This window comes from Amphiura filiformis, chromosome 8, assembly GCF_039555335.1.
Source record: "Amphiura filiformis chromosome 8, Afil_fr2py, whole genome shotgun sequence".
Taxonomy (NCBI): domain Eukaryota; kingdom Metazoa; phylum Echinodermata; class Ophiuroidea; order Amphilepidida; family Amphiuridae; genus Amphiura; species Amphiura filiformis.
In genome coordinates this window covers 41,406,880-41,467,827 of record NC_092635.1, presented here as the reverse complement: position 1 = coordinate 41,467,827, position 60,948 = coordinate 41,406,880, and the positions used below count along the sequence as shown (strand labels likewise).

The following is a 60,948-nucleotide window of genomic DNA, read 5'->3' as shown; positions in this document are numbered from 1 at the left end:
CTTACCGAAAGACCCCAAGTTTAAGGTGTGGGAGTATGTGTGGGGGATGGTGTGTAGGCCTGTAATCAGGATTTATTTGGGGGCAGGCTGATTTTGAAAAAGTGAACTTTTTTAATTTGGACCTCTTTGGACTGGGGGCAGATTTTGAAAAAGTGGTCTTTGAAAAAAGAGCCAAAAACATGCATTTTTGTTATTTTTTTGACAATTGAGTCACAAAAATCAAAGACTTGGAACAAGTAAGCACTCAAAATCTTGAGAATTTGAAAAAATTTTGCTCAAATTTCACTTTTTTTTGTTACTATAATTAAATGATTGGTTATAAAAATGAAACATGTCTTTTCCCAGAATTAGAATGCATAAACTGAAATTAGTCTTAGTACAGTACAAGTCTTTGGGCTTGATTGTCACAGTATACGAAAAACACCTTAACAAATGCAGCACGTGTTTTTGGCCCTTACTTCCAAAAATTGGCCAAATAGTACAATTTTACTTTCATTGCCAGTTAGGACAAACTAAAGGATTAGGATTTAGTTATGTTTCATTTGGCAAAACAGGATAACATATTTTTAATCCCCAAAAATTAGTGTTGTATTTTTCTGGCACAAGGAGTAAATGAAATAATAATAATAATAAAGAGGACTATCATAGTCAGAGAAATTGGTGATCTACTTTTATTTTGCAATAATAATGAATTCAATTAAATCTGTAACACACACACACACATTTACATAAATAACTTATGAATACAAATTGTGCTATTCACAAATAAATAATACAATAAATTATTTGAAATAGAAAATGTTATATTTGGATACTTTATCCCAGTACTATTATAGCTGAGCTTACAATATCATTAACTGTATTGAATAAAATTTGTGATTATATAGCCCAAAAAAAGGGCGACATAATATTGTTATGCAACTCAAAATAATTTTTTGGTAATTATGGTAAAGTACAAGAGGATGTTAAATTCGCCCCTTTGCTTGCTTCCTCCATAAGCAGGATCAGCCTCAACCTGGTTAATTAGCCTCAATCTGGTTACAGCAAAATTAAAAGGTGTTAAATAACATCGGCCATACACAAAATTAGCCCATAGTAAAGACTTCATTGAGGAATTAGACATCTTGATTCTGTATGTTGTATAATCCATGCCTTGATACTAGGCTAACTTTGAGTATGCTTACACAGGCCTTGCCATCTAGATTTTAAAGGCGAGTAGTTAATAACTCGCTAGCATTATGCTAGACGAGTGGTTGAATTTCCACAAAATCACTTTGGGTATAATCAAGTAAATCTTAAAACAGTATTTAGGTTGAAATGCGCGCGAAGCTAAATATTGTGATTTTCTCCGCTTGGAGAGGGCACAGAATCCATTATATGCTGATTTGGCTGATTCGATGGTTGATTTTTGAAGATTCGCAGCGAGTGATTTTTATTGGCTATGGCGAGTGGAAAATCGCTCACTAGAAATCGAGTTTGGGCGAGCGGTGGTGAGCGAGAGCGATCGCTCGCCTCAAACGACAAGGCCTGCTTACATGATGGTAGAACGGGCTCAGTTCGCCGACTACTGCAGCGGCGAGCACATAGATAAGACTGAGCTAGTTGGAGTATGTCATCAGTCATAGGCTATCAGCCCGCACTGGTCTAGTGCCAACTTGAACATGATACCACATACCAGCCAACATTAACATTATTGTATTTCCACTTCCTATTCACATTCCTCTCAATTTGAAGTGTTACCTACAAAAGCACTGACTACAAGGAGTGAATGCTGATACCAATATTATTACGCTAGCACAAACTTATTAACATATTACAAAATTACTGGTAATATCAAGTAAAAATGAATGCCCATTTCCCCCTTGCAGACAACAGATCCGTGGCAGACAATTGAGAAATACTGAACACATACATCACCAAATTCCCTGCACACAGGGTTGTACAGAACCTCATCCCATACATATTGACTTGCTCAATTCCTTTTTCTAGATTTTGTATTGGTGGCATTTTGCCCATTCAACTCTGCATTGTATCTCACTTTGTTGTTTTTGCATGTATTTAGTTTTTGGTATGTTTGTATAATGCAATTGGGCCTTTCGGCCATAATGTTATGCTAATAAAATCATATCATATCACATCATCAAGTCAAGTAAGAAAGCATTATAAATCCTTAAGCGTCATCTTTAAATGTAAAATATCAAATTCAGCGAAGGCCAGCTTCTGATTTGATTGCAATCCAAATATTCTACAAAAGTTTTAATACATGAAGTCCCAGATAAAGCAAACATTTGGACATTAATAGCTGTTGGTCAAAAGTACAGGTCATTAACCAAATCTGAAAATCTAAAATAAATTATTTCCTTTTGCATGCGATATCACACAATTATGAAAGCTCGTCCGGGGAATAGGATACAGGGTATCACCCCTGGGAGTATCACTCCCCTAAAATGTCGAAACATCATCATCAAATTCCAGAAATGTTTTTGGAAAAAGCAAAAAAGCAAAAAAGACAAATACAAGCTGCATCAAAATGATTGGTACCCATCAGTTTTGACAGTTATTAAAAAGTCTGATTCTGTCAAATACAACGTTAGATCATCTTGAAATGAACATAATATATTGTTATATGACTGTTTATGACATTAATCAACAAATTATGCGGATCCTATGTTGTACTTTGATGTGGCAGCTTGTACTTTGATGTGGCAGCATGTACTCTGAAAACGTGACATGACCATAATCACTGGAAACCGATGGCTACCAAACATTTTGATACAGCCTGTATATCATATTTTCTTTTACAAATCCTGATTTTTTTATTTATGGCCCAGATTGGAATTTCCTGCATATCCGGAAAAATTAGATCTCTGCAGACCCAAGATATATTGTCTACAAGATATAGATCTTCTATTGCTACTACATTGGAATATAATGCACCTGACTTTATACAGTACGGTATCTGCATTTTGTGCTCTTCTCAATCGTAACATTTATGGTTATTTGAATCAATTTGAAGCAAAATATGTTATAAAATGCATTCTAGTAATTGGTGAAAGCCTCTTCAATTTGAAACACAAGGAAGACAAAATACTTGAAATACACAATTCAAACAGCATTTCATTTTTACATAAAGCGTAAAACCCCACCTCCATGATCTCTACTTTGTACACTACAAGATTCCTATTGGGGGCTGCCTGCACAGGTACCGTCGCCAAGGTACTTGTCACCAAGGTACTTAGCTGGTACCATGCAGTACCAGTGTAGTAGATGTGCAGTACCATTGATGGTGTGTCCTGTGTAGATACTTGGTGTGTACCAGTTAGGTACCTTGGTGAATGTGTACCTGTGCAGGCAGCCATAATAGGAATCTTGTTCTGTATATGGTCACAGTAAAATCTACCACAGTATTTTATTCTAAAAAGAATCAATAATGTTTCAAACAAAAAGGACTTCCACTGCATTAGGCCACAAAATTGCCTCCATAGTTCTTCCAAAATGTTTTCTGACACTGTGTTATCCCTTGCATTGCCAGTAACATTGGGTTAATTCCATTTGAACTCCACACACCCATGGCGGCCATCTTGGATATGTGAGTGATGGGAAACATATACCACAGTATTACTTCATAAACATTTCAAATGATTATTCCTTACCACTCATTTTTAAACAGTTTTTAAATTCACTTTTATTGTATATTCAAGATGGCTGCTTGTGTCATGGCAGCCATCTTGGATGCGCAGTGAACGGAATATATCCATTTATGGGTTGTGCCCAGGAAATGTTAAAACATGCCTTACTTCTGTCTACAGATCGTCTTTCCAAAAACAGTTATAACTGCTCCAATATTGCATTAACTTCCAAGTTATAATACAAAATCATACATTATATACAGGACATTCTTTTGCAATACAATTATATTTGCTCCCCACATAACAGGCATATAGTGCTCTTATTAATGAACAATTCTCAAATATATTGCCTACCATGTGAAGAGCAACAAATTCATATTCATACATTTGGCAGAAAGTCAATTTCCTTACAGATGACAAAAAGCAGAATGGCATTGTATAATCTGAGCCAGAGATAAGAATACTAGTTCACGTCTGACGTCACCTGTGAATCAAACTCAGATATGATTTGTTTACGAGTTGTCGCTATGATTGAGTTTCCAAACGCAGCGGTAAAACAGCATACCTGTTGTACCTTCAAATTTACAAACTATCCCAAAAGTCTTTCCTAAAGGAACCATGTGAACAATACCTAAAAGTTGCTTTTTGCCTTGTAAAAGTACCATAATTTTTCGCCATTTTATGCGATTCCTTTTCTCTGATGAAGACCCCCGATGAATCAATCAAACTAACCAATCAAGGGTAGTGGGGAGTTTGATTGACAGTGACATCAGATGCAAACTGTATTTTTAATTCTGTCTCAGATTATACACAAGTCTTACTATTCAGCTAAGCCAGCCACAAAGATTACAAACATTTTCCATAACTCAATTTTGTGGACTGAAAAACTGGTGATATAAAGAAGAACAAATCAAGAAAAACACTTTTAAAAACCTGACCCATGATATTCCTTTCCTTTACCAATTCCTTTGCATATTTTCAAATTTCATATATAATTCTTATACATATTCAACAACATCCTATTACTACTACCGGGTATATTGTTTATAATGACACCATCAAAATTCAAATGCATTTGATTTTGATCTAAAGACGATGAAAAAAGAAAACCCTGTTCTACAGGCTCGACCGACCCAGTTTTTCCCAAATTAAGGAAACAAACTTTTTCTGTATAAATGAATGCTGACCAAAATTTTGAAAATATCAGGAAAATGTTTTTTTGTAATTCCCCAAATTGCAAAATATTACAGATTTTTGTGATTTTGGGGGTGTTTTTGCAAAAAAAAGCCAGATCGACAGACCCTACTTGATAGGTCCGTCCGTCCGCCCGCCCGTAGAACAAGGTGTTTTTTCCTTCGCCTAATGTACAAATTAAGTACATGTAAGAGCCTTTGAAAAACAGAAAACTGCAGAGTCAGATTTTCTGCATGAATCCTCCAATTCTTACAGATTCTTGTCAACAGATTTGTGTGAATCAAAGTTGATTCTCAGTTAACCCTAACTTACTGGAGGCTTTTTGGCAGAGGGGAATTCTACCCCTGCATTTGATTAGATAAGACAAATGCATCAGATTTTTCATTCCTCTTATGTATGCGAGTTACCCTTGACTATAGTTTAATCAGCACAAAATAGGCCAGTATTGTTTTTGTTTTCTCCATGCACATGAGTAAACTGGGCTTACATGTGCGACTTTTGATGAGTGCTGCACGTTGCGCATATATACGTACTCTGCCCATTGTATTTTTATTTCACATAGCCTAGACTTTCCAGTTATGAGGCCCACCTATTTGGTACCGATCAAACCATACAGTTGCCTTCTAACTTTGTAAACTCAAAATAATCCAACCATGTTACAAATTGCAAAATAAGATAATTATGTCTGTTGATGTTACTAATTCACTCAGTATTTGGCATGAACAAATAATTTGCATTCTTTGTAAGAAATAAATCAGCAAGTTATAAGTTAGTGTCATCTTCTCTATAACATAATATTTCCATGAACATTAAGATCAAGGTCAAACATGTAAATGCTTACCCATGAAATCAATCAATCAATTAAAATATACAATCTAATAAATATAAAAGCTCACAAATGCACATTTTAATATTAAAGCTCATGAAAACTTTGGTTGACTTTCAAAGCACACATATCAGGTTATTCCACCAGTTATCAATACTTCCAAAGGGTATGCTGATCTTGTCTATATAGAAGTCACATGCATATTTTCATATTGTGGAGTAGGCATTCTAAGATGAACGTTTCACTTCTTTAGAAAAAACAAAAACAAAACAATAACATCAGAATCATAATGAAGTAAAATTGTAACACAGATTTCTCTCAGTCGATTACCAACTTTCTAAAACATATGCATACCACAAAAGTGTAATATTATCTGCTCAGATGAATTCTATCAGGCAGTACAGTTATGTACAAAGTTGTTGTAATTTATAGTATTACACAATTGGCCCCACAAATCATCCAATTTCTGGTACCGGGAAACGATGAAAACAAATTAACGTCCCGTAAGAATAATGGTTGTTGTAAATTGGCTGCTTCTTAGTTGTGACGACTGCAACACAGCATGGCAGTAAGTAACTAGTAACTTTGTAATATGTTCATAAGTTAGATTTTACTATGGTTGGACTAGTCTTCAGATGACAACCTCTTGTGCTTTAGAACTGAACAGCAACTCCAATTTTCACCCACATCACTTATTGTTTCAATATTACTACAATAGTCTTAGTAACATAACCACTGTATGTTGAAACTGCTCAACTCTGTTCATCTTGCTTTTTGAAGGGTGAATTTGGTCTTGGAGCATAGCGAGCCTCTTTGGATGTTGCATAGGCACTGCCTGATATCGAGGAAGGAGAGAAAGCGGTGAAGTAGTCGGCGGCAAACGCCACCACATCTTCTGGTTTGCGTAAGAGAAGAAACTGAAGGAAGTCCGCCAGTAGGGCTTTGAGTTCTGGGTGATGTTTCATGTATGTGGCATGATCACCTTTAAGTTCCTCCTGTAAAATAAAAAAAAGTAAAATTACTCGTAACTTCACCACAATCTCCTGGCTGAATTTTTATTTTTGTATTCAACATTATTAGTGCCCTTCCTGCAGAATTTTTCAAGTGACCACAGTCAAAGCACCCGCAGGAATAAATTTCTTAAAATGCTTAAATAAAATTTAGTATTTTGTTTGTTATAAAAAAATCACAGAAATGCGTTGTCCTGTATGAAATAGGTTGATAAATGCAGATCCCTTGTTGCTGGAGAGATTGGACAAGATAATGTTTGATTGCACTAAATGTTGATGCGTACAAATGGACTTATCAACATCTCACCATGCACATTATTGAGTCCAAATTCTCTCTCAACAGGTGATACGCACTTATTAACCTATAGTTGCATTCTGCCCATACTTTGTGTTCAGCATTATTCAGACCTGTACAATTATTCCCCATAAGTACATGACTGTACCTTCCACTGGAATGTAGTAAAAAAGAAGATTCTAGTGAAAACCTACCTTCCTGTCCAAAAATTTAGAATACAGTTGCATATCTTCTTCCCAATTTAAGGGTTTCTTTGGGAATTTGGTGGGTTCAGCCTTGTCATCTCTGAAGATAGTTGGGGGCATTCTGAGGAGCCTCATGGTAACTGGAGATCCTATTTGCACACGGCTTGAAAGATGTCTGCAAATTAAATCAGAACATAATTACTGGATTGAGGACTAAGCCACAGGAGCGGTATCAATTGTTTTAATCCTCTATGGTGATACATTAAAATCAAAACACCTGTTACTTGAAAATCAATTGTAATCAATTACTCAATACCACCATTGTAATTGTGGACAATTGTATAGACCACTTGACATGTTACGTCATTGCCCAGCAATATGCGCGTGAATTATGGCAATTCCCATTGTTCTTTGCAGTGTGCGTACGCATCATAGTTTGCTCAGGGCATGTGTATTTTAAATCGCCCACCACATTTCATAGAGTACAAGAAAGACCAGTCCAACAGTTCGTTCAAGCATATCGATAGATCAGTCCCTAAAAACAATGTCAAGTGGTCTATACTTATGCATGCAAATTGTAACAATATGTGCCATTTTTTAACTACTGGATACTGTTTTTCCCGTTTTTTGCTTCCAACTCCCCCCCCCCCCTGTTTTTTTCTTTTTCCCTGTGTTTTACAGCCTATTTTTATGAATAATTATAGAAAAATAGAAATTAGCTTAATAAAAGCCAAGCAATAAGATTTAATGTAATCAAACATCATTATGCACTGGGCTACCAGTACAAGAATGTACTATTCATGAGCAATTCCTTTCAATTTCAACTGATGGTATCTGCCAATATAACATGTCCTGCGTGACAAATCTAAATGTAGTGAATTTCTACCTTTCTAAACAAACAAAAACCGAAGTATGTGCCATCACTGACAATCCTTGGACTTTTTCAACAGGTTGCACTTTGTTGTAAATGCAGAATAACATCATTTTATTTTGTTCTACGGTGATTGATGTTAATGCACTGCTATTCTAGAGCACTGTCCTGTTTTTACTATTTACATTGTCCTAAATATGTCAGCGTCTTGACTAAGAATAATTTCTACTTTCTGTCAAATGGCTTTAAATTGACAAAAATGGCACATATCTCTTAACACACCTATTAAAGTGACACTTCTACAATGACTACATTCATTTTTTAACATTGACAATCATTCAGGAAGAGAATATAAGTAGGAATAAATATTGCATCTATTCAACTGGACTTGCTTATTTTGAGTGGCTATGATGTACATCATATCCAAAAGGCTTCATTGTACTGACTTGCAACCTAGCAGCAAGTGGTTACCGATGAATTGACCAAACAATTTAAACTGTAAACTAGAGCGGTTCTCGGGTTGCGCGGTTTTCGGCATACGCGGTTGGTGTGTAAGGTTGTTGGGTGATGGTATGGTAGTGGTTGTGTTCAGAACCCTGTATGGGCGAAGCCTGGATGGTGGATGGGGAGTGTGGGGTGATTAAAGAAGGAAATAATATGGAAATGTAATAGGCCGCACAGCTGTGTAATGTTAAAGTTTTACAAGATGCCCAGAGCACGGGTTGGGATATGGAATATCCCCTCGTGGTGTCGAGTTCACAACAGGTGTTGGTATTGCTTTACCAAAACAACCCGAGCCGTGTGTTGGAAGTTTTTGTATGTATAGACAGTTTCCTAGCAATGTTGAATGTACCCACCAAGTTTCATGCCCATACGACAGATTTTAGTCATTTGACCTCAGATGACCCCTAAGTGACCTTGGATTACCCCCAAAATGACCTTCCAAACATTTGACTCTTAATGTTGACTGTACTCACCAAATTTCATGCTGTTATGTCAGTTTTTAGTAATTTGACATCAGATGACCCCTGGGTGACCTCGGATGACACCGAAATGACCTTCTAATAATTTGACTCTAAATGTTGACTATACCCACCAAGTTTCGTGCCCATATAACAGTTTTAGTAATTTGACCTCAGATGCCCCTGGGTGACCTCGGATGACCCCCAAATGACCTTCCAAAATTTTACTCTTAAGTGTTGACTATACCCACCAAGTTTCGTGGCCCATATGACAGTTTTAGTCATTTGACCTCAGATGAACCCTGGGTGACCTTGGATGACCCCAAATCTATTCAGCTCTGTAAGAACATCAACTACAAAATACAACTGACCAAGTTTAGGCGATACACCATGTTGTTAAAACCCCTTTAGACCCTATAAGGAACAAACCAAAAGATTGATGACGTCCTATAAACGTAACTAGTTTCATTTCTCAGCCGACCCCCTCCCTCCCTGCCAGAAACGTAATAATGAAATGTTGAAAATTTTGACATAATAATAATAATGACACATTCTTCAGACCGATGGTTTTGTACAAACGTAATCGAGTATTTTACCCCTCACCCCTAAACGAAACTCGTTTATAGGACGTCATTGATCTTTTGGTTTGTTCCCTAATACTCGGCATCATCGCACATGTTGACTTCCAAACTTCATCACAACATAAACTTCGACAATGATCCATTCATACTGTCCCATTTATTGATACCTTCTGTTTGTATCAATTGCCAGTGAGCAAAATACACGTGCTCTGTTCACTATACACAGCAAGGTATGTGTAGCTATGTGCACGATATTAATTATTACAACCTCTACCTTGCTGCATTTGATTTGCAGTTCTGACATCTGGCCTGCGCCGGTTTAACAACCAGGTCAAACCTTTGGAGCGGGGCCAGACAGGGATGACAAAATGCTGTGTCGTCATTAATTAAATAAAATTTATTACTTTTGGTAAACAAGGGTTGTCTGAGAAGAAAAAATGTGGAAAGGTGAAAAGCAAAATGAAAAAAAAGAGAAGAAAAACAGAAGGGGAAAATGGGGAGAAACAGGAGGGAAATTATGATTTCCTTTCTCCATGCTCAAAATTAAATGTTGAGATTAAAGTTTTAATTTTTCGTTGGAAAGGGTGTGCCCGAGTGATTGCGTATTAAAACAAACGTTAACAAACAAAAACAAAATTCCCTAAATTGTTATGCCAAAATAAAAAATTTAATCTTGTAAATTTTTGGCTCTATGTAAAGTTTGGAAGGATTTTTGTTTCTCAAAAAAGAAAAAAAATCTGGTGTCATAATGAGTCAAAAGATGTATGTTTTATTTTTAAATGAAGTAAAAATTATGATGCGCAGTGATTATGCCACGTTATTAAATTTCTAATCTTAATATTTCGTCTTTTTGTCAAAATTCAAAAAGTATGTGATAGCTGATTTATTGCTCAACCACACCAAGTATTTAGTTTTGTTTAGTTGTGGCGTTAAAATACCCAAACAATTAAGTTTCTGACGATACAGTTCTTTCAGGGACACCCTGTATATAGCATGTTTGTACTACAGTATCGATTTTATTGAAGGTCACTGGTAAACAAACACTTGATAGTCTGTGCCTTGGGCCAGACTGTATGTGGCTATCACGATGTTTGTTTGGATCGCCCGACACAAATTGACTGTGTAGGAGACTAGGTCTGTGCAAACAAATTAACGACTTTATAGCTTAACGCGAGTGTTTCCAAAAAGCAGCACAAAAGCAAACAAAAATACACCCATTGCCCGCTATTTACCGCACGAAATGAACGACTCTAATCATGTACCGCATTAAATGAACGACTCTAATCAGCTGCGGCAATTCCCCAATGGTGGATAGGCCTATACTATACACGTATTCTTATTCGTGCATTTGACGGACTTGGGTGTTTTTGTTTTTGTTAAATATCTCCTCTCCTGAACACATATTATTATAGAAAATCTATCTACTTCTTCATTCGATTACATACTATATACCCTGCAACTTTCAATCTACACAGTGGCGAGATAAACCCTTAAACGTGCGAACAAATATTGCAAAACAAAATTAAAGTATGGCTCTCCGCCTATGGCTCCGCCCATACAAATATGCATTAAATTGCTTTCATGTTTATCATTGATGCAATTTATTGAAACATTTATGATAGATCCGAAAATGCAAAAATCTTTGATGAATTTTTGGGTGCTCTGGTTCAGCAAATCAACTATAGGAAAATGATCAATTTTGTGTTCATCGTGGAGCTCTCGGTACGCCAGCGACTTTGCGGGTAGCAACAAGAGAACGCATGGTGCAGTTGCAACATTCTCAGAACTGACCAATCATGTTTGTGCAATAACACATGATTTTGTCTGCATCCTACGCTGTATACGACACATGTATGCAGTAGGAAAGTTCTAAGATGAACACAAATTAAATAATTTACCTATTGTGGCGTGGGATTTCACACTTCAAAAATCATAATAGCTGCCATATGAATCTAACCAACTAATTCACAATTTCAAATGCTACCAATGGCAATACCAGAAAATGTCAAGGTAGGGCATGAGGTAAGAGTAAATTCATGGGGAAATTTAATGATTTTTTACTAAGGGAAGCCTGATTTCTAGCGAAAATGCCCCAGTTTTCGCCCACTACTCACTACGTAGTACGTACCCATCACTTATGAAGTATGTCTGCCATATTGTAGGCATATCACTCTTTGAATGCACGGTTCTTTCTATTCCCATCACTACTACTTCGTTTTCGCCAACTTTCTGAGGGCGCTCTTCAAGTGGTTGCTGAAAAAAATCAGGTAAGGCTGGTGACAGGCGAGTACAGAATGCTACACATCAGTTAATATTTCATGAAATGACCTTTTTTGTTAGACCTAACCTACACTATAAATGTACAGGCCTCTATAGTCTGATCAGCTCGTAATAGGCGGACATGTTTGGCTTTTACCACTACCCTGAAAAGTAGACCCACATTGAGAGTGCTATTAGTTGACCTGTCTGCTCTATATTTTGTGTGTTAAAGAAAGTAGACAAATTATAGGACTTGGAATTAATAATTTGTGAAGCTTCTGGCGAGATGTCACAAAATCATTCTCAAAATAAAATATTTTGATATCGATTACAAGCTAAATGTTCCTCTCTTTTCAGGTGATGAGCACCTCATGCAGTATCCCTGTCCTTCATTTTCTTCCTAATAAACGTTCAGTAATCCCACCTCCAGCTTGACTTTGTTTAAATATTCCTAGCTTGAGTTCGCCAAAAGAATTTTAAAATCTTCCAAGTGTTTCCAATAGTAGGTGTTTAGAATCTTTTTATGCTTTGGAGCTAACAACACCACCAAATGCATTTTATGTTGCACTTGTTTTTGCCATAATGGTGCATGCGTAATGCTGGAATACGCCATTCGCTCAACACAGCAACACACAGTATACCATCGCGTGCACAAATGACACATTTGTAACACTGATCCGCAAATGATGCATTTGTAATGCAGATCAAACTTTAATCATGTTAATACAAAACACGCTCTTCAGCCCACACGTTCCTAAATTAATTTGAGCTTGTTTTCAAGTATTTGTGAAAAATACTCCCTGCTGTTACCTATCTGAAGCTGAGATTCTCCTGCCAAGATAAGTCTTGCACACTGACTATATAAATAAAATTACTGTCGTGAATAATACTTACATATGTAGCTTTACAAAGCACTGCATCAGGGTCAAACGACAAAAATGTCAAATTATCTGCAATTCCTTTTCTCACCATGACCCTTTGTAACATCAAATTTGAACCTGAAATTGAAGAGAAAACAAATTGTTTGGTGATAGATGACAAATTATCTTACGAAAATTTATGCCTGGCTTAAGGCCAGAGTAATGGAAGACACATTCGTCCATGCCCGAATTTGAGATTTCTTGATATTTATCAACACTAAGATGTATTCTTTCACTTGAAACTGATCAAATACAACTTGTTAATATTTACACATATTTTTGCTTGATTTATTTCACTCTTTTCAAATCTAAAAAGTCACATGGCTCAAGACAGCTTAGTAAATTGGCGGGAAATAATGAGTCAGAAATGCGCGAATGCAAAATATTGTGATTACGCGCGTGATTCGCGCCGCGTGCCGCGGCGCAACTCTTCGCGTATTGCCAACGCAGTCAAGGCGCATTCGGTATATTGTTAACGCCGGCAAATGCGGTGTAAACAAAACAAAATTTTCAATCAAAATGCCACTTAGATTTTTTAATTATTTTGAATTTTGGCGCACTAAAAGCAGACAATATAAATTCATTGGTGCAAAAAGATGCATATTTAGACCATGCACCAGATACAGCTTTTACAAGCGTGAAAGTCTTGCTGTTTTAAAATATAAGGACATTTTGTGCATAATTTTGACATTTTTTTACTAAAACATCGATTTCTCATAATTCACTTTAGACAATATTGCCCGATTTTTGTGACAAGATAACTCGAAAAATATGCAAGCAAAAGGTAAACTTTTTGCACTATCGTTTAGAGCACATCAAAGTCTAGGGAAGGTTTTCTCATTTTGTCAAAATATAAGTTTTAAACAAAAATATACACCATTATGTGCAATTTTTAGCTTAAGGGGTACTACACCCATTGATTTTTTTGCATTTTTTGCATTTTGTGAAGAAATTACAAAAAAATTGGACAAAGTGGTATGCAAAATGAAGGGGCAAATCTTCTCGTTTTATTGGTGGCATCGGTATCAACGTAGCTTACATGCTTTTAAAAGTAGAAGCCAAAAGGTGGTACATCACTGATGATTTAAATTCACTTCATTTTGGAAAGCTTACTATCAACGGATTTCGTTAAAATTTTGGATATGTGTTGCTAACACGTTAGGGAAATAAAGTTGATATGTAAAATGGGAATAAGTGGTTCCTGATTTCTTTTATGACTTCATGAACTTGGTGTTCCACAAGTATCAAAAAAGGAACTGGGTAAAATGCTTCTATTTTCAATGTTGAGCTATATTTTGTATTTTTAACTTGCGACATTATTTCACTGAAACTTAATTAAGCCACAGGTAACAGGTTACCACAACCATACTACAGCAATGTTGAAAAAATTGTATTTCTTGTCACCTATACCACCATATTGGGTAGTTTTCCGTAAGCTTAACGCTTTGTGATTTTGGTAACCATTTTATATTTATTTGTGAAATCCGTCTCAACTAGGCATTCTAAATTGTACTCACCATTTACATCCCAAGGTATATTAGTATATCCACCTTCCACTTCTCGATATATATCCAGTTAAAGACAGAATATCAAAATTATTCCTCATTATGATATCACAAACTCTCACATGTGTATTCAAAATTGATGCTTAAATTTGACCTGAACCAATTGACCTATAACCTGACATACGGTGACCTAATAGCCTTTTCTTCTCCACAACACATTATAATATTATTGACTAATGACTATACATCCATTGTGTAAGTGTTTATATATTTTGCATGCACCACTAGATTTTCTATAGAGAGTATAACAAAGGATTTAATATATTCTATTCATGTACCCTACTTGAACATGCTGAATAGAATAAATCATGGTTTGTTATGAAACACGCATCTGAGTAACTAGGATACAGTAAACAAAATATATATAGGGCTAAAATGACTTACTACAATTGTTTAAAAGCACTTTTTTTCTTCTTTTTTTCATATTTTTTTTTATTTCACATGATCCGTGCATATATCGCCTAGCTATAAATGAAAAAAATATTTATTTAGACCAATCAAACCAGTATATGGGTGTAGTACGCCCTTAATAGAGTGACAAAATTGCTTTTTTCACATGTTTTTTTCAATATTTCATAAAAAGAGACGAATGTCGAAAAAATAAAAAAACCTTCCCTAAGTTCATGTCTCTTCTTCATGAAAAGCTAACTGAATTTTTTTTTACTCGAACGGATTTTTTTAAAGTTTTCACAAAAAATTGGGGTAAAAAGTGATTTTTGTGATTTTTGCACAAACTCGAGATTTTTGAAAAAATCTGATGTCACCGCATGGGATTCCTTGACTCATTTCCTTTCCAAAAATGTATAGTTTTATATACTTTGGACATACAATTCAGAAATAATGATGCTCGAAAAGGTCCATGTTCTCTCCCATTACTCTGCCCTTAAAGTTGGTGGTTTCATCAAGACCTTTAGATTGTTAATTGCTGTTCTTTATTTCAAGACATCTGTGTCAGTGGTTTGTCCTCGGTGAATGGGGACATAATATGCTGTATTCAATTCTGTCCCCATTTACAAAGGATATAAAACACCACTGTCAATACAGGTGTCTTCAAGAACATCAACTTTTGAGCATGCAGGACACAACTCATTTGCTGGGATATTTGTCAAATACTAGACTATCAGATATGACAGATTAATACAGTACGTACCCTCTGATATAAATCCTTTCATGGATTCTAAGCTGTATGTTTGGTCTGACCTTTGCACTTGCTGTAATAAGGAGAAAACCAGGAAAATTATGTGCTACATTTATAATATGGATATATATGTCAATGTCATTATCAAATAATCCACTCAAGTTCTTTGGATGAGGTGGACTTTGTGAAGACGCAGGGTCCATTTCACTAAACTTCGTAAGTCTCGAAATCGTTCGTAACTTACAACAAGTCTGAAGTTCCATTTCACTAAACTTACATATGAACGGTACCCTAGTATTAGGTATTCGTAACTTAACGAATGCTTACGAAGGGTTAAATGTTTAGTGAAATGGACCCCTGGTATTGGTCTCCAGAATTTTTCAGTTGATTTCAGTCTCTGAAGCCACAGTCTTGGTTTCGGCCCACAATAAGTCCAAACTTTAGACTTATGTGAGATCACATTTTGTAATTTCAAACTTTAAATAAATATAAATATAAATATAATATGCTTTTGGTCACAGAATTTCAAGGTCTATGTGTCAATTGTTGGTCTTGCTCTCTTGAAACAAAGGTCTTGATTTTGATCTCTCATGTTTGAAGTAACACTCTTGGTCTTATCTCCAATTTGGAGGGCTCCACCAGATCACTGGTAATTTAGGATGCAATTTAGAGAATTTATACCCACCTCTCCCTGTGTAATGACCCTGTTGATAACATAGTGTCCATCTTGTAACACTATATATGTCTTCTTGTCTAGGTGATTATCTTCAAGCTGGGTGTAGAAAAAAATAATAAAATCACAGATGTCAGATATATGCTTTATTGTCACATGCATGTTTGTTTCAATTATCCTGTACTATATATCTATACATACTGGCAGACAATCTTCAGATCGAAGTCTTGTACATATGCTTAACTTAATGTCATTATACATTAATCAACATCCTAGTGTCTGATGATTTTCAAGTTAAAGCTATGTTCTGGGATGAGGGTTCTGACTGTGACAATTTGGTGGAGCAAGACTTCTTTTATCATTATCAAGCTAACTCTTAACCCTAACACTAACTCTAAACCCTAACCCTAAAACACAGGCTGCAGAGGGTATTAGATAATCATTTTGTTAATATTTACACTTTGTCTACAAGGACAGCCGGTTCCTTTTGCTTCCTTCAAATCCGGGGTGGTTGAATTTTTGAATTCTCATTTTTCTCAAAATGTTTGTTCTTTGAAAACATGCTCTTGGAGCTCTTACTGCAGATGCTCAAATTGCAGGCTTATTTAATTTGGGATGGGGCTGTGATGGGTTTTTTTTCCATAATTTGTTTTCAAAAATCGAAAGGTGGGATGGTCCTAGAGGTGATTTTGCACCTGTTTGTCCCATTCTTTTCGCTGGCATTTTATTCTATTTACCTTGTCTTGATTAGTATGTGCAATATTTATATATAATATATTTTGTAATTGTATATGAGCCAGTGATGAAGCATAATAAATAAATAAATAAATAAAATAAAACACTCTTCAACAACAAACGCACAAAAGATAAAAGAATAATTTAACTCAACACTACTTATTTATTTCTCTCTCTGGGAGTGCTTTCATGGAACTAGTTATGCTCTTTCAGCATAAATTAACACGTATCTAATACTAATTTGAGCTAATGATCATGACTGCCCTGCCCATACTCCAGCATATCCAGGGTTTGCATTTAGCCAATTGCAGGTAATGGGATGATGGGGTCACTAATGGGCTCTCTGCAATAGGCTATTCCAGTTGAATTCCATACACCCCTATAGATGGAAGGCATGGCCTTAATCTCCCACACAGGGAGTGTGAATTTCAAATGGAGTCACCCACTCAGGTAATCCCATTTGAAATTCACACTCCCTGTGTGGGAGATTAAGGTCATGTCTTAATCCATAGAGGGTGTATGGATTTCACCCGGAATAGCCAATGCAATAATAAATATGACGTACCTAAAGGTGTAAATTGAAGATGCTTGTCATTATGATCAATGAAAGGCATATTATTATAATTCAGGTAAAATGTATATAATTGTTTGTATTGATTGATAATACAGTATGAGATATCTATACCTGAATGATAAAAAAATACGGACTAAATTCATACAATCACAAAATCTTGCATTATCATGTAACTCTCAGGATTATCAGATTATGATCCTGTACGTTTTCTTTAGTATAGTAATAATGTACATTGTCTACCAGAGGTGTTCTACTGAACTAAATTTAGATACAAATAAATTATATTGCAGAAACCCCACACATGCTGCATGTTGCTTACCTTAACATACTCATGATGTGTTTGTTCCAATGTTTGAAGCTTCTTGGAAACATAAGCTGCATGGTTAAACAAAAGAAAAACATGAAATATTATTTAATTAAGAGTCTTCTCACATTATTCTTAAATACCTCTAAAACAGATGTAGTTCCATTCAAACAATTTTCTATATTCATAAATCAAATAGAGAAATAAGGCAAGTTTATTTTAAATTACAGACTCTCAAATTCCTTAAACTTTTCTTAAGGGGTACTACACCCCTGTGGTAAATTGTGATTATTTTGCATTTTCTCAAAAATAATAACACACTGGTAACAAAAGTTATGTATATTATTGGGGCAAGGGATCCAATTACTACACTGAAATTTCAGTAACTCAAGACAAGCGGTTCAGCATATTCGATAGGAAATGAGGTACATCCTAGCGGCACCTTATTTCTTATCATAAATGATGAACCGCTTGTCTTGGGTCACTGAAATTCCAGTGTAGTAATTGGATTCCTTGCCCCTATAATACACATAACTTTTGTTACCACTGTGTTATTAGTTTTTGAGAAAAATGCAAAAATAGACGCAAATTTATCGAGGGGTGTAGTACCCCTTAACATGTTCTGAAATAACTGTTAAGCAAGCAAGCAAGCAAGCAACAAGCAAACAAACAAATAAATAAATTAATAAATAATAAATTAATTAATTGATTTAAATACACAATGATCAATTAATTATAAAATTAATCAAGTCAATTTATAGGTAAATGGTCAAAGCTGTTGTGTACAAACATGCCTGTTACTGATATAAAATGTATACCCCTCAACTGTAATAAAGTAAAGTATATAAGCTTAGTGCAACAGGTTACACTTATACATGGTTTGCATTGGGGCCAGTGTTGGGTCTGTGTTCTTTTATGACAGTTCATTCTCAGCAAAACCTTTTATTTTAGTGGATATTTTAGTATCACTAACTTACAAATTCAAAATATCTATCAGGATATGTTTCTATTAAATATAGGCCTATACCATACATTGACAGAGAAAATAAAACTGAAATCATCCCTGGGCATCATTCAAGTGCTAAAAAAAGACATGATTTCAATCCAGTGAAACAACGTTTCTGCAAAATTTTATAGCTAGGGCAGCAAGGCAATAACCATCAATATGATCTACTGCTAATAGGAAACACGACACCAGAGCACGACACACAGTACACACGTCTACAAATTAGACCATATGATGGAAGGGATGAGCCTGCAAGCATGATTTGTGACACTTAATTGTAAAATCGCAGATGAATTCTTTGAACAGTGACATTTTGCTTGAAGTAAATAGCATATTTTAACTGTCTATTCTCTAAGTGTAATTTAGGTTTACACCGATCATGTTATTTCTTGTACACAGCTTATACATGGAAGTACTTTGGTTAAATACATGACAAAAGAAAGAGTACCGGTACATAATTTTTACTAATTAAATGAAGCATATTATTTCTAATAATTTATACAACTATGAAGTTTAAATGTACTGAATTTGCTCTCTGTGGATTCGCAATAAAATCAAATTTAGCCATATGTTTGCAAGAAGATAACCATGTATGTTAGTCACCTGAATGAAAGTGCAGCTTTTTGTTTTTACAAAATGTGTTTCTTTAAAATCAATTATGACTTGCAAATAAAATAAACTACGTCTGTGTTGAAGACCCCAGTTTGGGGCCGATTTGGAGGCCTGTTTTGATTGAACTTTGAGGAAAGGGTTAAATAACTAAAGGGGCATGACATTGAAATGATCAAATTCAGATGGAATGTTTTTAACAAACAATGTCACCAGTCAATTTGAAAATTTGCGATGAAAATTGCTTTTGCACCCCTTCCCACTTGGAGCTGCCAAAATGGGAAGGGGTGGTCTGTGGTGGAAGGGGGTGTGTGTGACTGACATTTTATACTAAATTACATGTTACACGTATGTAAGAACATCTGTGCACATCTCAAGAAATTATCTTTTGATCTTTAGATAATAGATCTGAAGTTGCAAAATCTGTTTGTTATTTCTTAATCAGTACCTGCATACACTTTCAATATCAATCAAATAGTCAACACACTAGAGAAGTAACTGAATTTCCTACATACAGGAATTCCATCAAAGAAAATCCTTTCAAAGTCAGCATCATGTCATGCCATTGCTTAATTTGCACCTAGGTAACCTAAACATCTCAATCTAGCCTACATCGTGCATATCTCCAGTTTAAATAAATAAGTCCTGTGTAGTCTGTCTATACTCTTTGCTTGCTTGCTTACGTCACTTGCATCTTGATTAAGTACAGAGTATGGTAGGGGCAAGCAAAGGCAATACCATCAAGAACAATCAATTTTCCTCTCTCTCATCAATTACTTGGGTCATTTCAAAGGCTACAGTTTCATTTGGAGAAAAACAACCCTCATAATACTAATTAAGATTCATGTGACAATACAAAAAGAAAATGCACAAAAAAACAAATTTTACTTATTAAATATTTTGCTTTTAAAATCACGCTACAAAATATCTGAGAATTTAGCCATACAAGAAGAGGGTTTTTTTTTCATCAAATCCTAAATTCAATGAAGTATGGTTACTTTTCACCTATTTTTTCTATGTCATTTTTCAATGTTTCAAATACGGTTTTTTTAATTGATCTTATATTCTCAATTCTCACTGGAATATTTAATCTCAACTTAGCGGACTCCTTTGTTGGATTGCCAACAAGATACTGGTATCAGCTTTGAGAAAATTGGGTTGCTGAAGTTTGAAAATAAAAATGATTCAACTAAGAACTCTACACCTGATTAACCTCTTTCAAGGTATGCAATTCCTAAACAAAAATAACAAGCACCGCAGCATAGCCAGCTTTATAATGTGAGGGGGCAAAGTCATATTGTCATCTCCATAATTGGGCAATTTTGGGCCATTTTTAGTTTTTTTAATACTCTTTGCCATCCCCATTTTCATCCCTGAGAATTTGTTTCTGGGGTGGGGGGGGGGGGCTTGTCCCCAGCTCCCCCTGGCTATGTCACTTAACAAGCATGTCCCTCCACACATCAGCTCATATATGCAGTGATTAGTAGGTGGATCTGAAGTGAGTTTAGGTCATTATTCAAACTGCCATACTTGATATTAACCCCTTCAGATGTCACCTCATGTGTGTGTATCGCATAGAGTTGGAACTGAATAAGAAGTGAATATTTTTACATCACCACCACCCTTGAGCGAAGCACTCATGAAGACACCCACACATGTTAAAGTGTCCTTCACTCCCTAAAACAGCAAACTGGTTAGTTGAAGTGTGTTTTTGTCTTGCTGACACATTTAAGGAGGTCTGATACTGTGAGAACACATGACATCCATGTAAATTCAGTGTCTATATACATGTACATGGTATGTCAAAGATGTAATGTCATAATGGTACTTGAAAATATCAATAATTATGTTTGTACTGCCTGGAGGCCTCATCGCCGATCAAATTGATATGCAGAAACAAAACCTTTATCATGCAATATAACCATAGACCATTTAAAAATGGTCTATGATATAACATATCAAATAAGTGTGCTACAGGCTTTCTTTTACTTTCCTTTTGTGAGGTGTTTTAATCTGCAGGTTGACACTTCCCGATGATTTTCATTACTAAAGAATATTATTGGCCACAGACATAGATCAGAGAGAGAGAGATAGGGAATATATACCCCCACTTTTTGATGGGGAGGGGATTAATGCAATTTTTCAAATCATTACTAGGGCCCATTTTCAACCAATTATTCAATCTCCTGATGAAGAGATTGGCTTTTCATTTCATTTACAATATATTTGCAGACATTGTTATGTTGTATTAAATTGTGATTTCTATCACAACATGTATCAAATTTTGGCACCATTTATACATCACTCTGTTATACTTTGTCCAGCTTACTTACAACTGGCGAAAAGTATTCGGGTTTTGTCACTGCGCTCGTCAAGTAAGTCCCAACTTACACTTGCATAAATTTGCATATGAAGTATGGTTACTTTTCACCTATTTTTTTGCATATGCGGGTGCTAGTCACACATTACGCAATGCGCGTAGGTGCTTCGCCGAACTGCAAGTACATGATTTGAAATCAATTCACAATAGGCGTGTTTCTATTGGGACCATTTACCGGTAAAAAGACGGTAAAGGGATTAATTCTGCTCAATAGAAACTGACCTTCCCCGCTATTTACCGGTAAACAGAGGCGAGTTTTTACCGGTAAGGTTTTCCTTCTTGAGGAAGGAAAAGAGCGGGGGCGCTTACCGGTACACGTCAAAAGAAACGGACTCCGTTCCGATTGAATGCGCATACAGGGAAGAAAAGCGGAAGTTGAGTCGCTGAAATTGACCTCTGCATCATCAATGAGCTAGCTTGTTTATGTATTATACCATGATTATACCATTCCGTTCGCCAAAATTCTTAGGCCTAATCACATACAAATATTTGACTCCCTTGCTATAAATAAAGTAAATGGAAGAAATATTCATTATGCATTATCCTTGCATTATACATATTATGCTAAATATTTAACATGAGTTATGATTTATGACCCTAGTAAAAGCCATGAAATAAAACAACAACAACAATATCAGCGGATGAATCCAGCTGTGCATGCGAAATTATAAATAGAAATCAACTCGGATCCGCGGCGGTGTGTGCTTCAGAAAATTAGAAAGATTTCAAGAATTTAATATTATGTTGTTGATGTTAAATTACTATTCGCTAAAAAGAATATTAACTGAAATTAAACTGTGAAAGATTAAATTCTAAGACCTATTTTTTTTGCGCGCAACAATACTGAGTACTCACGTCGATATCACTGAGGGGATTTCCCAATGGCGTAATTTGATGTACGAGAACGAATATGAAAACGCTAATAACAAAACATTATTCTTCAGTCTTCTTTTCTCGTGTTTGCTACCTCATTTTTAGCCAAACAATTAAGAAAATACTACAATATTAAAATCCACAATGCTTTGCGATTGACCCCAGTGCACGACCTTTACGCCGGCAAACTTTTAAAGTGTGTCAATTGACGCTGTTCATCGAGTGTTTACCGGTAAACAACATGCAATGGAAACTGACCGTTATCCGCCTTTCGCCGCTATTTGACGGCGAACAGTTTTACCGGTAAAATGCAGGGGACTCAATAGAAACACGCTAATAGTTACACAAGTCTTTTGCCAATTATAAGCTGAACAAAGTATAGGCTTGTGCTTTGTGCTTCAGCTCTCTCACTTTGATTTTTTCTCTACTTCATCCCCCTTCTTTCTACAAGAAATCTACCCCTGGAACCCTGGTGTCTTTTTTTTAAAAAGCTCTGTAGCAGGCGACATTGAATGAACGAACAAACAAGCAACTGCCAAAATGCGATATTGGAAAGGGCCTAGTACAAAAGTTTACACTTGATGCCAAGTAAGAAAATCCTTGATTGAATATATCTAATTCTGAATTTTATTCCTAGTCCCAAATGAGCAAAGGTTTTTTTTTAAATCCATACAATTTAATGCTGTATTTCCCAGAATCTATATAGGTCAAACTGAGTCAAATTGTCAAGTCAACTTAAGCCTGGTGGTATACAATAGCAATACAAATTTGCTCACACAGATTCATCTAGACCCGGCATCTAGGCAATCTATTTTCCTCTCATATGAATGCAATGGGTATCAGAGAAATGCAAAGAGTTCTTAACTGGCTTAGAAAATGCATTTCTTGAATTTAGTACCCTGCATGTGTGTGTATACTATATATGTATGTTTCTGTTGCACTTTTGTTTGTTTTGCTTTGCTCCTGCTCCCATGTGGCATTCCAGGTGCTTACTGGTAATTTGTTACTGTTTCACAATCTGATCCAAATCAGGCCAAAGATGACAATTTTGAAATTGAGATAATAGGCAAAAATATGAGCATAAAAATATAAGAAATGAGGCATTATAAAAACTCATTAAATAAGAATTTCAGCAATGGTATGGTTGGTTACTGTGCAAATTGATGATGATAAGTTAGGTGACATTAATATTTGTTTCATATCCCCCTCCCTACTGGAATGAGTTCATAATTTTTTTTTTTAGTTTTCACATTAAATATTTGTTTTTAATTCTTTAGTTTATTAGATTTTGTGGAACTCTAAGGGGTCTAACCCTCATAATCTTAAACTAAAAAAGAGCCTCGTCATTTTCCTTGAAGATGTTGAAAACTGCTAAAAATGTCAATTTTACTCCCTCCCTCCTCACTTTTCCAAACAAATGGGGCTGGTAAACAAAGTTTTAATTTAGTTAATATAGTTTGATCAGCTTTTAATCGGCGGGCCTTATAACATATCGGATTAATATCAACAAATTTTATTTTGAGAATCGTCTTTAACATCTCGTCAGAAGCATCACAAATTATTGATTAGAGTCATATACTTTGTCTACTTTCTTTAACACACAAAATATAAAACATATACAGGTCAACAGTATCACTTTTCACATTGGTCTACTTTTCAGCGTACGTAGTGGTAAAAGCCTAACAATTCCCACCAATTACAAGCTGATCAAACTATAATAACTCATTTTCCATTTGTGCCTCCACTTTTGCACAACTCAGGATACTTCAAAATAGAACATTGGTAACAGTTGCACACCCCTACCACAAACCACTGTACACTCCCTACTCACCTGTCACAGATGTGCCCATAGGTACATTATCAATGGCTCCATGACTATTAGCATGGATTAGTAGACACTCCTGTCCACTGTGTCTGGTCAACTCAATGCTCACTGTAAACTCTCCAAGCTCCTTGCCTGTATCTGAGGTTGTCACTAATGAGTCTGTGAACAGTAATTCCCCAAGTTCCTCTGGAGCTGTGGACAAAGACACAAGATGATATCTTATTCTGTTTCTGCTGGTTGTGAATCCATATCATGGAGTATTACACTACAAAATCTAGGGCATGTGTGAATGGGGTTTGAAATAAGTTTTGTTAAATAAAACAACAAATTTGAGAATGTAAAATTTCTCCCTTTTCTCCTCTACCATTTTGTTTGTTTTAGTTACAAAACCTTTACATGTCGATTGTCGGAAGTATTTTCTTCCGACATGGCGATACACAAAATCTCTATCGATAACACCACTAGCTCATAGTATCAAAGGAACCATGGCATGGTCTCACAGATACTAGGATAGATAAATCTAAAAGTTGTTCTTACAAAATAACAAATTCTGTACATTATTTAAATCCAATACCGGTACCAACATCCATGCACACACTGTCCCCATGCACAAATACCACCACCCACCCATATCCCAGTATGTCTTCTCTTATGGACCACTTGACATCATTGCATATCAACAAAGGCGAGGGACTGGTCTATTGATATGCTTGAACAAACAGCTACACTGTTCAATGGCTTTCTTGTACTATATGAAATGTGGTGGGCGATTTAAAATGCACCTGCTCTGAGCAAACTACGATGTGTACGCACACTGCAGGGCAAAGAACAATGGAAATTGCCATAATTTGCGCGCATACTTCCGGGCAATGACGTCACATGTCAAGTGGTCTATATACTAATTTTTAAATAGTTTGACTTTCTTATTTTCTCTTTGAAATTCCATGACTTTTGACCCATCTCTTGAACCATGGCCATGACCAAAATCAAAATAGAATTTTTTCCATGTTTCCATGAGTTGATATTCAAACATTTTAAAAACTTCACAGGTTTTTCTGACTCTGTTCGAACCCTGTATCAGTCATACGTGCAAAGTTTTTGTACGGAATGTGAAATTACAATATGGGTTGTTTTACAATCAGGGTACATTTCGGCTGGACACCACATTTTGGCCTTATTGAAAAATTAGATAATTCTATGGAAAAGCGGCCATGCCCAATTATTGGCCACTACTAGCTGTACCTACAACTGCGAAAAAACTGTTTGAAAAGCTCAATAAATGACAAAAATATGTATATATGTGTCATTTTTGGGTAAAAGTGCTGTCTCGTTTGAACTTGGATAATATTTAAGCAGTTCAATCAATGACATTAAGAACAATGAAGCATTATTGAGAATTCAGAAGTAACTATTGAAACATGTTTGATCAAATTCTAAAACCTTGTAAAATTGCAACAATTTTATGAATTGTGACTTTGTATTGAAATCAGGTGGTATATTCCGTCACAAAATGTCCTTTCCGAATTATGCGTGTTAAGGCATAGTTAAAATTGAGCCATGGAATAAAAAGAAAGTTCTTAAAATACACTCATACATATCCTACAAACTTATTATATACACACATTCCATACCCGCTCAGTTTCCAAGTATCACGGGTTTCAATATTGAAGGTTTGAATTCCGTCAAAATGTGTCCTCTCCGAAAAATGAAACATTTGCACATTATTCCTAAAGAAGATGTATGATTTAAACTTCTAGGTATGTTATAAGTAGTACTAACATTGTTCTATCATATGCATCATGCAAGTTTCATTCACCTCCATATCCATACTGAATTATGTATGTCAAACAAATTGTCCTCTCCGAATTTAAACAATGACTTACTAATAGTTACACTTAAAGTTAAAATATGCAGAGGTGTTTAATGATATTAACTTTATTTTGATATGTACATGTTACAAACTGTATCCTATCATATTCACATAATCATGTAGGGGTTAGTGGCATTTTAATGCTTTCCCAAGTTTTTATTTTGCACATTAAATTTGAAACGAGTCCTTATTTCTCTTAGAAATATCCATTAAGTTTGTTTTCCTGAAGCACCAGTCATGCCAGTACTCTCCCGAATTGTTCCTCATGTCCAACTACTGGAAGATTATATAAACCAGTCCATCAGTTGTCTCCCATCAGTACACTGTCCTATTATGTCGGAGAGGACACTAATTTTTGACACATTCACATGGGCAATCCCAAGCCAAAGTGGACCTGACTCAAAAAAATAAAATTATCTCTATATATTTCTTATTATTCCAAACACATGCAAGGTTCAAGTTATACACTTTTTAATGACATTTGCCTAACATTTTGTAAATAAAAAATTTGTTTCTTTGGAGAGTGTATTTTTTAAGTGGAAAGACTCCTGTTCATCTTAGATATTTTCCAAGTGGGCCTATTTTGTTAAACACGGGCAGTTTTCTTTTAAATTTGACACATTTTATATCTATGAAATATGGTCTTCAAGAAATATCAATCACATTTTAAAAATAACCTCCAGTTCATTTTATCCTTTTGTTGCGTTTTCATTGCACTAAAAATGGTGTAGCACGAGTTACTGAGAGATGCATTTTTTTATATATTTATAAAATGTTTGAAATTTATTTTAATTGATGCCACTTAATATTTAACTTCTGTTAGTAGTGCCTTGAGTAAAAATAAGGAATTGAAACACAAAACACTATCCACCACATAATAATGAGAAGGACCTTTTATGGTATGAAGAGTGGAATGCCTTTGTTGATACCGTCAATGCAGCATCAGTAGAACACCTTAGATTCAGAAAGAAGAAGGCAGACTGGAGACAAAAGAGCTTAAATTGACAAAAGAAAGGCAACCAAACCAGCAATGGATAGTGGCTAACTCAACAGGCAGACAAGAACTTGCTTAAGAAATGACAAAAAGACATGGATGAGCAAGATCGCTGACTACTTAGAAGTAGCCTCAAGTAAAAACAACACGAGAGAAGTCTACTAGCTGAAGAATGTTCTCATTGGTAAAACTAGCAGAAAGGCCTCACAGATACGAGATGCCAATGGAGAAATGCTTAAGGATGAGGCTGCTCGACTGCAGAGATGGGCTGAATATTTTGAAGACCTACATGTACTCAACGCTGAAGAGCCTTCTGAGTTACTTGACTTCTCAAGCTTTAATTTATGTGAGGAACTGAACATTAAAATGGAACTACTGACTAGAGAACTTGACAAGGCAATTGGCCTGCTCAAAAGCAACAAAGCACTGGGTATTGATAACATCCCCCTGAACTTCTTAAGGACGGTGGCGACAACATCAAAGAATGGTTCCTGAGAATTTGTAAACTGATATGGCAAGAGAATGGGGACAAGGCTAATATTATCCTTCCACTGCCAAAGAAGGGAGACCTTTCCTATACTGTAGTAATACTGTGATATCACTCTGCTGGACATTGCAGGCAAAGTTTTCGATGTTGACGCAAGAATGAGGGAAAACCAAAAGGGACTCTCATGCCAGGATCAAATATTCGGCCTGAACCAAATCATTGAGAAATGCCTGAACCAACAGCTGCCATGCCATGCTTTTAAAATTAACTTCATCGACTATAAGGCTGCCTTTGACTCAGTTCACCGACCATCTCTATGGGAAATCCTGCACATCTATGGAATCCCAAGGAAGATCATCAACATCATAAGTAATTCTTATCATGACACAACATGTGCGGTCAAATCAGAGGGCTCCCTTTCAAAGCTCTTCAGTATAGTCACCACTGTAAGACAGGGCAACATTTGGTCGGCACTGCTTTTTGGCCTTGCCATCAACTTCGTAATGAAATCAGCGGTAGACGAAAATAAGAAAAGTATAACCCTTCTACCTATCGCGAAGCTCGAGGTACCGGAGGTTAAGATACATGTCTGATCTAGACTATGCTGCCAACATAGCCCTCCTACATGTAGAAGATTCTGATGCCAAGATGACAAAAAACAAATAAAGCCATCCGTGAAACAGCCAGAAAGTTGGGACTTAAAATGAGCTTCAAGAAAACAGAAATCACATGAAGTCACTCACTTGGTCGTTTGAGCTTAACACAATCTGTTCCAATGGCAGATAAAGGCCTAATTACATGTAAGGTTGTAGATCACTTCACGTATCTGGGAGCATACTGTAGTGCTGATGGATAAAATGCCACGGAGCACAATCATAGGATTGGCAATAACGCATCAGGTGCTTTTAAGGGGGTACTACACCCCTCAATAAATTTGTGTCTATTTTTGCATTTTTCTCAAAAACTAATAACACAGTGGTAACAAAAGTTATGTATTTTATAGGGGCAAGCAATCCAATTACTACACTGGAATTTCAGTGATCCAAGACAAGCGGTTTGTTATTTATGATCAGAAATAAGGTACCGCTAGGATGTACCTCGTTTCCTATCGTATATACTGAACCGCTTGTCTTCAGTCACTGAAATTTCAGTGTAGTAATTGGATTCCTTGCCCCAATAAAATACATAACTTTTGTTACAAGTGTGCAATTAATTTTTGAGAAAAATGCAAAAATAGTCACAAATTTACCACATGGGTGTAGTACCCCCTTAAAGAACTTGAGAAGGTGCGGAAGGACTGGTATATCAACTTATAAATACACCAAGATGAAATTCTATAACGCCTGCGTTCTTGCTACCCTTCTATATGCTTCTGAATGCTGGACTCTCACTGAGAGAGATGAGTCCAGATTAGATGCATTTGATATGAGATGCCAAAGGAAAATTCTCCGCAACAAATGGACTCAGCATATCACCAACGACTTCATAAGATCTCTGACAAAGAAACAGAAGCTCACCACCATAAAAACAGCATTATGAAATATTTGAAAGTTGTATTCTAAAAGCACTTTTAAATTAAAATTAAAATTAAAATTAAATTAAAATTAAGCTCATAACCATGCCCATGATATGTCATTACTATCATGTGAAAACATGTACACAGTCATCTAAAGCAACTTTTGAGTTTACTGTTGCAGTATTGGATAAAACTATATTATCACTGGTAACTGATTTGCTTTAAAAAAAAAAAGATAAAAAAAAAGATAATGATAAAGGAATATGTTTTTTAACTTCAGGTATTATTACTTTCATCAATCACTGTGAAAAAATCAATCACAGAAACTTGAATGTACCTTCTATCAATACGTCAAAAAAAATGTCCTCTCCGAATTCTTGTTATGGTGGACAGTAAAAGGTACAAACAGCATTGTTTTTGAAAAGTAAAATTCTAAAAGCACTTAAGCTCATAACTAAGCCTATGATATGTCATATGTAGCTATCATGTGAAAACATGAACACAGTCTTCTAAAGTAACTCTTGCGTTTACTGTTGCAGTAGGCCTATTGGACATTTACTATATTATCACTGGTAACTGATTTGCTTTTAAAGATCTTATAAAAATGATAATGATAATGGAATATGTTTTAAGTAACTTCAGGTATTATTGGTTTCATCAATCACTGTGAAAAAATCAATCACAGAAGCTTTAATGTACATTTTGTACCTTCTATCAATATGTCAAAAAAATGTCTTCTCCGAATTCTTGTTATGGTGGAGAGTAAAAGGTAAAAACAGCATTTTTTTTTTTTTGTATTCTAAAAGCAAAGCTCATAACCATGCCCATGATATGTCATTGCTATCATGTGAAAACATGTACACAGCAGGCCCTCGAAATCCGCGGTAACGCGGCCGCGCCGTTCCCAGAAAAAAAATTGGAGGTCACAGAAAAAAAAAAAAAAAAAAAAAAAAAAAAAAAAAAATAAAAATAAATTTTTATTTTTTTTTAATTTTAATTTTAATTTCTTTACCAAAGTTTTCGTTAACTTTGGAGAACCACTGGACCTATTCTGAAATTCTAGGATCATTCACAGTTAATTTGAAAACAATTGGAAAAAAATTATAAAAAAATTACAGTTTGTTATCCTTAATATGCAAACCACTAACTAATGTTTACCTCTTCATCTAGCACATATTATAAATGCATAGAAAACGAATGCATGTATAATAATGTGATAGATGAAGAGGTAAACATTAGTTAGTGGTTTCCATATTACGGATAACAAACTGTAATTTTTTTGTAATTTTTTTCCAATTTTTTTCAAAATAACTGGGAATGATCCTAGCACTTCAGAATACATCTAGTGGTTCTCCAAAGTCAACAAAACTTTGACATGTTTTTTTTTTTAATGGATTTTTTTTTTGAATTTTTAACTTTGTATTGTGCATTTTATCAGTGTCCTATCAGTCACGTAGGCCTTGTTATAAAGTCAAAAAATTGCTTCAATGAATGATCGCTATGTACAAAAGTATAGGAAACTGCATTTTTAAAAGCACATTTTCTATGTGAAGGAAGCATATTTTTCAAACTTGTAAAAACAGGTCCCAGAATGTTTTTTCATATTTCAAAGGTTGCAGTCATCAAATGATTGTGTTGAAAGTTTTGCCAGATATGGAGTATAAATCCCTCCTGAAATCCAAACCTTCAGAATAGGTCTAGAGGTTCTCTAAAGTCACCAAAAACTTTGAACAAATTAAGAAAAAATTGATTTTTTTTTAAATTTTCACCTTTGTATTGTGCATCATATCAATGTCCTATCAGTCACGTAGGCCTTGTTATAAAGCCAAAAAATCGCTTCAACGAATGATCGTTATGTACAAAAGTATAGGAAACTGCATTTTTAAAAGCACATTTTCTGTGTGAAGGAAGCATATTTTTCAAACTTATAAAAACAGATCCCAGAATGTTTTTTTCACATTTTTTCATTGTGGTCATCAAATATGTGTTGAAATTGTTGCTAGATATGGAGTATAAATCCCTCCTCAAAGTGTATAAAAGCCTAGGGCTTCATTTTCACCTTGTTCTTTATTGTTGTTTTTCTACAAAATGTGTCTTCTGTGAAGGGGCTTACAAGGGTTTTTACAGTGTAGAAACCCTCTAGCTTTGGGGGGCTTTGCCCCCTCAACCCCGCCATCAGAGGCGATACTACGGGCGCTTCGCGCCCTACGTTCGCCATGTACTCTGTTTTCTAGGTTTTCAATGTTGGCAGGTATGATAATATTTCAGAGTTTTTTTTTATCAAAGCCCACTCTCATGCCTGAATTAGAGCCTCAGAATGGTGATTTCTTACTTTAAAAAGACTAAAATCCATGAGTTTTTAAAGCTTTTTGAGCCCCTGGACCCCAACCGTTAAGGGCGAGCGACAAGGCACTCGCGAATTTCACAGAAAATTTAAACCAACATAGTTTAAGTTCCCAGACAGGAAATATTTTTCCTATGCCCTGGTACACAGTCTTCTAAAGCAACTTTTGAGTTTACTGTTGCAGTATTGGACATATAAACATTATTACTGGTAACTGATTTGCTTTTAAAGATTAAAAAAATGATAATGATAAAGGAATATATGTTTTAAATAACTTCAGGTATTATTGGTTTCATCAATCACTGTGTAAAATCAAACACAGAAGCTTCATGTATCTTATTATCTAGATGTCAAAAAAATGTCCTTTCCGACAATAACTTGTCCTTTCCAACTCATTATTTTGACATCATATATCTAGGCTATCTGTGGACTTAATGTTGTGAAAATTGACATGTAAAAGCACTATACCTATGTTTACGTGGAAATAAGAAAAGAGTTTCTATAACTGATCTGTGTCATTCAGCATACACAACTTCATATACTCATGTCACCACTTTTAGCTACAGATAGATTGCAATTTCATTTTACATGAATAAAAATGTTATAAACTTATAAAAACTTAGTTGTATTTTCATTTCACATTGTCCATGTACCAAACCATGTTATCCAAATCCAAAAAAAAGAGTAGTATAATTTATTTTTGTTGCAGAATTATAAAATATGACCATGCCCAATATTTTAACATCATAAACTTGATTCAGCCATAAAATTTAAAGTTTGATACTTGACGCTCTAAAATTTCACAGATCTTTTATTTGACTTGTCCGCAACACAAAAATGGGTAAATTAAGGAAAAACAAAAAACTTTTTTTTGGACCCCCAGTGAGACAAATGGTGTACCCTGATTGTAAAACAACCCATATACACTCCTGTAACCTAATGACACCTTTTCCTACAAAACCAAACCATGAATTACAAGTTAGACTTAACTAAGCATAGGGAAAATGCGCGATTTTTGAGAATAAAATGCGTGTCCTTTTCTTTTTTTATTAATTTTTTTAATTTCTTCTATATTTTCTTGCAATTTTTTGAGACGGCCTATTTTCTATACTTTTTTTAAAAATGGATTGTGTTGCAGATCATTATGGATTCTTTGATTTCAGTGAAAACTTCAGGTTTTTGGAAAACGGTACTTGAAAAATGGTTATTTTCGGAATACGGTATCTTAAAATTTGTGGTGGGACCTAAAATACGCAATTATACCCAAAATGCGCAAATTTTAGACTTACCTATTGATTGCAAGTACTGTAAAGCCTCCTCACTTGCCATTGCAGGTGGGTCTGCACTCAAAGGTACGGACATGTTTTCATCACTATAACAAACAAAATGAGAAACATATCTTTTAAAATATACACCTGGTTTTTCAGAGAGATGAGAAGGTTTTAAGTGTATGTAACTATGTATATACAGTAGCAGGGGTAGCGTTAACCCCCGATCGGGGGTGAATGACCCCCTATATTTAAAAAATATTAATTTTTCACCCTCCATATATTGGGAATGTGCAAGCTCGGGGGTTAACTCTGACCCTCTACTTTTGGACCTTATTCCTACACTGCAAATTCTTTTTCACCCCAAGATTTAATTTTCACCCCATGTATTTTGATTTCCTGCAAGCTCGGGAGTGAAAAACATGGGAAAACAACCCCCGACTTTCGGGCCTTAATGCTACCCCTGTACAGTAGGCCTACCTAATGCTTACTGGGGCAACCCGAAAACTGTAATAATTAAAGCACTTCAGACTTAGCCTTTCACATGGTATTTTAATACACCATTGGGCATTACATTTACAATCATGCAAAAAGTAGAAATTCAATAAAAATTAAGGGCGTCGCTGTGGAGCAAACCACACATCATACGGCTTTAAAATAAAAAAGAAATTTAAGATGCAATGAATAATTCACTTACCCCGATGTGAGTGATTCCTCAGTCTGGCCTATTTGCATAGGCTTCGAGTCCATTATAAGTGGAAGAATGGGATTGATAGCAATTCAAGAAATGATCCAATATTCTTCCCTAAAATAGGTAAAAAATAAAATATAAATAGAATGATGCTTACAAATGTAGTCTGAGAACTCTACACACACAACAAAGGCACACAAAGCATGCAGGGATTGAGGGATGAGGAAAACAATATTTAAATATCCATTATTTATATACCGGGTGTCCCAAAAAAGGTTACATGTATATTTCTGAAAATAATCTAAGTTAATGTTAACAAATATAAATATATCCTTTTCATTCTATTTACACCCTCTACTAGTACCCCTGTGAATGTCAAGTTCACAACCTACGTACTTAGCCCGCATTCCAGACCAAGCTCTTTATGTGACATAATGCAACACGACTTACACAAGGTTCATTATACCACCGTCACAGCCACTGTGCGTTTGACAGGGCACTTGAGTAGGCCCAGCCATAGCATGGCAGATGCAGTATTTTATTCTAATAAACATTAAACAAAGAATAAAACTTGTTCAATTTTATTTAAAGAGTTCAGTGAGAAATGAAAAAACAAACAGCAGCGATTTTAAGTCAACAAAATCCAAGCAAGGCCTAAATGCAAAAGATTGTTATTCATATATCACTATGTTGATGAAGGAGATAGCGTGCAAAACTGCTTTCACCAAAAACGTGTTCTGCTCTAATGACCATCTTCCTTTATTTATTACATTTTTTGTACCACCAAGAGTCAAGAAGCTCTACAACTGATTAATTTTCAGTTTGCAATATTTATTTTTTCAATATATGTTTTTTTTTGTGCAATAATTCAACAATGAAAAATAAGGGAAACATAAAAATTAATAAAGAAAAAAATCTGAAAACAAAGTTGTGTGTGTGTTCAACTTTCGTTGTGCGATATTTTGATGGTTAGCCACTTTTGACACCCCTGTCATCTTGCGCTCATAAAGTTAAGTTGCATTTAAGATACGGAATATAGCAAACAGTTACAAGAGGGATGAATAAATAATGTCTGAAAAAAGACAATGTTTTGTTGTACCATCACAAAATGTGGTTAATTTTCTACATGTAACCTTTTTATGGGACACCTTGTATAGTCTTTCCAAATTGCCTGAAATATACTAGCCTTGATTCAAGGCTTCTGCCTTTTTTTTCCTTTTTCTTCCCCCTTTTTTTGTTTTTTTTTAACATGAAACCCAAATGAGTACCGTATAAATGCTATGGTTTTGCTTGTAGATCAATGTTTTGTCTGAAGTATTTCCATGTCATTCCTGGATGTCATTCTATCCATGCACTATGAACATGCTGGGTTTGCCCAAAATTTGCAAAATTTGACTAAGTTTTTTCACAAGTTATGTACCTCAAACTTCGTGTTATATGAAATATGTCCTGGGCATGTTTTAGAGGCTAATCAACACATCTAGAGTGGTCTGTAAAGTAAAACCCCAAAATATGAACATATACGAGGGGGTATCAAAAAGTTTTAGAAATCGCCCAGAAGTGAAAGAGCTATATCAATGAAATTTTGTCAGTGCAATTATTGGTCCTTATGTACACTATGGTGCAAAAATGGTCTCATAGGTATGTTTACTTTTTTTTACAGGAGCTAGATGTCACTACCTGCCTATGTAACCGTATAACCAGCAAAATGGAGAAAATTGAGGCATACAGCATGATTAAGTTCCATTTTAAGGGGTACAGTGCCCAGAAAATCTGTGATGAAATAAAAATTCCTTTCCCAAAAAGCGACAGTGACATATCACAATCACCACCGAAGATAACTTTCATTTCATCATCAATTTTCTAGGCACTGCAACCCTTCAAAAGCAGAATCTTAATAATGCTGCTTGCCTCAATTTTCTCAATCTTGCAGTTTATGCGCAGTAACTGGGGCAGCAGGTTATTGGCATCTAGTGCCACCTGTAAAAAAAGTAAACATACCTATGAGACCATTTTTGGACCATAATGTACATAAGGACCAGTGATTGCACTGACAAAATTTCATTGATATAGCTCTTTCACTTCTGGGCAATTTCTAAAACTTTTTGATACCCCCTCGTACTTAGTCAAATTTGGCATATTTTGTTACCATGGCTGCCGAATTCAACACCCTCAGACAAGAAATACCAAGTTTCCTCCCTATTTTCAAGAGCCATCCAACTATTATGAAGTTGAGTACCAAAGCTGAATTTTTGTTTCTAGGTAGGTCTCATTAGTATGTTTCATGGCTGTAAATTTCAATTCATGTTTTAACTGTCCACAAGGTCAACCATTGGCCAGAAAGAGGGGGGGGTCTCCGGCAAATTTTCACCCGAACCCAACTTCTGATGCTGCCCATTCCTCCATTAATGGTTTGATTAGCTCAAACTTGCTTGTGAGCTCAGATATATACCCATAGACAATGTATCTGTGACATTGAGTCATATTCATGATCACATATTTTTGGCATCAGGGGACCCCCAAAATGACAAAATCACACTTGCGGTTGAATAAATTACCAACTTTGAGTGCTCATAACTTTTAAAAAAGGGCATTTCGTGATCCACAGTCTCATCCCCCCACTTTTCTCAAAAAAAGTTGAGATTTTTATATCACTGGAAACCTCTGGCTACATAATGTTTATGTACAAAATATTTCTTGCAGATTAATTTGTTTAGCAAAGATATCGTGAAATTTGAATTTCGTTCTGGTGCACCAGAACGAAATTACAACGTATTGTCTATGGAGCAGTGTAATACACATAATCATGCATAACTCATAAACGCAATATCGGAATCAACTGAAATTTTGGGAATATGCTTTTTCGTGGATATGTACTGAAAAATGTCGTAAAAAGAGGATGCTAGGATCACGAAATACTCCTTTAAAAAGGAAAGCAGATATCTGAAATTTAGAGCCAGATTCTGAAAATATGACATAGGGCCTAAGGTTAGCTAGAATGTCTTTGCAGTTCTATATCTAGCTCTGTTGACCTACAAAGACAACAAATTTGGCCGATTCCATTTACATGTAGGTGCAAGTTGGAACATGTGTAAACATTACAAATATGCAAAAAAATCAGGTTTGAAAAAAATTAACCAATTTCATATATTACAAATGTATATTAAAGATCATGATACATTAAGGCTTAATTTTTTTTTTTTTTTTTTTAATATGGAAGTGAAGACAAGATGGCAACTTTTGAACTCGGGTGTACCATAGAAAATCATCCGAACGACATGGAAAATATGTGAATTTTTTTTAAAAATCAATCATGATTGACATATCAATCTCGATAATTTATGGAATCAATCAGCCCTCGAATTAACCCACGGCACAGACGGCATATTGCCGTGGGTGCCTACCCCCATTGCCGCAATGCCCTCAAAATATGTCCTTTACCGACGGCAGTCACTTGTCAGTGCCCTAAATGAAGTTGCCGTGGGTGCCCTAGCCGGCCAGCCCTGCCCCTTCATTATAAAATCATTAACAAGTAGGCCTACTGGTTAAATCCCAGCAAAATTGTGGAAAATTAAATCGAAAATCTTGAACACGATCGCTATTTTGAGCATCGTAACCCAGCTATCAATCACAGTATACACAATAGTTTGTTGTGAATTAATATTCATTACCCCTACGTATTACATATTCAGCCAATCACATCGGCTTATACATTATCTGGTTACTAGAAATCTGACTTCATTTTCTCGATTGGTCAGAGAAATGCCTTCAACGTACTATCGACAAATCAGAAACGCTGTTAGTAACTAAAGCTTCCTCGACCTCGTGTCGATGTCGTGAACAAAATCTGAGCGCTGGGCAAATCAATTGTTCTCTCGATTTATATCAAACATTGACTTCCCGATGGCGATACCCTTCCGGTATCGTCTTATCTTGTACATGTGAGCCCATCTCTAGATATGTTTTGCACGAAATAGTTTTTATCCCGGCGAATTTGATCAATATTATTACCAAAGTTACAGCTGTTTCATCGCTACATTTCGAGTCAGTTTTGCAGCTCAGAACTACATGTAGGGATCGCAAAATTTAAGTAAATTAAACTGTATTATAAAGCAGGTTTTTTAAGCAATCAGGTTAGTTTTAGTGCAAAGTTGTGAGTCGAATTTTACTTTGGTGTCGAATTCTGTGACGGTAATTTGCATCTATTCACTTTTGAAAAATTGCCTTGGTGCCCTTCTCAAATTTTCAACAGTTGCCTTGATGCCCTTTTGAAATATTACAAATTGCCGTGCTGCCTTGCCTTTTCAGTGAAAATCCACGGCAATTATCAACTTGCCCTAAAAAAGTTGCCGTGCCCCTTCAGATCCTTAATTCGAGGGCTGGAATCAATGCAGGGTTCGATTTAGAGGGGTTTTATATACACAGATGAATGTAACATTGGTTCTGTGCAAGAAAAGTCAATTGTAAAAGATGCATAATTTTGTGATATTCAGCTAATATTCAAGGAGAAACTGCAGTGGTGCATGTAACTTTTATTTAATCAACCCAGAATCCATGCATACCAAAAACAGTTGAGGTAGATACCCATGTACCGTGTAGTTATAGTTTTCGACTTCAGCGGTCTGTAATTTGGCGCAGTTAATGGCGTATACGGAAGTGGGAATGTGGGATTCTGATTGGCTATTAAATTGAATCACGTCATCATCAAGTCATCGCGACATTGGCACCTCATGCATTCGCTGGTCAAGCTGGGTAGCAACGCGTGACCTTTTCTTTTTACGCGATAAACAGACAGGGCAGACAGACACTCATGCACTGCTGAAGTAAATTTAAGTACATTGCATAATTAATGGTACAGACCTTTTTCTCAGACGCGTCACCAATCAATCGATATTGGGGTCCAGCATTCGAGTCATCAGCACCCAAACGCAAATACCGCGCCGGCACGCACGATCAACTTTGCGCCACGTTAGGCCTCCTGCGCGAAATTACCAGCTCGCAGTACGCGTTTAGTTCGCCACGGTGTAAAAAGTAAACAAAAATGTGAAACAAAACAAAGATTAATTTTCAAATAGCATGGCGGTTATTCTGTATCTTTTGCATTTTGTGGTATCAAAACAATCTGAAACAAAGGTAACCAGTATTCCTTTAAAAAATTATTTTATGGAAGCTATGTGAAAGATGACAAAAACAGAGGAGAAAATACCCAGTATTGGTGTTTTCACACTGTGGGCATGTGGGAAACGCACGTGTTGTTTGTTTACATCTGAGACCCCAATAATATCGATTAGGTGACGTCATCAGAAAAAGGTCTATAGTTACATTGTAGTAAATTATAAGCTTTCTTCGTGGCGGGGATTAATTATTGCCAACCATATCATGCATCCTGCCGGGTCGATACACCGTCCCTGCATTTTTCAAATACACCGATGCTGTAGCCTTCGTCATGTTTGTGCGGAGTGGAGATTAGACTCGCTGAGTCTCATGGACGCCGTTCCTATGTCCATCAGACTCGTATTTCCCATTTTGGATGTCAATGGAAATACACACTTAACGATTTGCGCCGGTTAAAAACTTGAAAAAAAATCTTTAAAATTTTATCAATGTATATAAAAGTGGTACCAAGTTACCAACCGTATTGTGCTTGCTAATTTAAGACTCGGTTGAAACAAAATTAAGGATCGAAAGCATTTTAGTGTCCAAAAAGGCAAAATTATCGTCAAAGTTCTGCCGAAATCGGCACCCTTGCGAAGCCTAGGCTAAGGGTAGGCATGTTCATAAAATTTTGAAATTTAATAAATTCATCTAAAATTGCTTTCATTAAAAAGAGAATCATTTAACGTAAAAAATTAGGGGTCAATCATGTATGTAGGCCTATAATTGGCAATGTTATGAGGAAAAGTATGCTCGCCTGAATGTCCCAAAATGGGCCAAATTGTGTGTCCCAGCATTATCAATGGCTTCCTATGTCATAACATGTGTGTATGTACTTTATGGCTAAATTTTTGAGCACGAAGGGCCATTTTACAAAACTTTCGCAAATGTTTCATGAAATGTAGCTTTCATTACTTGATAGTATCAAATATTATTCAAATGCAGATTTTTTAAAAATCATGCTACATTGGAGTTTTGAGGGTCAAAATCCAAATTTTCTTCATTTTCCTATTGGATTACACAGTTAAGACAGGATCTTGGTGCACAAGTAAGCTTAATGAAGCCCGCCCTCACATGTTCAAAATGTGATCATGTCTACTAAGGGTTCAGAATTGAATCGGGGACGAAAATATCCGATCTTTGCGATCAAAAACACAAAATTACAACTTTAAACATACTATTGGCAAAATACATTATTACCAAACAATACAGAATAGAAAATTTGACATCATTTTCTCAAAATATTGAAAAAATTTGCTCACTAGACATCGAAAAAGTAGGCAATCCAATTCCCGTTCAAACGCGTGGGAAACTGAAAGTGCGATAATCGTGACTAGTGGAGATGGTTATACATGTAGAGGAATTCAGCTAGGGTTAAGTAATAAATCATGAAATGACAAACAACATGAACACAATCAACACATGTCATATAAATAATAATGAACAAGATCAGAAATTCAGACGCAATTCAAGATTCAGTCTGATTCAAGATTCAGCATGTTCAGTCTAAACTAAGTAGGTAACCTAGGCAAACCTTAGTTAACACATTTACTAGTCAGCGAATTCGCCGAGACCGGGGCCCCAACACAATGCATATTTACATAGAAATTTGAATTTTTTTCGAGAATAGGTGGGTGAAGGAAACCTACATAAATATGTTTTCTATACTTCACTTGACCCAAATATATGATTTTTATGGTGATAATCAAGTCGCACATGGAATTTTAGAGGATTTTGATAGCAGTTCCATTAAAAAAGCTGCCATCGCCATGAGACTAAGATCTAGAAACACCCCCGAAATGCCGTTTTGGGGAATTTTGCTAGCTGAATCTTTTTGATGAAAGTCAATCTTTGACAAGATGTAACTTTGCTACGGAAAGTGCTATGAAAAAAAGGTTTTCAGTTTTGGCTTAGTTTACTCAAGGGCTTTAATTTGATATATAAAACGATGCAATTTGATGGCAAATTTGAATTCACCTAGGATACCTAAACTAAGTCTAAAAAGATTAAAAGAATACTTACAATTTTTTACAGCCAGCTATCTGAAATCTTACGCAGAGTTTGTCTTTAAAACTTGACGTATAGTTTTCAATCCATATTTTCTACCGCTGTGTCAGCGGGCTAAAAAAACAAGGCAAACAAGACATCGGAACATCGAATTTGAAGCCTAAACACACGGCACTGTTGACTGTAAATATCCAATGATAAATAATGATAATGAAATGGGAGGAGTGTTTCTATATTTTAAATACAGTAAATGCAATTTTTTTATAATAAGATACATGCAAAAAAAACTTTAGCTTGATTTATTTCTATGTTACAATTATAAAACATTTTCAAACAGGAATTCATCTATACTTTAAGCTGCAAAAACTCCTTCTCAATAAACCATTTTAATGCATCTATATTTCTGAAAATAACAGCGCTTAAATGGTTCTAGTCTTTTTCCTGTCGCACAATTAAATCAATTCTGATACAGTGTTTTGAAACGGAGCAATATAGCATTTTCATACAACGTAAGGAAAGAGACTAACAAAAATTCAAGATGGCAGCGCCCATGTCACTATGGAATTATGCAAATTAGTTTATGTCACTCTGTTTATATGTTTAATTGGCAACGCTTTCAGATTACGGTCAAAAGTTTTCATTAATAAGATCCAATATGTAGGTTTTTGAGTGGTCTTCAATTTCAAGAAAAAGTCACAAGGCAATCGGGAACAAACTTGCAATAATTTGGATTATGTACCTAAAATACACTCCGCCCACCTCAACGGCGCCGTGGCTTAGTTGGTTAAAGCGCCTGTCTAGTAAACAGGAGATCCCCGGTTCGAATCCGGGCGGTGCCTTTTTGCTTTGTGTAACTTTTTATTGCCAAGTATGCATCATTTTGCTCTCCATCATCACATACTCTGCATATTTTAAGTTCAAGATAGCCTACTTTCTTTTCTCTATTTTCACAGGTTCACAGGTTGAAAGAGCACTCCAACAGTGTTTAGAAAATAGTTCAGCAGATGCAGGGGCGTAAATCCATTTTTGAAAGTGGGGGGGGACACAATGAAAATTATTAGTCATTGATACTTCGGCGCAACAGCGCTGCACGTCGCGCCCCCGCGACGTTAGGGGGGGTGTCTGAGGGGGATGTGGCCCCCTCGGAAACTTTTGCAAAATGAAGACCTAATTGAAGCCATTTGGTGGACCATTTTGGCACAATTATTGTGTAAATTTTTAGCTTGAAACAGCTGAAAAATTGTGAAATGACGGCCTAATCATGCTAATAAGCGATTCGTGGACAAGTCTTCACTAAAACAGAAGCGAAAGCGATCACTTGTTTATGTATAGGGTAAATTGGGGTAAATGGAACGCTTAAGCAATAAATCACTTTCTGTGGTCAGGAGGGAATCCATATATGATTTTTGTTTGTTTCAATAAGTAGATAATATGTCTTGAATAGCTATATAGCCCACCAAGCCTGTGGTTAAAGAGACTAGGAAATAATTCCTAATATCTCATACCCTAGTAGCCTCCTAGTTTGTATGCCTTTAATTATCTAATCTTGCCCCACTGAAAACTTACTCATTAGCCCTTGGCCGGGGAAGAGTCTGTTAAATGTAGGAATTTTTTAGCCTTTTTTATAAACATGTTTTCAATTGGCTTATAGCCATCACATGTTGACAATACACATAACTGATTGGTTAGCAAGTCATGGCCAGGCCTGATCACAAAATAAACATATCATCTGTATAGAAAACTATGCAGCAGGCGATTTACTTCAGAAAATTACTACACTGCACAAAACTAAGTCCATTATCTATAGTTAATTGAATGTTTATTGACTCTTGTAATAACCCATATGTATAAACCTGTATAATATTGGTGTTCAGTTCATAAAAACAGGACCATGACCCTGACAAAAGCTAGAAAGAGCAAATGGCTGTTTAATTTGTTTACTTTAGTGATAAAGGCATCTTGCAATTTTCTTGGAAGTTATAGCCAAATTTGTTTCCTGTATAGGTAGCTTAATAAAAATTCCTTTAAAAAAGGAATGGGGCAAGAGCTTGGTCATGATGTGGTGAATTTCATGGTGTTTAGATTTGGTATTATTATCTCTTGCAAACCCGGTGATCCTCATTATAGAAATCAGACCTGTCGATAGGTTGTAAGAGGGGATAGCCTTTTCCAGGCTACTTTGCAACACAATAAAAACCTAAATGCAAAATGAGATCCTGTAGGTGGCTCCCGAGGGGGCTTAAAAAACTAAATGCAAAATGAGGATTTAAGGAGGCACACAGGATCACTAATTATCCATTATTATTCACCTCATAACTCGAAAACTATTTATGTAAAATATATAAAAGTATACATTTTTTGAACGGAAATGAGCTCATAAATCCATTTAAAATGTCAGTTTTGGGTCAAAAAGTACAATTTTCGAAAAAATCCCCAAAAACGGCTTTTTTGACCAAAAATTTTGGTCCGCCATAAAAAATTATTTGAAAATCAAAACTGTAAAACATGAATTTTATTAATTTAGACAAATAAATCTAGAAAGTGTTTTTTATTTTTCGAAATTTTGCTTAGTTTTTAAAATATATGCAAAAAATCAGTAAAAACGTAACCCGTGTTCAAATTTTTGAATCGGGTGATAAAAATTCTAAAAAAACACTATCTAGATTTTGGCCATATCTAAACGTTTGACTTAAAAACTTACCTCAGTGATGCTTCATTTAGACGCTATGGCGGACCAAAAATGGTTAAAAGTGGTCAAAAGTGAACTTGCCGAAAATCGCGATTTAGAAAAATACAGCCGATTTTAAGTCCATTTTTGAAGATTATTCCATAAATATATAATCCGGTGACTTGTGACGTTTGGTCAAGTTAGAAAATGAGAAGGGGCGTCCAACTGCAGCAGATTGGCATTTTTTTGTGGTTTAGAAGGTAAAATATACAATATGACAAAATTATCCGTGCACATTCGGCAGATGTTTATCCACATGGTGCAGCCATTTTATTTACTGCAGTCTTGTTTCCATGGTGCAGCAGAGCTTCCGGCAAGGCCGCGGCGTCGCGTCGGCGTTTGAGGAGCGACAGGGCGCGCGGACAGACAGACAGGTTACGCGAATAAGTTGCACAGTGCATGAGAGGCACCACAGCGGCCCGTCCGCGCCAAAGATAGGCATTTTAACGCCCGTTAAAGCTAGGCCTACACCACAGGAATCCCAAGTAAAATTTTAAAAGATTCTGATGTGTCGCATTACTCAATATTCCGTTTTTGTTATTGTAATTGTTTGTTACGGAATATCAAAGTTGTAAAATATTTTGTACCGCATAAAAAGTGAATAAAATAGGCCTACAACAAAAAAAAAAAAAAAAAAAGTGTGTCTGTTGTTGTTTCAATCAAATAAACGTGTAAAAAGTGGGGTAAAAGTTGTAATATGTCTTGAATAAACTTCTTGTAAAACGGACAAAAAGTAGGCCTATATATATATGTTAAACGGGCAAAACACGGAGAGGTCACAAGAAAACTGAAAAACACGGAAATTTACATAGCCTAACAAAACCGAATAGAAAACGGAACACTTATGGCTTTAAATTAGATTATGGTTTATGCAGTAGGCCTACCGTAGGCCTATATAGGCATCATGCTATAAAGAGCGTTTTAAAACACTGCATGAAAACATTCACGGAAAATGCTTTAAAGCAGTAATTACCTTTTAAAGCATGCAGAAAACGTGAAAGTTGAAAGCCAGACGAACATTGCAAATAAAAAGGCATTCGGCCAAAACATTCGCAAAAAGTGTTGTAAAACCAAAAGGTCAGTTATCGCAATCATGGCATGGTAGACCTAATAGGCATAGGCCTACTAATGGAAATGTAGTTAAAATGGGTTATGAAAAAAGCACGAATTTGCGTTTTCGATTATATTTCTCGTTTGAAATTATTATTTAGCATTAAAACATTCATGAAAATGCTTTCATAAACGCGTGCTCGCTATGCCGATTTCAAATATCGACATTTTTGACATAGAGTTAGGCCTATAGCCCTATGCCTAGATGGTCAACATGATGTAGGCCTATTGAAATGTCAACGTTTTTGACATTGCGTTAATGGTCAATCAGGAGTAGAGAACGTTTGAAAACGAATCTTAAATCCGTGTTTTAATAACAATTTGAAACATTATTCGGGTCCTTTAGGTATCTAATATAGGCCTACCGGTAGTAACTGCTTGCCTATTTTTTATGGTCTTCAAAATGAAGACGAGACTGAACGACCGCAGAGGCTCCCGAACCAAGGCTGGGACTGCATAAAATATAAGCTAATATAATAGGCCTATTATTGTCCAACTACACCAACTTGGTAAATCAAATACTAACAATGAAATGAATGAATGAATGAATGAATGAATGAATGAATGAATGAATGAATGAATGAATGAGTGAAATAAAACAAATTTTTAAACATAAAATAATAAGCCTAATGATGTACTATACGGGCTAAGTCTAGCATACTAGCAAAATATTTAGGGCCTACGTTTTCTATCGTATCTACCAGATTGCGTCATCATTACAGGGCTTCTTACGGGTAACTACTTCTTACAGATAAATTTTATCTTTTCAAGTTCAGAATGAAACTTGAAAAACAAAACAAAAACAAACAAAAAATTCACTATATGTTCATATAAAAAAAACCTATAATTTATACCACTATTCTGTCGGTCCGTGTCACGTCACTTCCGGTTGATGATGTTCGAGTGAAAACAAGTCCCTGATTCGATTTTTGTTGATGATTTCTGTCATTGGTGTAATGTAAATTTCGATCGCAAATAGTCAGTGGAATCAAACAACCGTTTCTAAGTCTTCAGAGTGAAAGAAACTTACTTGATTTACCGTTTATATACTGACTAACTTAAAATTAAATTCCAAGGTCGAGTGTCATTTTTTCCGAAATTGAATATCACTCCAGCAACATCGCTATGTAGCCTCCTTCACAGCCGGTTTCTGTTGTTCACAACAAACCGTGAGCCACATGCAGTTTGGGCCCGAGACTAGAGATAGCCCGGATGTCCGACCGACAGAATATCAGCACTTTTTTGGCGAAATTTATCGAGTAGGCCTACTGATTCTGGGACGGGGACGGTGGTGGTCTGTCGGCCCGCAGTTTCGCAATGCAATGGTGCAATCTTTACCTACCTTTGAAGAGATCAATACGATCAAATACGGTACACAGGCGTTTCGCGCATCCAGATGCCCACTGGATGCCCACTGGTGGTCCACTGGATGTGACATCCGGTGTCACTCCGGTTTAGGCACATCCAGTTGACAACCAGATGTTGACATCTGGTGTGACACTAGATGTCAATATGTGGTGGACTGCTAGTATTGGAAATCAAGCGGACCACCAAAAGTGTGCATCATGTTGTCTGCTGTTTGCATACATTAGGTGGCCTGCTTGATGTGGTTATTTGGAAAGCTAACACAACAATGATGCCATATTTGGGCATACCAATTCTCATTTACAAGTCACGTGACCAAAATCTTAGACCAAAAACATGATTTTTGTGATTTTGATGAAAAACCATGGGAAAAAAGGTTTTAAATAAGTCTAACTCCGTTATTTTTTTAATCTTGGATCTGAAACTTTGCAGATATATCAAGGTTGATAAAAACTTACCATATAAAGTAACATAAAGGGAATCTTATATTTTCACTATCTTCTGTTGTCATGGTAACATGTTTAAAATCCACAGATTTGGTAAAAAATGAGTCTAACTCCGTTATTTTTAGAACCTCGAACCTGAGACTTTGCAGGTGTGTCAAGGTTGATAAAAGCTAACCATATATAGTAAAATATAGTGAAACATATATTTTCGCTATCTTCTGTTGCCATGGTAACGTGTTTAAAATCCACAGATTTGGTAAAAAATGAGTCTAACGTCGTTATTTTAAGAAACTCGAACCTGAAACTTTGCAGGTGTGTCAAGGTTGATAAAAGCTAACCATATATAGTAAAATAAAGTGAAACATATATTTTCGCTATCTTCTGTTGCCATGGTAACGTGTTTAAAATCCACAGATTTGCTAAAAAATGAGTCTAACACCGTTATTTTTAGAACCTCGAACCTGAAACTTTGCAAATATGTCAAGGTTAATAAAATCTAACCATAAACAGTAGAATAAAGTGAAACATGTGTTTTCGTGATTTCCTGTTGCCATGGTAACGTGTTTAAAATCCACAGATTTGGTAAAAATGAGTCATAACTTCGTTATTTTAAGAGACTCGAACCTGAAACTTTCGCTACCTTCTGATGCCATGCACAATGTCAACACCCTATATTATAAATATTTTTTTCATACAGCTCCATACTCCATTGGTGATCAATATTCTATTGTTGACATGGATAAAGAAAGTTTACATATGCATTGTGACATAGACTTGTGATTGAATATATTCTATACAACACCTGGATCTTAGGTGAATGGGCTAAATGTTCCTTTATATAATTGTAATTCTGTGCCATGGTAACGTGTTTAAAATCCACAGATTTGGTAAAAAATAAGTCTAAAAGAGGAACAAGATCAAAACGCTCATCAGAAAAGTGTCCAAGTTCTTAGAACCGAAATGTCATCGTAATCGACCAGTAGTGATTGACGAAATTGAAGCCTCATTCAAATACATGTAGCTATATTTTTTTTAAAGTAGGCCTACGCGGCTTTCGGCTGAACCACTAACAGGCTATGTTAGTACATCTATGGCAATGACTGTGGGTAATGACAAAGGTACCAAGATTTGAATTTTGATCACTTTTTACGATCATAGGCCTACCCTGGGGTGATGCACTATAGGTGGGGGCCAAGATATTTTGGCAGGGGAATGGGGGATTTTTTGGCAGGTCGGTAGGGGAAGGGACAAACGATTTTGGCAGGTTGAGGGGGGGGGGGGCAAGTAGGGAGGTAAATAAGGATAATTTATTGGGTGGGCGATTAGGGAAAATAATTTACTGGGTGGCCAGCTGAAATTAATGGCATCCATACGTTTGCATTTTCTGAAATTTAGACCTAGGCCTATTTCAGTGGCGTTCCGCGGCCGATCCTAAACGGGGGGCTGCGGAAAAGATAAACTTTGACGCCCGCTTCATCAACATCCCGAAAAGGTTGACCCATTTTATCGGTGGTTTGAAAAAGTGAAGAGCAAAAAAAAAAGGGGGGGTTATAGGCATTCGCTAGCTAAAAGCCCAAAATTGTATGTATTGTTCACATTTTTAAAACATTTTTCATAATTTCTACACCCTTTTTGTTTAATGATTCTTTTTACCGCTCCTTCTTCCAACGCCCCTTCTTTTTTGCCGCCCTGCTCACGCCCCCAAAGCCCCACAAATATGCGCATGTATGTGACAAAAAAAAAACCCAAAACAAAACAAAAAACAGCTCAAATTTGGTGTAAAATTTGGATTTTACCACTCCCTAAATGGACATTTGGTGGCTCTTTCCATCATATTTCCTCAATTGGAATAGGTCATTTGTGATTTTGCTGTGAACCAACAATCACAGTGCGGGTTCCGCTCCAAGAGATCAACAATTGACATGATCGTCTCTGCTACGGCAACTGCAAGAAAAATGCAGAGAGCAGCAACAACCCCTTTACCTGGCATTCATTGATTTGACCAAGGCGTTTGTTCTTGTTAGCAGGGATGGTATATTCAAGATGCTTCCTCAGATTGGCTGTCCACCCAAACTACTCAGCATAACTCGTTCTTTCCATGATGGGATGATGATACAGTCCAGTTTGATGGCTCAATGTCTGAAGAATTTGGTGTCAAAAGTGGAGTAAAGCAAGGCTGCGTACTCGCACCAACACTGTTTGGCATTTTCTTTCCAACTACTCAAGCACGCCTTCAAGTCATCCACAGAGGGAGTGTATCGTCACTCACGATCTGACGGTAAACTCTTTAACATTACACGTCTGAAGGCCAAGACCAAAATAAGGGAAGTACTGATTAGAGACATGCTATTTGCTGATGATGCTGCGATAGCTGCCCACTCTGAAGTTGAGCTCCAGTAACTGATTTTTTATTTTATTTATTTATATTGGCATCACAGTGGCAGCCTAAGTTGGTCCCATATAGGCCCAATATTTGGTCCAAGCCCAATCTTGGGCCCATGAGCAAATGATATTGGGCCATTATTGAACATACATCGGGCCACCATCGGACTAATATCGCCATGGGATAATAGCTCCACCATCAATCCACATCATCAGTGATCAGCAACTTGAGGTAGTTCATCAATTCACCTACCTATAGGCTCTACTGCCACAGACAATGATCTATATCTGGATGATGAGCTCAACAAAAGGATCAGCAAGGAGGTCTCTACTCTCTCCAGGTTATCTAAGAAAGTATGGGAGAACAGCTCACCAATACAATAAAAATGGAGGTCTACAAGGCATGTGTAATCAGCACGCTCCTCTATGGTAGTGAATCATGGACGACCTAGAAGAACGGAAGCTGCAAGTATTTCACTTGAGATGTCTACGCCGCATTCTTGAAATCTCCTGGAAACACAATGTCACAAACAATGAAGTCATGCACAAGGCGGGTATCCCATCAATGCGGGTATCCCATCATTGCTACTATGTCAACGTCGCCTTCAAAGGCTAGGACATGTGAGTCGAATGGAAGATGGTCGCATTCCCAAGGATCTCCTCTACGGAACTGTCATCAGGACACACAAGATAAGGTCGATCGCTACTCCGCTTCAAGGATAAGCACTTGACATGAACTGGGTCAACTGGGAATCTATTGGTAGTGTCGGGATCGGAAAAACTTGGAAGTAACATCTCTCTGGTGGCCTGAAAAGGGGAGAAGACCTCATCCAGAATGCTGCTGCTGCTGATGACAAACGAGCAAGGCGCAAAGCCAGTCAGTGAGGCACATTCAAACCAACCCTACCAGATGAACCAGTCTTCATATGTCAGGTCTGCAATAAAATCTGCCATTGGTCTATTCAGCCACACAAGACGATGCTTTTCAACCACCTCAGACAACGCTACTCCAAGACTGACCGATGCCAACAACAACAAAAAACAATCTTATTATAATGTCCGTTTTATTTCAACAAGTATTCAAATTAATAAGATGTTGACCTTATTACTTGACAAGATCATCCATTTTACTTTGACAAGATTCTGTTATGTCCACCTCTGGCAAGAATTATTCTAATTTGATTTCTTTTTTGGTCATAGGCCTATTTGATAAGTTGGATCATTTTTGACAAGAATCCTATTAATTTTTTAAGCTGACAATTAATTGACATGTCAAATATTAAACTTGAGTTTCTGGTCATTTTGATGAGAATGCTTATAAATAAACATAATTTTTTACCAGGTAGAAAAGGTGATACCGGCCGGGATCGAACCCACGACCTTAGGTTTACGGGATCTGTGCCTAAACCACTGGCCCAAGGGAGCTTCCTGATTAAGCAAATTGTTCGTTTTGATAAAACAATTCAAATAAGGATAGGATTGCACCATCTAAGAAGATGTTTTGTTACCTAGGTAACACAGAAAAAAAATTGAAACAGATTTTTAAACTGTGAGAAATCAACCTATGAAATTGGGTAAAGTTGTTTTTGGACCACACTGTAAAGTGTACATTGTTATTGTCGTGGAATGTTAGTTAAAAGTGTGACATTTCTTGACCTATTTTCAACATGATACACACATAGCAGCATTTTCATTTTGTGGCAACAGTAGGATTCGGCATATCTGTTCATAACATCCTTTATCTATGCATTACAATAAGATGCACTCTGTAGCTTTTCGAGGATTAGAAATAATTAATTTACTAAAACTTATCATTTTTTTTTAACAATAGGCCTCATGGCCGCAGCTAGAGGGGAGATAAGAGGGAGATGGGGGGGGCTGAGACCTCCCTTGTCAAATCTGTCAGCAAAATCGTTCCGTTCTCGGCAAATCGCAGAGGAGAGGAGAGGCTGCGCTCGCAACATAAGAGGGGCGGTCAATAAGTTCGTAGAACAAGGTACTTGAAAGAGTACTAACCAAATTATTTCTATCTCACTCTTGAGCATGATCACTGCAAACCTTAATGCACCCGTCGCAATTTTTCTGGAAGCCTTCTATGTCAAACAAATGGAAGTCTTCCGATAGCTCCTTGAGCACTCTTCAGTGAAGGCTCACCAGCATTGATCACCAGCAAACCTGATATTATGAAGCTAGGACTTAAAATTCTAAAATAGGTTTCACTAACTGGAGGCCATGCCTGAACCACAATATGGTTACTTTAATTAACTGACCCCGCTGTCGTGAATGGCGGCTTGACAAACTAAGAATAGCGTACAGGACACAATCCGAGAACAGTCACATTCCTACTATCAACCTTCTTCACATGATGGCTTGCCTCAATTTTGCTATCAAAATTGTATGATATATGCCTATGATTGTACTTTCATTCGGCAAATGATCTGCCATCAAGACTCTCCCTGGATCTCAGAAACGGCGATGAAGACCTTGCACTATGGTGACCGAGTGATGATCTTCTTAGGTGTGGGAGATCCAGGTGCTTCCACTAAATGCTCTCGTAATTCCAGTGATTAATGTATGTTTTATCACCTTTAGCCACATATAGATTAAACTTGCCTCGGTCCTCATTCTAAGTGTATAGAAGGTGTGGACCTCAAATCCTCAATATGTCAATTGGTATCAAATTTGTACATGAAGATTCTGAGACCCCATCTAGAAGACACCCTGGAATACCCAATGTTAATGGATTAATGTTGAAAACACATTCAACAGAGTTGTCATATTTTGTGGCTATCTCATATTTCTTTTTTTGCTCTGTATTCATTAACAATACCACTGTACCAGCACGTATATCGTTAGTGGTAACGTCAGCAAGTCTTTTGGACCTTGGATGATCTTCAAGGACGCTCATTCCATTCTTGAACTCTAAGAACCATTTCGTTGCTGTTGAATATCAAGGACTTCATTACCATTTACAGCAACGGTACATTGTTAAATTTCATTTGAGTTTTCACTGCCGCCGTTCGAATAAATTTCCATAATGACCCTGTATTCACTTCTGGTAGTACCTGTGAATTCATGGAGGTTGGCTTCCTCTGAAGAGTGTCCTGTCCACATACAGTGATGCAAAAATCTAATATCTATGCAGTAATGTTTTGAAGGAACAACCCAGCAAACACAAAAACGTTTTAAAAACGTTTTAAATAAGTTATATTTTGGCTTTTGGTTGAGGTAAAACGTTTTAATAACATTAAAATGTCGGGTTATATAAAGGTCATGATAACGTTTTAAAACGTTTTGTATGAAAACACACTACAACAATATTTTTAAATGTTTTCAAAAATGTTATTGTAAACTATTTTTGCAAATATTTTTGCCAAATATTGTGTCAATACTTAAATAACATTATGTCAAAATGTTTGAACCCAGCAAACACAGAAATGTTCTTAAAATGTTTTTTTCAAAACCTGTTAATAACATTTAAATGTCGGGTTATATAAAGGTCATGAAAACGTTTTTAAAACGTTATTGAAAATATTTTGGGCAAACATTTTTCGCAAAATATTTTTTCAACTCCCAAAATAACATTCTGTTTAGAATGTTTTGTATTAAGTTTTCAAGAATGTTTTTGGAATGCTATTACAACGTTTTTATACCCTTTATATAACCCGACATTTAAACGTTTTCTGTAAAACATTTTTGTTTCTTGAGCAGTAGATTATCAAAAATGTTTTTAAGGTTATGAAAACGTTTTATACTCTTAATATACCCTTTATATAACCCGACATTTAAACGTTTTCTGACAACCTTTTGCGAATGATGTCGAAAACGTTTTGTGTTTGCTGGGAAGCTTTCAAATAAGACCAAACTCAATACCGTGCGACAAAGTAGCATACCGAGTTCTACGAACTTTTTGACCGCCCCTCGTACATCTAGATCATTTAAAGTTTGCAATTTGGGATGGGGATTTGGCATGTTCAAGGGGGGGATTATTTGGCATGGCAAGGGGGGGGCAAGCGATTTTTGGCGGGCCGAGAGGGGGGCAAGCGATTTTTGGCAAGCCGTTTGGAAATTTTACTCAACATTATTGCACAGCCCCTAAACTATCTGTGGTCATCTTGTGACTCCTACATTTTGGTCATCAAAAATTGTATGGCGCCCCTATTTTACTTTTCAAAAATTTATGACCCCTCTGTATATTTGAGACCCCTTCCGAAGAAAATGATAGCCCCTTAGTACTAGCTAAACAACATATAGCTTTTATAACACAGGGAACCACCCCTGGAGACTTGGAGAGCAAAAAACATCAAAAATTATTAAAATTTCCAAAATAACAATCCATGAAAACAAAGATCAATCAATGCATTTAAAATTAGTACCAGCTGGAGCCAACAACACTGGGAACCACCCCTATATTATTAATATTTGTTCAAAAAAATAATTTGCAACATCGAGAATAACAAAATCCATTAAAACAAAGATCTAGCAATTATGCATTAGTATAGGCCTACCAGTTAAACAACATGGAGCCAATAACACCGGGAACCATCACTGGAACGTGGAAACCATCAAAAAGATGATTTTTTTGTTCCAAAAATAATTTGCAACATCAAAAATAATTTGCAACATCAAAAATAATTTGCAACATCAAAAATAACAAAATTCATGAAAAAAGATCTTGAAGCAACGCATTATAGTACCAGCTAAACAACACGGAGCCAATAACACTGGGAACCGCTACTGAAACGTGGAAACTGTCAAAAAGTATAATTATTGATATAAAAAAAATTGCAACATCCAAAATAACAAAAATCCATGAAAAAAAAAGATCAAGCAATGCATTAGTAATAGCTAAACAACTTGGAGCCAATAAAACCGCGAACCACGAATGGAAAGTGGAAACCATCAAAAAGTAGATTTTTGTTAAAAAAATAATTTGTAACATTCAAAATAACAAAACCCATGAAAACAAAAGATCCACCAACGCATATACGTACTATCCAAACAACACAGTGTTAGAAAAGAAAAGAAAATGGGAACCACCACAGGAGCCATCTGGAAATTAAATCGGCCAAAAACTTAAAAAATATATATCATGCCAAAAATATTTTTGATGACTGCATGTAGATGTGCACGGTATGTCTACATCTGCAGTGCAATCGCATGTATGCAATCATAATGCTAACAGATGTCTACATCTGAATTCTAACTACATGTGAACATCTGTCAGCATACCTGTTGTCCACATCAGGTAGGCCACCAGATGTCACCACATCCTCATGTCCACCTGGTGTAGCTGCATCCAGTTGCCCACTAGATGTTGCCGCAACCGGTGGGCAACTAGTGGTGCACCTAGTTGCCCACCGGATGTCGTGACATCTGGTGGGCAACTGGATGCGCGAAACGGCTGTGTAGTGATCGCGATTGGCCACTCCAGCGCCTCAATCAGTAATCACCTCGCCCATCCAGTTTACACGTGTGCGTGTCTTTGCTAGCTGTACGCCGCAGTACGCGTTACGAGAACGCGATCTATTGCGGGAAAACAATGATTTATTTGCTTTTGCATTTTGACGAATTTTTAAAAAAAAGGGTCTTTAAAATAGCTTTTCTTATGGTTCAAATTTTAAGATTTCTTTAAAATCTATTAATGACAAGATAAAATACGGTTTGAAGATGACATTAGTGATGAAAACTCAATTTTGGCCATGTAACACTTCAGTGATCCTGTGTGCATCCTTAAAAAATATTGTTTTCCAGAGTCAAGACGGAGGTATCATTATTAAGCCTCATATCACTTATTTATTGTCGAATAAGTGCAGAGTAGGTTAGATATGAATATTAAATGTTAAAAATTAAATATACAGATCCGTGAACTTGTCTTTTTTAAAGACAAATTTTTGTTGACATTTTGCTCTCACCGAATGCCCCTTAGTGCGAAAGTGCCAGCCCTACACCTATATCTATTTCAAATTGAAGTGCCCCCCCCCCCCCCAGGGGACCGTGGGGATGGTCAAATTTTTCCTGCTGCATGGCTCCCACAGCCAGCTCAGCCACTATTTTAGAGCTGTATGAGCTGAAATGCACCAGGCCTGGACCGTAGCATAGGTCTACTGACACTCCAACTCTCTCAAACTTATCCAAAAATCATTGAGAGCGTGGCATAATAGTATAGGGTAGGCCTACTTGCCTTTACGGTTGCATGGTCGTCTCTTATTGACTATTATTCTAAGCCGAACACGCGCCCAAAAATAAAATGCGAGCAGAGAATGTCTATTTGTAGGCTATACGTTGATGTTTAATGTTTTTAGCTATCTACTGAAGATAGAATTTAGGCCTATAGAAAATAATTCATAAGATGATAGGCCTACATTTAGCAGAACGCGTGTTAGGAAAGTCTTATGGGAATATAATCATTTTGATATTGAATCTTAATTTTGTTTTTCTTTTCCCGTTATTAACGTGCATGTTATAAACAAATTTTGGTTTTATTCAAAATGTTTAATTAGGCCTACATTTAAATGTCGGGTTGTAAAGAAAGCGGTCTTAAAAACGTGTTTATATAAAACACACCACAACAACATTTTAAAAATGTTGTCAAAATGTTATTTTAATAATATTTCTGGCAAACTTCGGCCAGGCTCAAGTGACCTAATAAAGGGAGTCGCATAGCTGGGGAAATTTAACAGGACAAACAAGTAAAGCCAACAAACGGGCGCGCCTATTTAGGCCAAATGAGTACTAGTATTTTCTGAACGCGAGTAAAACTTGTGTTGTGAAAGTATCTGGGTATGAGTGATGTTTCATGCATGCATGTACTCATAGAAATGACTTGTTCGCCTTGTTGGCGCAATTCAAAAGGAATAAGTTTGGACAACTCTCAAAAATAGTGTAAAACTTGCCAAAACAAAATTCATTTTAGTTATCCGAACTTTAAAAATGCTGAAAAAGCTCAAAAAGTTCCGTCAACTAATCAACTTTGTTGGCATTACTTAAAAAGTTAATGTAAGTCGTTGCGTCAACTTTTTATATGAGTAATGCCAACTTCTGAATTCAAGTTCAGGGAACTTAGAAAAATAAACAAGGTTCAAAGAACCAATTAGTTGAGTTATTGTAACTCAACATGTAAGTTGATCATGTTGATGTAACTCGTTCATATTAAGTTACTGGTACTTATTGTTTTGAGTTATTCCAATTTGGTACTTTGTTACTTAATTCACGTAGGCTAATTGGATCATTTTCTGCACAATTAGCAATATTCAAATATTTATTTTTGTAATCAGTGCAAAATTTTGTATACTATAGCATACCTCTAGAAAATTATGCTAACATAAGCTAGTTTCATTTTCTGAGTTGTAACAACTCAATAAGGTAAGTGCAAATGAGTGCGACCATGCAACAAAATGATATCGAGTCAGCGTTACTCAAAATTGTACGCGTTGGCATTACTCGGAAAGTTGTGCAACGACTTACATCAACTTACTGCATGAGTAACGCCAACGAACAATTTCTATGAGTGTGGGTGTTTTTTTTTGCAATCCTACTGAAGATTGTATTTATAACGTCACGTCCTGAACCATCATCTCCTTATATAACCCACAAATTACGTAACTTATACATTCCGTTCTCTATATTTTAGTGTCATCACGTAGCGGGTCTTTTTCTCTTACTATAACATAAACTGATTTGTTTAAATAATGATCCCAGACAAATTGTTTAAAAAAGGTTAATAAAACTAATGTGTATACGTTAAACAACCCTAGATGTTTAACGTTTTAAACAGGTGGCTGTTCAGTTTACCCGCTAATCAGCAGCGGGGTCCCACAGGGATCCATCTTGGGACCCATACTCTTTCTCATTTACATTAACGAGATCATTAACACAAGCTCCATATATTCAATCAATTATTTAGATCTGACATCTTGGTGAGCATTAGGCCTATAGTGGCGTATACGTATACTGATTGCAGATGACGCCCTTCAGCATGTTCAATAGCATTGGTGTCAATGCGAGTAATGGTATGATACTCAGGAATAGGAAGGACGCAGTGAAATTTCCATACTGGTCGTAGAGCCAACCTGTTGAAATAATACAAAAGATTCTTCATGTTAACCCTCTATAGACACTACTGGTCATCTAACAGCATTTCTGATTGGTTGGTAACTTGAAATGCTCATTTCAATTGCAAAGTATGATTAGGCTTTAACAATCTATGGTCAAACTTGCATTTGCAGATGATCTTATTAATACCTCCTTGATTGGTTCAAAATTGGACACAATGTTCATTTTGGCCAATCGGCAGGTAGTTCTGATGGGGTTAAGCGTTAGGTGACATATTTGATAAAATTCCCTTTTGGGTGAATTAATTTAGACCCACTATAAACTATAGTATATAGTTTGATAATTATTGAATATTGATAAGCGAACACTCAATACAAAATAACCCCGTTTTAATCCCGTTTAGTTTCACGTCATGTCAAATCACAGGTGGATTCGGCTCTTCCAGCTGAAATCCATACACCCCCTATGGAAGACATGACCTTAATCTCCTACACAGGTGGGGGTGTATATTTTAAATAGGATTACCTGAATGTTTGACTAAATCTACACCCCCATGTGTGGGAGATTAAGGTCAAGTCTTCCATAGGGGTACAGAATTTACCTGGGGTACAGAATTTACCTGGAATACCCCATTTCAATATTTTGTTCAAAGCCGCAGTTGATAATTCCTGAGCCGAAAATAGGCTACTTCTGCATATCAAATAAGTTTAGTAGTATGAAGGTATATACATTCTCTTTTCCAATTTACTGTAGACCTACCTGATAAAAATCCGCTGCACAGAGATCCCAAAGCGTAACCAGTATAGAGCCAATTTGACGCATTCAAGTACGCATCCTTAGTGACAACAGTACCCAATTCCTTAAATAGGCCACAACCCCACAGAGAACTTCCAATATTGAGCATAAATGATGCCAAAGTTAACCCAATGTAAGTATGTGAAGCAGAAAAAATCGGGTCTATTGCCAAAGATAAAAACACAAGTATATTACTCGAAATAATTATAGTTTTAGTTGACAGAACTTTTATGAGTAGAGGATATGTACAGCTTCCTACCAGATTACCAATGCCACCAGAAGTAGCAAGAGCCGACGAGGCGTAAGGTGAAAAACCAAGATGTTCCGCGTGAGGTACAAGATAAATCAACCACCCTGTATAATAGTAGCCGCATGCAGTAGATAAACACATAAGTGAAACGAATTCAATATTAACAAATAGGTGTAGATCAAAAGCACTGATAAAATTGGCCATGACAGAGGTCTGCTGTACATTGTGTTCTTTGTGATCATCTATTGGTTCCAGATTGTCAGTGTCTTTCTGGTTATTATCAGACCACTGAAGCCGCACTAATGGCTGTTTATCAGACTCATAGTCATCGATTACCAGATTGTCTTTCTGAGTGACTTTTACGTTATTATCAGAACAATGTTTCCGAGTGTCTTCATGATTTTGGTTATCGTCAGACAATTGACGTCTTTCTAATGGTTTTAATAATGCTCCGCAAACAGTTATATGTGCATTGAGACCACCAATGATTAGCATCGTTCCACGCCATCCATAGACTTCAAGCAAGAACTGAGTGATGAGTGGCATGACCATAACACCAACTGCTAACCCGGCGTGAGCAATGCCATTCGAAACGTCGTAGTACTTGTCAAAATATTCAGGTAATATTGCAAATCCGACTGCTTCTGCACCAATGTTACAACCTAAGAAACACAATACAATAATGGTAATGCGAAAGTCAAACATAGTATGAAAGCTTTTAAAATATCAGGTCACTTTTAAACTTTATAATTCCTGTTCAATTCCATGCGAACTAAACACCAGACAAAGGACCACACGTAAAGTGGTCACAGTGTTTAAAATAAGTAATACAACATTGCAATTGATATCGGCCCACATCCGATACCCAAATACAAGCAGACTGTCTTTTGGAATTTGCAGGAGAGCATTAAAGAGCTCTTCTGGAGCCTTCAAGGAGAGCTGTTTATAGAATTTACAATAGAATGTAAAGAGAGAATGGTTAACCAATGAAAGCTAAAAATCACTCTCCTAAATCAGATATAAGGAGAGCAGTAGAGAGTGATTGCTCTCGCTCTCCTCACAAGGCAGTCCCCAGCTGACAAAGACAGATTGACTTACCTGACACCACTAATCCCATAGCAAGCATTGATACAGAAGTAGCCATGGACCCAATGATTACACCCATGGATGCAAGCGAACCAAACAAGATTACCATACATCGCGGTGAAAACAATTTGCCTAAGCCGGCAGAAATTACGCCTATATAAGGAAAAAAGAAGTAGAATTATGAAAATTTATCTGAGATAGGAAGGAAAGTCTACCTTGTTGATTTTTTGTGTGTGGTAATCCGGGAACAGGAAAGTCTACCTTGTTGATTCTTTGTGTTTGGTAATCCAGAGACAGGAAAGTCTACCTGGTTGATTCTTTGTGTTGATTCTTTATGTTTGGTAATAGGAAAACAGGAAAGTCTACCTTGTTGATTTTTTTTTATGTTTGGTAATCCGGGGACAGGAAAGTCCACCTTGTTGATTCTTTATTTGTGGTAATCCAGGGACAGGAAAGTCTACCTTGTTGATTCTTTGTGTTTGATAATCCAGCGACAGGAAAGTCTACCTTGTTGATTGTTTTTATGTTTGGTAATTCAGGGACAGGAAAATCTACCTGGTTGATTTTTTATGTTTTGTAATATCCAGGGACAGGAAAATCTACCTTGTTAATTCATTATTTGTGGTAATCCAGGGACAGAGGAGTCTACCTTGTTGATTCTTTATGTGTGGTAATCCAGGGATAGGAAAGTCGACCTTGCTGATTCTTTATGTTTGGTAATCCAGGGACAGGAAAGTCTACCTATTTCGATTTTGTATGTGTGGTAATCCAGGGACCGGACAGTCAACCTGGTTGATTCTTTATGTTTGGTAATCCAGGGACCGGAAAGTCTACCCTGTTGATTCTTTATGTGTGCTAATCCAGGGACAGGAAAGTCTACCTTGTTGATTCTTTATATGTGGTAATCCGGGGATATGAAAGTCTACCTTGTTGATTCTTTATGTTTGGTAATCCAGGGACAGGAAAGTCTACCTTGCTGATTCTTTATGTTTGGTAATCCGGGGACAGGGAAGTCTACCCTGTTGATTCTTTATGTGTGCTAATCCAGGGACAGAAAGTCTACCTTGTTGATTCTTTATATGTAGTAATCCGGGGATAGGAAAGTCTACCTTGTTGATTCTTTATGTTTGGTAATCCAGGGACAGGAAAGTCTACCTTGTTGATTCTTTATATGTGGTAATCCGGGGATAAGAAAGTCTATCTTGTTGATTCTTTATGTTTGGTAATCCAGGGACAGGAAAGTCTACCTTGTTGATTCTTTATATGTGGTAATCCGGGGATAAGAAAGTCTACCTTGTTGATTCTTTATGTTTGGTAATCCAGAGACAGGAAAGTCTACTTTGTTGATTCATTATTTGTGGTAATCCAGGGACAGGAAAGTGTACCTTGTTGATTCTTTATGTGTGGTAATCAAGGGATAAAAAAAGTCTACCTGGTTGATTCTTTATGTTTGGAAATCTGGGGATAGGAAAGTCTACCTTGCTAATTCTTTATGTTTGGTAATCCAGGGACAGGAAAGTCTACCTTGTTGATTCTTTATGTGTACTAATCCAGGGACAGGAAATTCTACCTTGTTGATTCTTTATATGTGGTAATCCGGGGATAGGAAAGTCTACCTTGTTGATTATTTATGTTTGGTAATCCAGGGACAGGAAAGACTACCTTGTTAATTCATTATTTGTGGTAATCCAGGGACAGGAAAGTGTACCTTGTTGATTATTTATCTGTGGTAATCCGGGACAGAAAAGTCTACCTTGATGAATATTTATGTTTGGTAATCCAGGGACAGAAAAGTCTACCTTGGTGACTCTTTATGTTTGGAAATCGGGGGATAGGGAAGTCTACCTTGCTGATTCTTTATGTTTGGTAATCCAGGGACAGGAAAGTCTACCTTGTTGATTCTTTATGTGTGGTTATCCAGGGACAGGAAAGTCTACCTTGTTGATTCTTTATGTGCGGTAATCCAGGGATAGGAAAGTCTACATT

General features: G+C 36.3%; 2 protein-coding genes and 1 non-coding gene across 3 annotated transcripts; 1 reads left to right on the top strand and 2 right to left on the bottom strand.

The window, feature by feature from the left end:
• Positions 1 to 652: 652 nt before the first annotated feature.
• LOC140159046 (ciliogenesis-associated TTC17-interacting protein-like) lies at positions 653 to 40,933 on the bottom strand. The gene is made up of 11 exons (XM_072182373.1): positions 40,761 to 40,933; positions 33,591 to 33,698; positions 32,915 to 32,997; positions 24,421 to 24,606; positions 17,737 to 17,792; positions 16,121 to 16,207; positions 15,448 to 15,508; positions 12,707 to 12,810; positions 11,682 to 11,806; positions 7,149 to 7,314; positions 653 to 6,644 (listed from the first exon to the last, which is right to left on the bottom strand). The coding sequence occupies exons 2-11, from the start codon at positions 33,641 to 33,643 to the stop codon at positions 6,402 to 6,404; spliced, it is 1,164 nt and encodes a 387-aa protein (XP_072038474.1). The 5' UTR covers positions 33,644 to 33,698; positions 40,761 to 40,933; the 3' UTR covers positions 653 to 6,401.
• A 577-nt stretch (positions 40,934 to 41,510) lies between these two features.
• On the top strand, positions 41,511 to 41,584 carry Trnat-agu (transfer RNA threonine (anticodon AGU)). Its single transcript has one exon. It is a non-coding gene; the product is annotated as a tRNA-Thr (tRNA).
• Positions 41,585 to 49,213: 7,629 nt separating this feature from the next.
• Positions 49,214 to 59,066, bottom strand: LOC140159542 (uncharacterized). Its single transcript, XM_072183031.1, has 6 exons — positions 58,975 to 59,066; positions 57,894 to 58,538; positions 56,731 to 56,848; positions 54,009 to 54,152; positions 49,684 to 49,791; positions 49,214 to 49,286 (listed from the first exon to the last, which is right to left on the bottom strand). Exons 1-6 carry the CDS (start codon positions 59,039 to 59,041, stop codon positions 49,214 to 49,216), a joined length of 1,155 nt encoding a protein of 384 aa, XP_072039132.1. The 5' UTR covers positions 59,042 to 59,066.
• Between the last annotated feature and the right edge of the window lie 1,882 nt (positions 59,067 to 60,948).

Bases quoted from the DNA above. Each gene is read 5' to 3' on its own strand.
- LOC140159542 (XM_072183031.1), bottom strand. From the start codon at position 59,041: ATGGGTGTAATCATTGGGTCCATGGCTACTTCTGTATCAATGCTTGCT. The intron at 58,539-58,974 runs GTAAGTCAATCT...TGTGTTTCTTAG, and splicing joins TATGGGATTAGTGGTGTCAG to GTTGTAACATTGGTGCAGAA. The intron at 49,287-49,683 runs GTAGGGTTGGTT...TTGTGTTTCCAG, and splicing joins TATGAAGACTGGTTCATCTG to GAGATTTCAAGAATGCGGCG.
- LOC140159046 (XM_072182373.1), bottom strand. From the start codon at position 33,643: ATGGACTCGAAGCCTATGCAAATAGGCCAGACTGAGGAATCACTCACA. The intron at 17,793-24,420 runs GTGAGTAGGGAG...TTAACCATGCAG, and splicing joins TATGGGCACATCTGTGACAG to CTTATGTTTCCAAGAAGCTT. The intron at 16,208-17,736 runs GTAAGCAACATG...TTCTACACCCAG, and splicing joins CACATCATGAGTATGTTAAG to CTTGAAGATAATCACCTAGA.